This window comes from Takifugu flavidus, chromosome 8 (genome assembly GCF_003711565.1).
Source record: "Takifugu flavidus isolate HTHZ2018 chromosome 8, ASM371156v2, whole genome shotgun sequence".
NCBI lineage: Eukaryota > Metazoa > Chordata > Actinopteri > Tetraodontiformes > Tetraodontidae > Takifugu > Takifugu flavidus.
This window is the reverse complement of record NC_079527.1, coordinates 1,513,034-1,583,099: the sequence shown is the minus strand read 5'-3', so window position 1 is coordinate 1,583,099 and position 70,066 is coordinate 1,513,034. Positions and strand designations below refer to the sequence as shown.

Below are 70,066 nucleotides of genomic sequence, written 5' to 3'. Positions count from 1 at the left end.
CTGACAGCATCATATTTGGTGGCTAACCATATTGCTAAGGCCGAGAAGCCATTCACTATTGGTGATTATCCTACCCGCCGCCAAAGACATCTGCTGGGAATTTCTAGGAGAGGCTGCTGTTAAAGATTGCACAGGTGCCTCTTTCAGCGAGCACAGCCACTCGGCGCATTGAGGAAATAGCAGAGGACATTGAGACACAGCTGCTGGAGAGAATTAATAATTCACCATGGTATGCGCTCCAGGTTGACGAGTCAACAGATATTGACAACAAGGCACTACTTCTTGTTTATGTGCGATATCTTTATCAGGAGGATACGCACGAAGATATGTTGTGTGTACTATCGTTGCCAACTAAAACTACAGCTGCAGAACTATTCAAGTCGCTGGATGATTATGTCAGGAAAACTGAAATGGTCCCTTTGTGTCGGCATATGCACGGACGGAGCTGCTGCTATGACTGGACGGCCGTCTGGTTTACCTGCTCGGATCAAGGAGGTTGCACCTGAATGCGAGTCTACGCATTGTGTCATTCCCAGGGAAATGCTGGCTAGCCGAAAAATGCCACAGGAACTTAGCGGCGTACTGAATGATGTGGTTAAAGTTATCAACCACATTAAAGCACACGCCCTTAACTCGCGCCTGCTGGAACAGCTTTGTGAAGAGATGGATACGGACCACAAACGCCTTCTCTTATACATGGAGATAAGATGGTTATCCCGATGGGAGATCGCTGGACAGAGGATTTGAATTAAGAGAGCCGCTGCAGAGATTTATCTCTGAAAAAAGGTCACCGCTAGCGCCACACTTCAGTGATGAGGAATGGATCGCAATACTGGCTTACTTGTGCGACATATTCAACCTGCTCATTGAACTGAACTTCACTTCAAAGGAAAAAGTTAGCAGATAAAGTAGCTGCATTCAAAGCCCAACTGGATTTGTGGGGACGGCGTGTGAGCAGAGGCGCACTTGGCATGTTTCATACACTGGCTAGGATTTTGAAAGAGACTGAGAGCCTTCGTTCTCCCAGCTGGTGCACGAACACCTGTCCCTGCTGTCAGAGGAGTTCGAGCGCTACTTCCCAACCACAAGATCCACGAACTGCCAAGGAATGGAAATCGCAAATGACGGGGGCCTTAAACGTCGGTTCGAGACATCAACTCTGCCGTTGTTCTGGATTAAAGTCATGGCAGAATACCCCGAGATCACCACAACAGCACTGAAAACCCTGTTGCCATTTCCAACATCGTATCTGTGTGAAGCGGGGTTTCCTGCAGTGACGGCAACCAAAACCAAATTATGGAGCAGACTGGACCTAGGTAGCACACTTCGGGTTTCATTGTCTCCCAAACCCCAAGATGGTACCGTCTCAGGGCTCCCACTGATTCAGTGCTGCTGTGAATAGCGAGGATTTTCATGCACTTTTTGCGTTGTGTCTTATTTTGAAGGTATGTTTAAACGTTACCATAGCGACCAGAGTGCGTTGCATTGTGTCGGGGCAGAAAGGATGTTGCTCTGTTGTTGGTGCGACGTTACGAGGACGCGGCTAATAAAGCTGCACTTGATTACACGGTGGATTTACGTTCATTATTATTATTATTATTATAGAGAAAATACCAGTTTTTAATGCCAGTCTTGTCATTTTATTTTGTTTTTATCTGCTACACCTCAAGATTGGGCCGTGACAATATTGTCAGACATTAAACTGGTCCGTGGTACAGAAAAGGTTGGGGACCACTGCCTTAGATCACATCAACCAATCTTTTTAGAAACATCCTACATTCTGAAAAACAGGGTTTCGGAACGGTGAAGATGTGAATCAGATTTTGTTTCCAATAATTTAGATTCGGTGTGATTAATACTCATTCACTGTGTTTCATTTTCTGCACTAATGGGATTAAAGCTCTAAACTGAAGGATGTATCATTCCCAAACTGGGATATTACAATCTTAAAATAATATAATAGTTATTCAAATATTCATATTAAAACCAAAAAATATTCCTCTTTTTTTAATGATTGGCATGATCCTTTAGTATGTTTTATTGTTACTTTTAAAAGGTTCTCTAAGTCACACCACATTACTAACAGAGGAGCTGAACCCGAGGCTCAGCTTCCTAAAAGGAATACTATTAAAATTTCGGTACGGAAGACTGAAACTGGTACTCCTGTGTTGCCTGAAGCTTGATTGGGTCTCTCCTCCGTATCTATTAGCAAAGAGTTTAAATTCTTGGCATTGAAACTTGAATTTGAACGGAGATAATCCCAGACAGTCATAGGCCTCCCACAGCCTGCAGTGAGTCTTTAAGTCCTTTTAATAATTGTGACTCATTATTAAACTCTGGGGAATAGGTCACCCTTCTGACAGAGGTCTTGATCTCAATGTCAATGGCACAACCTGATCTGATTCAGTAGCTAAAAATACTGAAATGAACCTCAGGCTATTGTTGGCTATGTTTCTAAAATTGTATGTATGTTGGATTTTTGAGTGGTGAGTCCCACAGCCATTGTGTTCCATCCCTGCGACCCTGAAAGGGATAAAGCCTTTTAGAAGACAAACTTGAGGAATGCGTCCCATATTTGGCTTGCAGCCGTGTCAAGGAGGCAACATTTTTTCCCAAAAATCAAATCATTTATATTCTAAACGCCTTTCTGTGTCCAAGCAGAAAGCATGATTCACCAGTATTGAAGAATCAAGATTTATTCTTGGGGCCTCAATATGGTGATAACTGCTCCCATGTGCACATTGTGCCATTGATTAGATTCATTAGGTCTCATTCATGAAACATGAGCGGAGCGAATTTGTATGTAATCTGAATGTGCACGTACGTTTACGTGAATTTTTCGCATTTATCAGCATTTTAGTCGCTTTGATCTGTTTGTAGCTTCTAACAAAATCTACACATGCTTTCGACCATGTGTAGTGCCTGTGTAAATGTACAAATACATATAAGTACTGTTGTAAATTACAATTTTAATTCATATTCTGCTCTGTTATATAAATATAAGAATATGCCTTTGAAAAATGTGATATAGGCATATCTTATAACGACATGACATACGATTAGAAATATTTTGTTAGTTAAATTAGACTTAGATTAGGCTATATCAATTCTGCACAATATAACATTGCTGGTTTCACACTTCTACTTAAATCTGGAGAGAAAAATTCCCAAATTGTTTGGGACTGTACAACGTAGATTAAATTGATCACTAAGGTATCTGTGATTTTTTTTTTTCAGAATGTAGACGATTTGTCTGTGTAGATTCTCAATCATCCAGGTCATTGTTATCCAAGGTAGTTCTTCAGTTCTGAACTCGCTGGGGACCAAGCTTGAAAATCTAGCCCTTGTGGACCATTAGCATGCTAATGATCTGGTTGGTCACCTGAGGGTCGTTAGCAGGGTCGTTCACCTAGTTTCAGTTGAGGTGTCTCCCCTTTGTCTGCTGGATCACATGGTGGTGAGTCACTGGGTCTCCTGGAATGGTGTGAACGTTTGGTTTGTTGGTGGAAGGAGAGGAGGACTGCATTGTATGTGGGTGATAGGAAGTGCCTCAGGCCACCACCTCTGTTTAAGGATGGTTTTTCCAATTTGACATGGATAGCTTCCTTGACACCCCTCTCAAACCAGCGGTCTTCTCTGGCCAGTATCCGTACTTGGCTGTCCTCAAGGAGTGCCCACTCTCCTTTAGCTGTAAGTGGACTGCTGAGTCCTGACCTGAAGAGGTGGCATGAAGACTATTATGACTATTGTGACACAACCTTACCACGCTGTCTCTGTCAGGGATGATTCCTCAATTGTAGTCGTAAGCCAAACAAGTGTGATACCAGGCGTCTCAACAGGCGGAATGTCCTTGAGCCAAATTCGCACAGTCAGAATTCCAAAACATAAGTCCAAAGGTCAGACAAGCACACAGGACACATCACCTATGTGGACAACGAGTTTGGAAGGGAGGCCTTTGTCCTATGGTTGCGCGCTGTCTCTTCAGAAACAGTCATGAGAGCACGAACATCCTAGCAGCAACAACAGAAATAGAACACCACCACCCAAAAGGCGAGCTGCTCAGCTGGCCTAGGAGGAACTAAGGGTGAAGTTGCCATCCTGAATGTCGAGATATTACGTGAAGCTTTTAAAAGTTTGGACCACCAAGCAACAAGATCAGAAAACATCACTGAAGATACACTTTCAATTTAATTATTGGGGCCTCTTCTGAAACTCGAGGTCATCAATTGTATTCACACACATTTTGTGAACCTTTCTGAAATAAAAAGAAAAGTTACATTTTCAGTAAAAAATTATATGAATCTGTTTTTTCTTCCGTCTACAGAAGTTTCTGATCAGAAGCTGTTTGCTGGGCTACTAATTAAGTGTGTGGTACAGCTCGAATTAATTCAGACCATAGACAATATAGTCTTCTACCCAGCAACCAGCAAGAAAGAAGATGCTGAGCACATGGCTGCTGCCCAGGTAAATAAATAAATAAATATAATGAATACCAATTTCTTTCTTCATTGTGCTTTTCCTTGTGAATCACAGTATGTAAACCCCAAAACAACAGCTCTGTCAATCATAAATTATCAGGCAGTTTTCTAAAATATCTTCTCGCCAGCGCAACGCTCTGGGTGAACTGGATGCTGAAGCCGACCCAGGTCCAGATCAGGGTATGTACATGTACATGACCTCTGCACACCTGTTCAAGTTGCTTGATTGTCTTGTGGAGTCGCACACCTTTGCTAAGAACTTCAACTCTAACAGTGAACAAAGGACTGCACTCTGGAGAGCAGGTAAACAGATTTTGCATTATAAAATGATTTTTTTTTCTTCATAATTGTATTTTGTTGCCTTATAAACGCTAGTAATGCTAGTGCAGCTCAATAAAATCATCTAAAATTAATTTATTTCAGTAGTTCATTTCAAAAAGGGAAACTTTCTGAAAGATGTGGGGAGTGATGAGGGGTCCCAGTAACAAGTAGTTATACTCTAAATTCCATATTGTAAGCTGCTGCTTTCCCCCATACTTTGACCCCTGCAGCTTATATAGTGATGCAGATTTTTAATGGCATCAATCACCCCACCAGGATCAATAAATTTGATATTTATGGCCATCAGAGGGCGCTCAAGCAGCCTAAGAGCAAGACAGGTTGAACAAATGCTAATTCACCAAGGAAGACGCTAGTTTCGTTGTGTTTAACAATCTTTTTGTGCTTCATGTTCACACCTTTGTCATGGGTAACGCGTAGAAATGCTGATGATGCAGCTTAAAAGTTAAAGCTAACGATTAACCGCTGGTCGGCTCATGATTTTTTAACCGCCGTGTTACTGTAATGTCATTTTACTGCTTTGTTACCGCCGTGTTTAGTCATGAAGCATTTTATTTGAAGAACATACAGCTCTGGTGTTTGGCCACCTGCGGCTTATCGTCAATAATGCTCTATAATGCGGAATTTACAGTAGTTGTTCAGACAACAAGAGCAAGGCAACTTCTGCTGTTTTAATCTTTTTGTATCTCTTGTTCAGGCTTTAAAGGAAAATCAAAACCAAACTTGTTAAAGCAGGAGACATGCAGCCTTGCATGCAGTTTAAGGATCTTGTTTAAGATGTATTCTGACCCTAAGCTTAAGGACTCGTGGCCTGATATCCAGACACGTCTGCTGCTGTAAGTATAACCACACATGGTCATACCACCTCACATGTGTGAATTCACATAAAATATGAGTAGTATTTTTTATTTTTTATAACAAAGACACTTTTCTCACTTTTGAATGCAAATACAGGAAGCACATTTCAAGCAATTAAGTAACCTTAAGTTTTTGTTAAGTATTAACCTTAACAAATAAAGGAACCAAGGAAGTTATTTACAACTAGTTGCATTGTCTGTCCTCCTCAGCTCAAAGAATCTCTGGAAAACCTGCTGCACATTTCCTAGTAGTTTAATAAATGACCAGTTCTTCCTGTATTAAAATGCATTACTTTCATTACACAGGCCTATTTATAGGTTCCTCCTGAACTAAAGATCTACCAAATGTGCCAGCAATATTTGAGAAAAGCATATGATGCGTTATATAAATGAAGTACAGTCTTTTTGACTCGGGATATAAAGTCTGTTTGAAGTCTGCTATTTCCGCACCAATTGAAATGGATGACTGCCAAGTCTTCGATGCTCAATAATGTTCTATAGGTTTGCCCGAATCATTGGCCCACGGCCTTTTCTTTAGTGGCGATGACGACCAAAATGTTACTAAGGTGTCTATCTTTGCCGACTCCCAGGATGTGCACTCAAGCGCTAGACTACTTCATCAGTCTGACTTCAGAGAGCCACAGAGAAGCTTGGAACAGTCTGTTGATGCTCCTTCTCACCAAAACACTACAGCTACCCAACGACAAGGTAGGGCTCACACACAGCAATCTAGTATAAGGCTTGAAGCAGAGGCATATGTTTTACTGAATAAAATATTGTTTTATTCAAAGGCAGTTAAAGAACCGTCCACACATATTCTGCCATATGCAGATGTTTGCATTGTATCTGCAGGTACGCACAGAATGTGATGGCAAATTCTGTTTTCCTCCTCTCTTCCAGTTCAAGCCCCATGCTTCGTGTTATTACCCCCATCTATGTGAAATGATTCAGTTTGATCTGATCCCAGAGTTACGAGCTGCACTCGGATGTTTCTTTTTGCGCATCGGCCACATCTTCCATATTTCTGTTCCTGAAGAAGCAACTGCCTCTATGCTAACCACCTAGCATGGAGATAACAATGGTATAATGTGGGGAGTGTGTTTTTCTATATGTGTCTCTACACACGCACACACACTTCTATGTGTGTGTGTGCGTGTATTTATTAAAATAAAAAAAGTCGCCACCATAAAAGGTTCCACTCTAATATTTTGTGCCTCCAGCAAACATTCCCTGAGGTGTTGCTATAAGCTTCTGCAATGTCACAAGCTATACTTCCATCCAGTGTTGCGTTAGTTTTTCCACACAGATCTTGTATTGATGGGCCGGGAGAGCCAAACTACTGCTGCCAAAGCCTTCTCCAACACATCCCAAAGATTCTCAGTGGGGTTAAGGTCTGGATTCTGTGGTGGCCAGCCATCTTGGAATACGTTCAAGCCATAAGGGAAGGAAAATCCTGGTCATTCTGCATATTCAGGCTGTCAGCTGACCTCATTCTTTGAGTCCGTAATGTTGCTGAACCTGCTTGGCATGAGGGGGCATCACTTCATCTGCCTCTCTTCCTACCCCGAGGCACCCATCGGACCAAATTACCTTCTTCCATTGCTCCAGAATCCAATCTTATTGCTCCCTAACAAATTGAAGCTATTTTTCCAATCAAATTCACTTATTTTTAGTTTTCTGCTCTGTGTAAATACTCTTAATGTCACTATTAAACATCAACGTAAGTTCTGCTGTTGTTTCATTGATTGGCAATCATAATCATTCAGGCTTTTTCCTTCCTCGTTTCTTCCTGTGAGACGACGGTTCCCCACTGTCCCTCCAGTTTTTAGCGGTGTCTTGGGTAGGTCTTAACTCAATTTTAGCAGGTTCAGAGATTCCTTCTCTGCTTGATGCGTTCCAATGATTTGACCCTTCTTGAAGAAAACATCTCTTCCACAACCAGGTCTTTCAACATGCTTCAACAAGCTCTTTGCATCAGTGAGGTTAAATAAATACCGTGTTGCCAGCTAAAAGATAATTGTTCACGGAGCAATTATCCAATAAGAGGCTCCTACCCGTGTGCTTGGTTAAAACTGGGTGGCGACTTTTTTTGGCCCGGCAGAGTGATGGAGAGAGAAAAACACACGCATACGTGTGTGTGTGTGTGTGTGTGTGTATACACACACACACACATAATTTGCATCCGTTGTACATGGTTTTAATTGTGATGTTTCTTTTCTTTATTGTTTTATTCAGTCTCAAGCAAAAGAATGTTAAAATTAAATTTGTTCAATCTTACATTTGACTCTAATATTCTTCTTTGCATGTATAATGTATAAAAAAACACCTATTTACATTACACTGTCACCTTGAAATTTAATTTTTAAAGTTTTTCCAGGTAATCGTGTCTTAACAAGAACAATCATTACCTACTTGGAAATATTGCTTTGTCCCCTTCGGGGTCACGGGGGGCTGCCCGAGCCGTTCCCAGCTGCATATGGGCGAAGGCAGGATGAGTCAGCAGTTCATTGCGGGGCCCTTTGTGAGCAATTTTGGGTTCGGTGCCTTGCTCAAAGGTATCTGGACATCACTCTGAGGGTGTTCTGGCACCTTCCATGTTCTTGTCCGTATGTTCTTGAACCCAGAACCCTCCGTTTCTCAGCCCATTCCTCAACATACAGCTACCAGCGCTCTGGAAAAATCAATATTTCTTTCTTTACAAGGAATGAATGGTATGAATGGAACAGTATCCAAACACATTGACTCAGCATGCCTTTGAAGACAGGTTTTATTGAGCTGGGTTTAATTTACACATTAACAGACCATTTCACATTGATGTTAAACAAACCAAGAGGCCTGTCAAACATTTGGTTTTTCTTGTAAATCAATCCGAAAACCAAACTTGCAGTCATCGACAATTTAAATGTGGTATTTCAGAAAAGTTGAACGTACAACTTTTTACACTATTACAAAACATACCAACCTGGTTAAATACCCAGTGCATAATCATACGTAAAATGTCGCCTAAAAAGTTAGAATTAACAGGTTTCAGAATTTTCCCATTAAATAGTGTTTCTTCCTACAACATTATTGATCAATCTGATCAAAAGTGTACAAATCAGAGAGACAGCGATTGAGTTGAGGTGATCAATGGTGGTATTTTCAAAACAAGAAAAAGACAAGCCAAAGGAAATAAGTGAGGAGTTCTGGAACAGGGATGAGAAGGCACCAGCGCTGTGGACAACCAATTGATGCATGTGCTTGGCTGGACCAGGTGGGCAGACCCAATGGATGAGTTATTCTAGTTTAAATTTTAAAAAGTCACTGTTGGATATGACAGAAACATGTGAAAATACACATTGAATCTCGGCTTGCTGTATAAGGCCCCACGGCCAGAGATGAGTCAGGGCGCCCACACTGACCGGTCCCTAGGTAAAAAGCCCTTACCATGGGCATCAAAACTGGATCAAAGTCACCAAGGTGGCCTGGATTGATTAATCTTGTTTGTTTTACATCAAAAAAATGATTGAGGGTTTGCACTTAGCTAGGGAACACACCGGGCACCGAGATACAATTTGGGAAGAAGGCAAGCTGGCAAAAGCCTGCTGGTTGGGTCATATGGAACTGTCCATGAATGTTTGCAGCCCGGTTTTGTTTTTAGCAGGATATAACAATCCAGATTGACCTCGCCTCTAAATTCAATAGATATTGATCCAGTTGAGCATATGTGGTTCAAAAGTATGAATTTAGTTATTTAACTCCTATCAAGGCTTATATATATCAAGACTTGTACACAATTGTGGCTGAAAGTAATAAATACTGGAGAAGAAAAATGTTTTCCCAGCACCAAAGTCATTGGAAATAGCATTACTCAGGATTATTGTGAACCTAATTTACAAAACAATAAAAACCAAAGAGAGGTTTTTGTTTCGAGAGTTTTTTAGCATTACATTTTTCTTTTTCAGAATTGCCATGAAGTCTTGAGTTTAAGTTGAATTTCCTTCCATATGTTGTTGGACATATTATACAAAGATTATACAAGCACGTATTTAAATCAAATCCCTCTATCCCAAAATCAAGCTTCCAGGTCATAATGTTTAAACAGTGAGGAAACCGTCGTCCCATTTGTTGCTATGTTATGCCATGGATATACTGCTACCAAAATTTCCTCAACTCTTAATACTCATTAAAATAAAAAGTTCCAAGGCTCTCTCACCTGATCAGTCAGGATAACCCTCCCACCCAAAAAAAATAGAGGCAGAAATGACTGATGCACATGGGAGAAGAGGCTTTAAAATAGTTCCTCATTAACAGACACATGCACGCATAAAGTGAATAAGTTAATTTTCACATTATAGTATTTTAAGCCCTGCAGGTTTTATTTTTAAACTGTTCACTATTTCAAACAAACGGTGACAAAAACATTTCAAACACAATAATTGTTGTTGAACCAGGAATGATGGTGATACACTTCATCTGTAGTTAGGAATGTTTAACAGGAAATGGAAACTGTAGATAATAAGCTACATCCTGTGCTTTCACTCTCCATATGGCAAATTCAAAGCTATCGTAGACACGACGTGTTGGGCAGTTGAACATACCATCATAAAGTTCGGCTTTTCTACAGGTGACAAATCAGGAACTGGAAAGAAATATAAAATATCAGCCAGAGAAAAAGGCACACAAGAACAACTTGGCTCATTGAATTGAACCAATTTACTTGAAAAAATTGTGTTTGTCCATTTCTGACCGTACATTACATTAAGGTATAGGGGAACAAACATGAGCATGTCTTCCTGCTCTCTATTTTCTGAGAAAAGAAACCCAAAAGAAGTAAACATCAGCAGTTTCCACCACACAGACAGGACTTTAGACAGGGAGGAGAGGGAGATGGGCCGTTAATCACAGGAGTTTCCTCACTATGAACGACCCGATTGCGATCCCTGCTGCCAGGCTCATCCCCACCAGGAGTCCGTTTCTGAATCTCTCCTGAGATCTCCTGCTTTCTGCTGCTGCATCCTGCCCAAAGAGTTCAGCAAAACGGACCTGGTAGACATAAAATGTGAAAGCACTGGTTAATGGCCACTAGCCTGTGACAATGACGTTTGTCACAACCATTTCTCCGATTTCTTTGTTCAAAAGCTTCTTACATCCCCTGCATGATCTCAATCAATCAATCAATCTTTATTTATATAGCGTCTTATACAATCAAAATTGTTTCAAGGCGCTTTCCAGAATCCCAGGGCCTAACCCCAGACAAGCAACAGTGGCAAGGAAAACCTCGCCTTTAACAGGAAGAAACCTTGAGCAGGACCAGGCTCATGATCAGGTGGTGAACCCACAAGATCTCAGTGGTTGGGAAAAAAAAGATACACAACCAATTACATGGAAAAAGAACTCAGGCTCAGGCTACTGCCACTAAACTTGTTTTAAGAGAATGAGCTGTGCAGCAAGTTTTTTCATGCTTTGCCAAAAGGGCAACCTTTGAAATAAAATTTAAAAATAAACACAGTAGCTGACTCTGGTCGATGTGCATTTTTTGAGAAATAAATGAATCACTGACTCCTTCAGGTGTCCCCCCTCTCTTTATTTATCTACAGGTATTGCCGCCTTCATAGTTGTATGCTGGCCTCCGACCCCACTGACCCACTCAACTCTACCGGCAGTTTATTATAAATAATATAATTAATGTATTTCTATGATCTTTGCCTATTCTATCCTCTCCCTGTCCTCCCCCTTCTCCTCTCTCTCTACCCAGCCAGCTATCAGCAGGAGGGTCCCCCTACATGAGCCTGGTCCTGCTCAAGGTTTCTTCCTGTTAAAGGGGAGTTTTTCCTTGCCACTGTTGCTTGTTGGGGGGTCAGGCCCTGGGATTCTGGAAAGCGCCTCGAAACAATTTTAATTGTAACAGACGCTATATAAATAAAGCTTGATTGACTGATATAACACTGAATAAGCTTCTCTGAAGTCCCTTGCCTAAATTCTAGTCAAGTTCCACATTAGCTACAAACTGGTCGTCCTCCCTATAAAGTTTGCCATGACCTAGCCCCACAATTAAAAGGTGCTATAAGTCAAGAGGTTATTGTTGTTATCATCATCAGCATTATTATTATTATTACAGTTGTTATTATTGCTATTATTATTCATACAGAATAACCAAATATCACATCTATCATTGAAATGTTGTATTGCTGAAAGACTCACCCATCCTCCTTGACTCTGGATCCATGGTTGAATGTGGTTGTCAAGATAGACTGTCATCCACTCTATAATCCGGCCCACCAGGGGACTCATCTCCTTCTCAACACACTCCACACAGAGAGCACCACCAAATGCAAAAAGCCCCACTATCCGCCCCCAGTTGACTCCATCCCTAAATACCTCATCCATAACATTCTCAAAACTTTGGTAAGCAGTAGCTGGGGTGATGTGTAGCTGGTTGTGCAGGTCACTGAAAGCACAAGTGTATCGCAGCTCAAATTCATTGCCTGTGTCCCGGAGGGCTTCCTTTACTGTATCCAGACTTGTTGCCAGACTTGTTGCTGGGGGTGTTCCAGGGCTTGCACCATTAAAAGTTCCATTGAACTGAGTAGTTACAAACTGCCCATCAGTCCTACTTGGAGGCTCTAATATGAGTCCATTGTGATTGAAAGGGTAATTTCTTTGGGAGAGTTTGTACTTAATATAGAAAATGACCAGTTCTCTGTTTTGAGACATTCTGTATATAATTACGCTTTTTGACTTTGCTCTGGGGTGATTCTGCTCTTGTCTTGGTCAAGCCTTGCTGTTTCAAGGTGGACACGGTCCACATACCATAGTCAGCTGATATCCACAAAGCACTTCCACAGGTAATATCGTGAGGTGCATGCAGTCCAAACCCACTAAATGCTACCAAGATCGGGCCCTGCAGAAAAACAAAATTAAATTAATAAAGTAAAATTAATACATTGTGATTCAATAAGAACTACACACACACACACACACATCTACATTTATAAACCTATACATATATAGATATACGTCTATACACACACATGTATATGTGTATGTATGTATGCGTGTGTAATGTGTGTATGTGTGTGTAATGTGTGTATGTGTGTAATGTGTGTATATATATATATATATATATATATATATATATATATATAGGAAGGTTATCGGTTTGAATCCAGGCAAGACTCCTTACGCATATGCGCCTACACCTCGGTATGAGTGGAATGATAACTGATAAAGTCATATCAGCTCGGACGTCGCCCGGTTCAACAAGAACTTGGCATTCATGGAGCAGGGCAGAAAACATGGTACTGATGGAGTGTTACCAATGAAGTAACCCGTAGTAACAGCAAGGGTACAGCATTGTGGGAGAAATGGGTACTTCGAAACCCCACATCCTCATTGACTAAGAAGCAGCTCTTAGCTGAAGAAGCTGCTATCGCAGCACGGCGGTGTGCCTCACCCACAGGGAGCCAGGACAATATCGAGATTGGGTACAAAGCCCCAAGGACAGACGGAATCAGGACAAGGGCAGCTGACCTGATAGAGAGAATCATTAGTTCCTGGGGGAACTCAACTACCTCCCTGCCAAGGCTAACACACAAAGTACCAGACGACAGGACATGACACACTGTCAACCATCTGCCAGCAATGGTAAGATGCTTGGCTATAAGAAGCCATAAGGATCTCCATGGAGGAGAAGGCTAGAGGCAAAAATCATGGCAACACAGAGAGAAGCCTCTACTCGGCTCTGTTAGGAGCCTCTACTCAGATCTGTTAGGAGCCTTCCTTGTCTTGATGTCAGTGGCTTGTATCTCTTCCAGTGGCCAGGGTATTATGCCAGCAGGGTATCTCATTACTGGCGTAGGTGTTTATGGCCTGGATCTTATGCTTACCATTCAGCTGACTTTTCAGGACCTGTCTTAACCTCTATAGATATTAGAGGCATGAATCCAAGGACAGAGCGGCCCAAGAAGTACATCAAACTGTCCATACCTGAGGCCCTGGCTACCTGACTAAAGAGGTACAAAAGAGAAGTAGAGGAAAGGAGGCAAAGGTCTATTCTCAATGACAGGGCAACAAGATGACCCCCCCAGGGCTGAGACGGAACAATACTGGAAGAGTATCTGGGAAAAAGAGGCAATGCACAACACTAGACCTACAAGCTGAGCACAGCCAACTCCCAGAACAAGACCCAGTAGTCATCACCTTAGCAGACATCCAAACAAGAGTGTCCAAAATGAAGAGCTGGACAGCACCAGGGCCCGATAAGATCCACGCCTACTGGCTTAAGAAGGTGACTGCACTCCATGAATGCCTGGCAGCACAGATGAACCAGCTGCTAACATCAGGGAACCACCCAGAGTGGCTAACCCAAGGCTGGACAGTCCTCATAATGAAGGACCCCCTGAAGGGCACAATACCGTCCAACTACCGGCCCATAACCTGCCTCAGCACCACATGGAAGCTCCTATCAGGCATCATAGCGTCTAAAATCAGCAGGCGCATGGATCAATACATGAGCAGAGCACAGAAAGGCATAGGGAACAACAACAGAGGTGCCAAACACCACCTACTGGTCGACAGGGCAATCGCCCAGGACTGTAGGACGCGGCACACCAACCTGTGCACTGCCTGGATTGATTACAAGAAAGCCTATGACTCAATGCCACATACATGGATACTGAGCGGGTGGTAGCTAGAAGAGGAAAGGTGATCGCAACTGATGGGGTTGACCTACCTGAAGGGGACATTACAGATGTGCAGGACAGTTACAAATACCTGGGGATCCCGCAGGCAAATGGTAACCATGAGGAGGCAGCTAGGAGGTCAGCCATAGCCAAATACCTAGAGAGGTTAAGACAGGTCCTGAAAAGTCAGCTGAATGGTAAGCAGAATACCTACGCCGTGCTAGTAATCCGATACCCTGCTGGCATAATAACCTGGCTACTGGAAGAGATACAAGCCACTGACATCAAGAGAGGAAGTGGCTGATATCGAGAAAACATGCCAGTGGCTGACAAAGGCCGGGCTGAAAGACAGCACAGAGGCACTAATCATGGCTGCACAAGAACAGGCCCTGAGCACCAGGCCCTGGCCCTGAGGCCAGGTTCTACCATACCAGACAAGACCCCAGGTGCAGATTGTGTGGAAATGCCCCTGAGACAGTCCAGCACATCACAGCAGGGTGCAAGATGCTGGCAGGCAAGGCATACATGGAACGGCATAACCAGGTGGCTGGCATAGTGTACAAGAACATCTGCACTGAGTATGGGCTGGAGGTCCCAGGGACCAGGTGGGAGACACCCCCGAAAGTGGTGGAGAACGAGCAGGCCAAGATCCTGTGGGACTTCCAGATCCAGACTGACAAGATGGTGGTGGCCAACCAGCCTGACATAGCAGTGGTGGATAAACACCAGAAGACAGTGGTGGTGATAGATGTAGCAATCCCAAGTGATAGCAACATCAGGAAGAAGGAACACGAGAAGCTGGAGAAGTACCAAGGGCTGAAGGAGGAGATAGAGAGAATGTGGGGCATGAAGGCAACAGTGGTCCCAATAGTGATGGGTACACTAGGGGCAGTAACACCCAACCTGAGTAGAAGGCTCCAACAGATACCAGGAACCACACCAGAGATCTCTGTCCAGAAGAGCGCAGTCCTAGGAACAGCTAAGATCCTGTGCAGAACCCTCAGACTCCCAGGCCTCTGGTAGAGGACCCGAGTCTGAAGGAAGGAGGCACCGCCCAGGAGGGCGAGGAAGAGATTTTTTTTTTGATATATATGTGTGTGTGTATGTATATATACACATATGTATATATACATACACACACACACATATACATATATATACACATACATACATACATACAATGGGACCTCTACTTACGAACGTCTCTACATGCGGAATTTTCGGGTTATGACACATCTCAATGGGAAAATATTTCCTCGTTACGAAAGAAATTTCAGGATACGAAGGGCAAAAATACGCTATCGCTGCTACTCGCAGCTTGCGGAGTTTAGTGAACGTAAACTGCTTGTAGCTGCTCTGCCATTGGCTATCGCCTAGCATCTTCCTGTCATCCCATTGGCTAGGAGGGACGTCAATATGTACAGGTATGTGTGTATCCCAGCGTCGTCTTCATTTAACTTTTATTTGCTATGGACCCCAGGAAAGTGTTGGAGAAAAGTGAAAGAAAAGAAGAAGAAGAGCGCGGTAACGGTAACCGGCATTTATTGTGGGTGTTCGAATGTTTGTCCATTAGATGGCGGTGTTACCACAAGTGTTAACGTTCGTTGCTAGTAATGACGGCTAATGTAAGATTAGCCTGTAATAAAGTTCATTTTGTTCCTGGAGAAGCCTTGCACTGAATTCCTACATTTATTGTGCGGTAATCTAATTGTAACATGTATTTGTTATATGTTTTGATGCATTTTTATGATTTATAAAAAAACAAACTGTCCGAATTTTTGGGGGCTTGGAACGGATTAGGGCATTTACATGGAAAACGCGTCTCTAATTACGTAATTTTCAGGTTACGAAACAACTTCCTGAATCAATTAATTTCGTAATTAGAGGTCCCACTGTGTACACACCCATAGTCTTCCAAGCTTCCAACAAAAGGCCACCACAATATTGTTAGCAACTTACAATAGAAATACCATAGTCATAAAGAGAAATTTTACTCCAGAAAATATATGTGTAGCCTATTTTGCAGGTTTACTATTTTCCAAGTGAAGACACCAAACGCTACCTCCCTGGGGTCGCCATGTTCAACAAGACCGGATGTTTTGAAAATAACAGGAAACCTGGCCCCACGTACTTTCAGTAAATACAAACAGAAAGACAATAATGAGGCAGTCACATTGTGTATAGACCGTGTATTTACGCAGGTCACTTTCTCTCTGTATGCGTATATACGTTTGATTCACTGTCCTTATTTTAGCACATTTGTTCTTTCCACTACTTTGTACGTTAGTCTTTTATTTTATATATACAGTAACACTTTTGCCCATCTGACAGATTACATTTACTAAAGATAATACAATGACACGGAGCACCTTAGGACAACACACGCAGTTTATGTTAAAAATAACGATCGATATACCGCAGGAAATGTAAGTTTGTAATATTATTCCCTATTAGAGCGCTAAACAAAATTCAACACAAAGCAACCAGCATTATTATTTATTGATATACACGTGTAGACAGTTCCGCCTACGTTACTGTGGGAGCCACTGAACATGGCTGTCAATGTCACACATATTCGCATTATTGTAAGACGGAGAACAAACCTCATAGTTTAATAGCAGCATGATCTGCCAAAAAAGAACAATTTGACGAAAATTAAAGCTCCAGGGAAACAAAGTGATGACTACGTATTCTTCATCTGCAGAGTTCCTTCCGTAGGCTAACCGAATTCAGACGAACATCCTCCCTCTTTGTTTCTGTCGTAATTTGGTTAGCAGGGCATACGCGTTGGTCTGGTATAAATCACCTGTTTGAGGAGAAATTCTTACTTGTTGGATTGCCTCCATAAAACAATGTTTACAGGCTCAGAATCCAGATATCAGCAGCATAATTTCCGTCATTGCTAGCCACTGTGTAGGTAACGTCGACGTTGTTGTCCTAGCCCGCTACTGGCTACCAATGATCCGCCCATAGAGACGTCGCTACGTTCCTATTCTTCTTCTGGTTGAACGGTAGCTGGCATCCGTCTTGTTGCATTGCTGCCACCTTCTGGTCTTCGTTCTCATTTATTCATCTTTACATCATTTTTGACAGTCTAATATACGTAGATCAAATATTGTGTTGTGTTGCTGTGCCTGAGTCGGCCTTGTTATTGTTACAAAACACAACACAAAGCCCCTTCCCTATGAATTTCCCGCACTCATTAATAGAACCCTCTTTGTCGGGTGATCATCCCTCTGACCTCTTAACTTGATCCAGTAGTTTGTGGCCAACTGTTTCCTCCTCAGCAACAGTGTTATTTACCCTGCCTCTACCTGGAGTGCACACACAGGTGAAGTTTTGACTGCACTTAGGCACAGTCGTGCTTGTGCCTGTGTCATATCTAATGCAGTTAGTGTAATAAACTACGCTCCCATATTTCACTCAAGATCTTTTCAAAGCCACATAGCTAGAGTTCATCAGCTCTCATTTGTTGTCCCACAAGGCACTATGTTCACCACTTTTTTTTTACATTTACCTGACTAATATGTTTCCCCCTGCTCAGCCTCTTATCAAAGTAAATAACAAGGAAGTGGAAACTCTCAACCCTTTCTAAACATTGTCACGAACCACATTGTACTGTGGTATATAATTTTCAACAGTGTATTGCCTCAATATTTCTGCTCTTATCCTGGATTCTTTCTCTTAAGAAGTCCACTACCCAATTCCAGATACCACTATTAAATGAATTTTTATGAGCAACCCCTCTCTCCACAACATGTCATATGCTTTTTCCACATCAAAGAAAACTGCACCTACAATCTCTTTGTTTACTTGAACTTTTCCTACCTCATCTTCTAAAGAGACTACTGAATCTTGAAGGGTAAAGAAAATGTCATTGCTAAAGTTAAAACTCTGAGACTGATAACTGTTAATGCCCTGTCTGTGTGTTAATGACGTTTTAGCTATGACTCCTCATATATTAGCTATGATCCATTGAACCATACTAGCGTGTTCTTGCTTGGTTTAAACACGGAATGTTCTCTTTATTCAGTAATCATCTGACAGTTCATGCTGAATTTTGAACGATACATGCATTTTGCGAAGCTAAGTTGTCTGCCTCATGTCCTTGGAAGATGCTGGAACACTGATCATCAATATGATCATCCTAAAATATTACAACATAAATTTGTAAAAAAAAATAAAAAATCAATCAACCTTCACTGCCAACCTTCACTTCACCTCCCCACTCCCTCACTTAAAATTGTTCTTCGGAATCGTCTGTTTCTCACCAGGCGACAGGATCTCAGTAAAAGAATATTTACAAAGATGAAAAGTAGCTCTGGAGCCATTTCTTGATGAAAAAATGCTTTATTAAATGTTTCCCTGCAGCGGAATATGACTTGAGAATGTTCCAAGTCCACAATCATCTCCACTGTTTTCTGAGCGTTCAGCTGCAGGTTGTTGTGTCCGCACCAGGACACCAGTCGAGCCACCTCCCTCCTGTAGGCAGTCTCGTCTCCATTGGAGATGAGACCGATGAGGGTGGTGTCATCCGCAAACTTGATCAGCTTGACAGACTGGTGGCTTGAGGTGCAGCAGTTTGTGTACAGGGAGAAGAGGAGGGGGGAAAGTACACAGCTCTGGGGTGATCCAGTGCTGATGGTGACAGAGTCCGAGACAGTCTTCCCCAGCCGCACATACTGCCTCCGATGCGTCAGGAAGTGAGTGATCCACCTGTAGAGGGAGGCAGGCACACTAAGCTGGGACAGCTTGTCCTGTAGCAGAGCGGGGCGGATGGTGTTGAATGCAGAGCTGAAGTCCACAGGTAATAAGTAATTATTATTTTACTATTATTTACATTAATATTTTATCTTGTTATATAAAGTTAATTATAGGGTAAAATATTGCATTTTCATAAAATGACCCCTGAATGTATTTCTGATGGGTTAAAATAATTAAATGGACCCGGCCACTTTTACCGTCGACCGGGGTCGTAATTATTTTGCGACATCATGACATCATGATTGAGAATCTACACAGGCATCTTTCTCATTCACTTTCTTTTTCTCCCACACGAACGCTAGTTCCGAATCGAAAAAGCCGTCTGAAGGAAGGCCACCGAAGAAAAATAAAGTAATCATTGGTAAATCATTCTGCAAATCCCTTTCTTTACCCAGCCAGCTATCAGCAGGAGGGTCCCCCTACATGAGCCTGGTCCTGCTCAAGGTTTTTTCCTGTTAAAGGGGAGTTTTTCCTTGCCACTGTTGTTTGTCTGGGGTTAGGCCCTGGGATTCTGTAAAGCACCTAGAAACAATTTTGATTGTATAAGATGCTATATAAATAAAGATTGATTTGATTTGATCTTAAAGCTATCTAACCATAATCGCTCTGTGTCAGATGAATGTCCTCAAACTCTTCTGAAGTGACTGAAAGTCATTCCATTTCTTATTAATATTTCGGTTTTTTTAATTCAAAAAGGAAAATCAAAACAAAACAAACAACTTATCCACAAGGATGGAGGACTGGGGACGGGACGAGAATGGATTTCAGCCACAGTTATCACCTCTAGTAAAATAGGTCCATAACCCCCCCCACTTCTCTCGAAGCCCTGGCCGTTGGCAGCTGAACCAATGGTCTGCCAGTCCTCTTGCCTGGCGGAAGGACGGCCTAAAGTACCTTGGTGTTTTTATTGGGAATGAGGAAACCAAAAAAAAGAACTGGTTGGACACACTTGAAAGAGTTGTGGGCAAAATTCAAAAATGGAAGTGGCTTCTCCCCCGCATGTCGTACAGAGGCAGAACTCTTGTCCTTAATAACCTGGTGGCCTCTGTGCTTTGGCACCCGCACAATTGCCTGGAGCCCCCCTCAGGGTTGTTGGCGCAAGCCCAGACAAGAGTTCTGAACTTCTTCTGGAACGGCATGCATTGGGTCCAGCAGGGGGTGCTGTACCTGCACAGAGAGGAGGGAGGGCAGGGTCTCATCCACCTGGCCAGCAGGACCACCACCTATAGAATCCAGTTTGTCCAGAGGTTTTTATCAGGGCCCGGATCTAACCTGGAGAGATGTGGCCAGGTGTGTCTTCAGATGGATGAGTAACTTGGGGCTGGATAACGCCCTGTTTTTAACTGACTTTAAATTCACTAGATTAAATGGGCTACCTCTATTTTATCAAAGTGTTGTTAAGGCATGGACCCTTTTTAAATGTTAACCAAGAAAAAGCTCTGACTCTCTGTTCTGGCTCCTAACAGAACCCTTAGTGCACAGAGCCAGGCTGGACGTCTCCAACGAAGCCATGCCGAGACTGATGGCAGCACTGTACCGGATCCGGATGGCAGGGCTGGACCTAACAGGCGCAGAGGCTGTGCGCTCTCTGTTGGGCATTTGCTCAGACCAGGCGGCCGCGGGGGTGCTGCAACTGTGGAGGAACAGGCTCAGCGCAAGAGAGGCGTCTTCTCGTGGACTATGGCCGGGGGACCGAACCAGACGGCGACCATCCCTTCCCAGAGATTATGCTGGCCGCCCATCTTGGGGATCTAGATGTCCTCTCCTCAGGCCATCAAAGGCATTCTTCCTGCATGCAGTGGACAGGAAGACTCTGTACATCAACTGCATGAGGGTACTCAACAAGAGAGGACTGTCCAACAGGAGCACCAGCGTGTGGGCTGATCAGATGGGAGGGGATAGAACCCGCCTCTGCTGGAGGTTGCACTGCGGAAGAGGACCGGGGACCTCTAGTGGAGGGTCTTAAACGGGGCCGTTGCGCTGAACGCTTTCCTCTCTTGAATGAATCCTGCTGTGTCGGGCCAGTGCCCATTCTGCTCCAAGCGAGAGACAGTGTTTCACGTGTACAGTGAGTGTGAGAGATTTACTGTGCTTTTTAATGTTGTAAAAGGTGTTTTTAATGGTTTTAACAAAACTTTTTTCTATTAAAACCTTTATTTACAGTGCAGGGTACAAAAAAGCTGCTCAGAATAAGTGGCAGCTCCTTAATTTTATTTGTAAGGAAGCCAAGATGGCAATTTACATTTCCAGGAAAAACAAAATTGGAAAAAACTGGAGATTGTGAGGCCGTCTCATTGTGGCGCTGTAGAATCTGGTGTAGGCTGAGGTTACAAGTTGTTGTGAAACAAGTTGTCACAAGAATGTACTCTGCACTGTTATGGAAAATCAACTGCACTTTGCACAACTCCTTGTGAGGTAATTGTATTGCTGCTTTTATTTATTTATTTATTGTCGGTACCTTGTTTCTCAACAGGGCGTTTGTGTCCCTGTGTAAATTGTAAAAAAAAAAAAAATCCAAAATAAAAATGTCTGGGAAAAAAATTAACGTACCGTGGCGCCCATCACATGACTTCATCATCATCATTGTAGTTGGGTTTTTTTTATCCTCTTCTTTCAAACAGAACAAATTCTTCTTATCCCCAAACTGATCGACCCACCGTGAAATATATGGACCAGAGGAGCAAAGTGTTCTCAATTCTCTACTCTCCCGCTTTTATTGACAACACAGGGTATAAGGTTTCTGTGGGGCTTTTTTCCCACTTCTTCACACAAAACATTCCTTGCCTACCCTCAGTTGTTTTGTATAAATCACAGAGGCCTCAACTTCAGGCCACCAGAATGAAACTTCCATTACCTTTACTCATTGTTCATGTTTCAATCACCATCATACACAAATCATTCTCCATGAGCACACACACACACACACACACACACCAACACGTGGGTTCTACCCGATCAAACACCTGCCCCATCCTCATCAAATGCCAATCCCACACTGCCCATAGAACCCCCCTCCTCCTCCGAACACTCAACCCTCCCATACTTGAGAAAAACAAAAAAAAACTCACATTTTTTGTCACTAAGTACCTCCTAATCTGTCCTGAGCGCCGAACTGATCACAGCTCTCTACAAAACAAATACAACATCTAATTGAAGTCCTTTACTTTGCTAAACTAGACAAGGCCCAATTGGTGTTGCCAGTCCTGGAGTAAGATTATCAAGCCGGTGTGTTGCTCTGTCCGCTGGTGATCCTGGTGGGGGAAGCCAAGCTGGGAAGTTTCAGTTTCAGTTGAAAGAAGTCTTTGCTGTGTGGTCTTGGTGGTAAAGTTTAGAGAAACACTGATGGTTCTTTTGAGGTGGCTTTTTAGCAGCTCCAACTAGCTGGATGGCTAAGATTAGCGTGCAATATTTATTTTCAGGCATCTTATGATAATTACAAATTTCAAATATTTTTGCATCAGCAAATTCAGTGATTTGAATTTTCTGGGAAATTAAAGTCAGTCGAATGACCAAAATTCATACCAAAGTCTGCTAGAGAAAGAGGACAGTAAGGCTAGTGCTGTTTTGGCTGAAGGAGTGGCAAACAAAACACCCACAGTAGCCTGTGGTCGAAAATGTCGATCCATGTTATTGTGTGAATGAAGCTTAATGATATCAGCTAGTTTTTGCCTTCAATGTGTACCAACTGGGAGTTTGCATGTTCTCCCTGTGCCTGCGTGGGTTCTCTCCGGGTACTCCGGCTTCCTCCCACAGTCCAAAGACATGCATGATTGGGGATTAGGCTTATTGGAAACTCTAAATTGCCCGTAGGTGTGAGTGTGAGAGTGAATGGTTGTCTGTCTATATGTGTTAGCCCTGCGATTGACTGGCGTCCAGTCCAGGGTGTACCCTGCCTCCGCCCATTGTGCTGGGATAGGCTCCAGCCCCCCCGCGACCCTCAGTGGAGGAAAAGCGGTAGAAAATGAGTGAGTGAGTGAGTGAGTGTACCAACTGCTAACTTCTGTGACTGCTACAATGTGACACAGGTGTAGTGGGATCCACTTGCAACACAGCAGTTCTGTACAGTTTTAATAAATGGCTTTATTAAAAGCTTGCGGGTAACAGCACTGAAGGAATCACAAAAAACACAACAAGACCACATTGGCGTGCAAAAAACACCACAAGACCACAAGAGGGCAAAGTCTAGTGATGGGCAAATGATACCGAGGCTTTGGAGCTAGTGTCACTCTTCCTGAAGCGGACTGATTCGAGCTTCAGGAGTGTCGGAGCTTGTATCGAAACACCAGTGTCAAATGACCGTTGATGTTTGAATCTTCGAACGTCATCGCTGTTTTGTTTCGCGCTTCATTGCTTCAAAATGTTTCGAAGCCTTTCATTGGCTCAGTCTTTCAGTGTGTATCATTGGCTCATGGTGTTTCAAAGCATTCTGAGCCAATGACAGCTTGAGAGGTTTGACAGATTTGAGTGGTTTGATGTCATACCAGCTATATAAGATGCATTATTATGCTTCAAAATTGTTGGGTTGTGAGGAGATAGAGATTTGGAGAGTGAGAGTTAAGAGTATTTTGGCAAGTTTCACCACCAATAAGCGACGTTCTAAAGTTTGGGATCATTTTGATCTCATAGCACCAAATAAGGTATCATGCAGTTCATAGCATACATTTTATGTTTCCATAATTGAATTGTATTTTTAATTTGTAAATGGGTCTCAAAATTACAATCGCTTGTAGGTGTGGTGTTTTCAATGCACACAAGAGTTGTCTTACAGCAACAACACATCATCTGTGCTGAGAGACTTGCGTGCTTGGCATGACGACAATCATACCCAGCAAACTTGTGACCCTGTCAACACTAGAATTCCTTACAGTAAGCTAAATATATATGTATATATACTGTATATATATGTGTGTGTGTGTGTGTGTGTGTCTATTTATTGTAGATGTTGTGTATCGTATTCACATAGCAACCATTCTCCCACACAGTGTCCAGAAAACAGAGGCTGAATGAGGCCTTGATGGACATGATTGTTAAAGATGGTCAGCCTTTTTCTAACATTGAGGGTGAAGGGTTCCAAAGTTTCAATAAAATCCTGGACCCATCATACTCCATTGCAAGCCGCAAAACTGTAAAGGCAGTGGTGGAAGCAGGTACACTGTAGCCAAAGAGAAGGCCTTGGCAGAAATTAAGCAGACTTCAGCTGTTAGTTTGACTGCTGACATGTGGACATCAGTCAACCTTGGTGTCACTTGCCATTATGTGTCAGACAGCCTAGATATGGCTACTGTGCGTTTAGATGTGCAGTATAACACAGCAGCTAATATTTCAGATGCAATTGCAAATTTGATGACAGAGTAGGGAATCACTGAAAAGGTCTGTGGGATGGTTACTGATGGAGCTCACAATATTGTGGCAAGTGTAACTCAGTTAAACGTTAGACATATTTACTGCTTTGCCCACATGCTGAATGTCATTGTCAAAAAAATCACTCTGTCAGACGTCTGAGCTGGAGAACATGCGCAGTAGGGCCCGCAAAATGGTGGCACACTTCAAGTCCAGTTCAAAAGCAAAGGAAAAGTTATGCGCCATTCAAGCTAATATGGGCATGCCCCAAAAAAGCTTGGTTAAGAAGTCGAAACCAGATGGAACAGCACTTATGCCATGCTCCATAGGCTTTATGAGCAGAGAGAACCTTGAGGGACAGCCCTGGCATCACTTAGCACTGACTTAGTGCCTTTCACTGCTGATGACTATGCAGCAATCAACCATTGCCTGACAGTCTTAAGGCCATTCTATCAGGCAACTGTTGAGCTTTCTGAGGAAAGGAGAGTGTCAGGGTCAAAGGCAATTCCTATAGCCAAAATGCTGAGTATGTCATTTCTGCCGAATGTGCCAAAATGGCTCCTTGTATTGATGCCACGCTTGCCAACCATTTGAGAAATAATTTGAATGAAAAAGTCAGTGGCTTGGAAAAGGTGAACTCCCTGTCTGTGGCAACCATCTTGGATCCATGATTTAAAGAGGCTGGCTTTACGTATCAAAGCAATGCTCAGGCTGACGTAGAAAGGCTGACACGAGAGTGTGCCAGTCTAATTGGTGGGTCGTGGTGTGCCACTGGAGACTGCAACGACATCTGCCAGTGCAAGTGAACAAAATTATTTTATTAACTTGTTATTATTATTAATTAACTTGTGGGCTTCTCCGGGTCAAAGAGGAGATCCTGCCCCCTCCCTGGTGAGGTGTTCAGGGCATGTCCCTCCGGTAGGAGACCCCCGGGAAGACCCAGGACACGTTGGAGAGACTATGTCTCTCGACTGGTCTGGGAACGCCTGGGGATCCCTCCGGATGAGCTAGAGGAAGTAGCTGGGGTGAGGGAAGTCTGGGCTTCTCTCCTTAGGCTGCTGCCCCCGCGACCCGACCCCGGATAAGCGGTAGAGAATGGATGGATGGATGGATAGATGGATGGATGGAGTTTTTTAATGCTTCAAAAAAACCTTGGCAAGTGTTCTTGTGCAAGATTTCATGTCCTCACACTTGGTTCAACGTACCTTTGCAGTAGCAGCAGTACGAATGGAGAGCTAAAGCTAAAGGAGGAAAGTCTGGCAGTCACAGAAAGGTGAGTATGCAGTTAATCACAGAGGGATGGGACTCTACGGTGGAGCAATCGTCACTCTCCCGGATCATGTTGGAGATTCATCTACGCTATACAGTAATCATAAAACTTCTTCATGTTAGTCCATGTGCTGCAGGATCTGAGCCAGGGCTTCTCCTGTCCACTGACGCCTTTTCTGTCTCCATCACATTGCTGAGGGTCATTTCCAGCCACAGAAGTTTCCAGACTTCAGTCTGTAGTGTAGTTCTTGACACTTATGGATTCAGAATAAACACACTAAATATGGAAAAATGTGCAATTTTGTAAGTTTATTAGACACACAAATGATGACATGTGAAATAAAAGTCTAGAGGGACGTGGAGGGAGTTACTCTGGGTTGAAGTTTAGCCTCCACTTTCAAAATGTCTTCTTATTCTTCTTGTTCTGCTGCTCAATGATGGTGGAAACAAAAAGAGTTTAGATATCACATCTGATCATGTGAAAGAACTCTTCACCGCAGAAGAAGCTAACCTAGCTGGATGTTCTCTTCCTTGAGACATTGCAGCTCCTGCTGTTCCTGGGTCTCCTGTTGCTTCCAGAAATGTTCTTTCTCCTGGAGCATTGCCTCCAGCTCTCTCTGCTTGTCAACACACTGTTGCTGTCTTTCCTCCAGGTGGTCAGAGAGCTCAGACAGCTCAATGTTTTACAAGCCCCCAATCTCCAGATTAGTCTCTGGTCTGCTTCAGCTCAATGCCGTCGGTTCTCCCACGCCCAGGTTTTCTCCTTCATCTTTCTTTCTGCTGCCGTTCCTTCCTGACTTCTCCACACTCATCACAATCTGGGTGTTATTCATGCCAGCTATTCCTTTAAAGGCATGATGCAACTCAGAGGCTGATCATGTCGGTGCACGAATGCTACGTCCACAAATGCTACATCAAAGACACTGCTGATCAAAGGCTGACAAAGCCTTCATGTCTGCAAATGCTACAAACAAAACTCAAGTTTTTGTACTCAAACTTATCCAGCAGAAAGAGGAAAAAGCAAGTCCAAAACAGCAGCAAAAATATGGGAGTGTTCACAAACAAAGTTGATGTCCACCAGTCCAGAAAAGACGGCTGTAATTTACTAGGAAAGCAACGCCGTGTGGTCGAGTTTCTAGGGGAAGGAAGTTTTGGTCAAGTTTTAAAATGTAGCAACTTTGAAACAGGAACCATGGAGGCTGTGAAGGTAATGAAGAGCTGCACTGATGTCATTGAAATTGCAAAGCATGAAATCCAAATCCTGAAGCAGCTGCGGCGCCTGGATCCCAACACCAGTCACGTGGTCAGATTTAACAGCTTTTTCTTCAACATGGAAGACATCTGTCTAAGCTTTGAGTTCCTGGACGTGGACCTAGACACCTACATTTCTGAGATGAGTCCATGTAAAACGGGTCTCCCTCTACCAGAGGTCAGACACATTACAGAACAACTCGTTACGGCTCTTCACCATTTAAAAACCATCGGGCTTATACATATGGACATTAAACCAGAAAATGTCATGATTGTGGACCGCCATGAAAAACCACTGCAAGTAAAGTTAGTGGACTTTGGTGGGGCCCAGATGTCCGGTAATATTGACTTTGAGACCTTAATGTTCACCAAGATGTACAGCTCTCCAGAGGTACTCCTGGAGTCTGAAATGAATGAGGCTTTGGACATGTGGTCTTTGGGGGTTACTGCTTTCAAACTGGCTGTCGGAACTGATCTGTTTCCATACAGTAGGCGGTACAGTATAATAAATTCTGTGGTCAAAATTTTGGGACAGCCACCAGACCATGTACTGGACAAGGGCCAGCAAACTGAAGAATTCTTCAATAGAAGAACAAATGATCATTCAAGGTGGACAATTAAGACAGCAGAAGACTACGGGATCAGTGAAAAAGAGGAGGACTTCAACTGTTTTGATGATGTTGTGGGGATGCTATCAGTTCAGCAAGAACATGCAACTGGTCTGGATCTATTTATGGATCTCATCAAAAACATGCTGCAAGTCGACCCCAACCAGCGAATTACGCCCGTGGAGGCTCTACAGCATCCGTTCTTCAATGTAAAAGAGGAAGCTGCTTCAAAGAAACCATGTCTGGAGAACATTAAGCTGACAAACTATGCAGTGGACCAGCTGGAAAAACCTGAACTTGTCCCACCAGAGACAGTTGTCTCTCAGGAGAACCCTGCAGAGGTCCAGCCAGACAACTCTGGAGAAGACCTGCTGAATAATGGGTTCCAGACAGGGGACAACACCTTGAATTATACCTGCTTTGTCAATACCCTAAGGACGGTTGGAGATGCATTGGCCCTTCCTAAAAGGACAGAAAAGTTTGACTGGTTTGGCTGGTTTTAAAATCTGCCCTGAAAATTTCAATTGAGTTGGCACCACAAACCAGGATGGCCGCAAAAATAAAAGCCCTGACGCCTGTGGGTAGATCAACTTGATGCCTTTTTTTACTAATATAAAAACATTCAATACTTTTATTTTTTCTCATCTGGTTATTTATTAATATCTGGTTAATTGATGACTACATTTCTTTTGTTTAAAAAAAGAGCTGGTTAGTGCAACAAAGGTTCTGCAAATTAACAGTAAAACATTAACAGTAAAGCACATTTTTTTGAAAGTGTTTTCCAAAAAATGAAATTGGACATAGCATTTATTTGTTTTAAAGTTTATAACAACTTCTGGATAACATAACATGAATTTAAAAAAAAAAAAGGTCAAGAGAAAAAAAAAGTACCGTATTTTCACGACTATTAGGCGCAACTAAAACACTGAGATTTTCTCAAAAATCGACGGTGCGCCTTATAATATGGAGCGCCTTGTGTGTGGACTGACTTCCAAAATCTGCTGTGCGTCTTTGGTGGGTGCACTATGGTAAACGCTCCGCCAAATCGATTAGCGGCACACCTACACGTAAGGATCCCCTAAAATGGCGCTTGTCAAGCGAGACGCGTATGAATGAGGCTTACTTTAAACTGCAGGCCATCTAATGTGCGGCTGAAAATGGCAATCGAGCAATCTTAGTGTTTTCGCTTTATGAGGAGGCAGCATCTCTCCATACACGCAAGGACAACTGTTGCGCAGCGGCTGCCCGCGGATTACCAGGAGAGGGTGGCCATCTTCCGCACCTACTGCCACGACAAGATAACCGCGCCTAGCCACATCACCAACATGGATGAGATCCCTCTGACTTTTGACATCCCTTCGACCCACAAAGTGGAGAAAAAGGGACCAGCACGATGGCGATACGCACAACGGGGCACGAGAAGTCGTCGTTCACCGAGGTTCTCAGCTGCCACGGAAACGGACAGAGCGCTGGATGACGGAAGGCGAACACTCCTTCACAAAGACTATGAGGCAGCGGCGGGCAAGTTATGCCACCATATGCGGGTGGATTGTAGACGTATGGGCTATGATACCGTCTTCATGTATTGTAAAAGCTTTCACCAAATCAACAGTGAACCTGAACCGGTCGGTGAGTCTGATTCAGATGATGAAGAAGAGGAATTCAGGATGTTGGAAATTGAAATAGTGCAGCTGTTTAATTCAGATACTGAGGATGAAAACTTTGATGGTTTTGTGGCGGAAGAATGAATATTTTGTTCAATAAATGTGTCGAAACTCACGGTTTTACTTCCGTTGTCATTTTTTACTGTATGTTTCAGCATGCGCCTAATAATACGGTGCGCCTTGTGTATGTTTTTAAATACAGAAATAGCACCCGTAACTGAGACTGCGCCTTTTAATACAGTGCGCCTTATGGTCGTGAAAATACGGTAATGGCACCCCAGATTAACAAAATTTCAATCCAAAAAGCAGTCTTGGAAAAATAAAGATAAGTAAATCACAGGACAATGTTTCATCCTGGTTTTGAAACAGCTCTTGCAGACATATAGTACATCAGGAGTCCGTCCACCTGACATGGAGAGGAAACCGGATAGACATCAACAATGTTCCACCTGTGTGAAGAATGAATCAGTTTTATAACATGGTTTACTAAGTAGCCAGGATTCCATTAAAAAAAAACAACTTTTGTAACATTCCCTATCACTTGACTACCTATATGAGTTCCGATGTATTTCCCAGAGATTTGATAAATCTACATATCAATGGGCGGCACGGTGGTGTGGTGGTTTGATCCCCGGTTGGGACTGAGGCTGGGGACTTTCTGTGTGGAGTTTGCATGTTCTCCCTGTGCCTGCGTGGGTTCTCTACGGGTACTCCGGCTTCCTCCCACAGTCCAAAGATATGCATGATTGGGGATTAGGCTAATTGGAAACTCTAAATAGCCCGTAGGTGTGAGTGTGAGAGAGAATGGTTGTTTGTCTATATGTGTTAGCCCTGCGATTGACTGGCGTCCAGTCCAGGGTGTACCCTGCCTCCGCCCATTGTGCTGGGATAGGCTCCAGTCCCCCCGCGACTCTCAGTGGAGGAACAAGCGGTAGAAAGTGAATGAGTGAGTGAGTACATATCAATGGAATGTCCTTTGCTTTTCCGTTGGGCAACGTATTGCATCACTTCCTGTCCTCTCAACAGAGTTCGTTTGTGCACTGTGCAAGGGGAGTGTTAGATTCACTTCATTTAAAATTTAATTAAAAAAAATGGAAAACTCTGGAAATTCTAGTTACTCGATAACAACAAGGAGAAATAATTCATATTAAAATAAATAGAGGACTCTGCCGATTTGACCGATCACTAGCACTAGCATGGCCTCACCATCTGTTTCACCCTGTGTCTGTTCAGTGTGTGAAATGTTTAGTTACTCTTCTGCCTCCTTTAGTAAAGGGAATAGGTGCAGAAAGTGTAGTTTATTAATGGCTCTGGAGGTGAGACAGCGAGCTTGAGACATTTTTCCGCAGCTTGGAGTTGTCTGGAGTTGCATCAGGTAGCCAGGAGAAGGTAGCTGCCTAGGGTAACTACAGCTAGCTGTATCCCAGCAGCAGCCGGCTAGCCAGGGTGGCTGGATGACGGTTCGCAGGAAGCATAGCCCAAACCAGAGGCCCACAGTGCACCATCAACTGCTTCCCGTGGTTAACCATTTTTCCCCACTCAGCAAGACACCTGCTGAGAATCCAACTCTGGTAATTGATGACTCTGTTTTGCACTATGTGAAGGCGGTTCTTGTGACCATAGTTAAGTGCATTCCTGTGGCCAGAGCAGGCGACATAGAAGCCAATCTAAAGCTTCTAGCTAGAAGAAAACATAAATTCGGTAAAGTTATTATTCACGTCGGAGCAAACAACACCCGGCTTCGTCAGTCCGAGGTCACCAAAATTAACAGAGTCGTGCAATTATGCAAAAACGATGTCGGACTCCGTAGCATTCTCTGGTCCCCTCCCCAATCTGTTTAGTCGCATGTCGTCGCTTCGTCGCTGGCTGTCACGGGGGTGCCCTGAAAACCCGGTGTCCTTTGTAAACAATTGGAACAGTTTTTGGGTAAAAGTTGGTCTGATTAGGAGAGACGGTGTCCATCCCACACGGGATGGTGCCTCTCTCATTTCTAGTAACTTGGCAAGGTACTGGAGAGGAGGGTCCTGTTGGCGTCATCAGCCCGTGACCTCCAACTAACACTGGATCGGTTCGCCGCCGCATGTGAAGCGGCTGGGATGAAAATCAGCACCTCCAAATCCGAGGCCATGGTTCTCAACCGGAAAAAGGTGGAATGCCTTCTCCGGGTCAAAGAGGAGATCCTGCCCCAAGTGGAGGAGTTCAATTACCTCGGGGTCTTGTTCACGAGTGAGGGAAAAATGGAGCGGAAGATCGACAGGCGGATCAGTGCGGCGTCCGTAGTAATGCGGACTCTGCACGGGTCCGTAGTGGTGAAGAGAGAGCTGAGCCGAAAGGCGAAGCTCTTGATTTACCGGTCGATCTTCGTTCCTACCCTCACCTATGGTCATGAGCTTTTGATAATGACCGAAAGAACAAGATCACGGGTACAAGCGGCTGAAATGAGCTTTCTCCAAAGGGTGGCTGGGCTCTCCCTTAGAGATAGGGTGAGAAGCTCTGCCATCCGGGAGGAGCTCGGAGTAGAGTCGCTGCTCCTCCGCGTTGAGAGGAGCCAGATGAGGTGGCTTGGGCATCTAGTTAGGATGCCCCCTGGACGCCTCCCTGGTGAGGTGTTCAGGGCATGTCCCTCCAGTAGGAGACCCCCGGGAAGACCCAGGACACGTTGGAGAGACTATGTCTCTCGATTGGTCTGGGAACGCCTGGGGATCCCTCCGGACGGGCTAGAGGAAGTAGCTGGGGTGAGGGAAGTCTGGGCTTCTCTCCTTAGGCTGCTGCCCCCGCGACCCGACCCCGGATAAGCGGTAGAGAATGGATGGATGGATGGATGGATGGATGGAGTTTTTTAATGCTTCAGAAGGACCTTGGCAAGTGTTCTTGTGCAAGATTTCATGTCCTCACACTTGGTTCAACGTACCTTTGCAGTAGCAGCAGTACGAATGGAGAGCTAAAGCTAAAGGAGGAAAGTCTGGCAGTCACAGAAAGGTGAGTATGCAGTTAATCACAGAGGGATGGGACTCTACGGTGGAGCAATCGTCACTCTCCCGGATCATGTTGGAGATTCATCTACGCTATACAGTAATCATAAAACTGCATATGGTTGTGGAGCCGCTTTAGAAATGAAAGGACTACATGATCAACTTCAAAACTATTCAATATTCATTTTATAAATCTTCACAAGGATATCTGAGAGTAGCTTCTTCATGTTAGTCCATGTGCTGCAGGATCTGAGCCAGGGCTTCTCCTGTCCACCGACGCCTTTTCTGTCTCCATCACATTGCTGAGGGTCATTTCCAGCCACAGAAGTTTCCAGACTTCAGTCTGTAGTGTAGTTCTTGACACTTATGGATTCAGAATAAACACACTAAATATGGAAAAATGTGCAATTTTGTAAGTTTATTAGACACACAAATGATGACATGTGAAATAAAAGTCTAGAGGGACGTGGAGGGAGTTACTCTGGGTTGAAGTTTAGCCTCCACTTTCAAAATGTCTTCTTATTCTTCTTGTTCTGCTGCTCAATGATGGTGGAAACAAAAAGAGTTTAGATATCACATCTGATCATGTGAAAGAACTCTTCACCGCAGAAGAAGCTAACCTAGCTGGATGTTCTCTTCCTTGAGACATTGCAGCTCCTGCTGTTCCTGGGTCTCCTGTTGCTTCCAGAAATGTTCTTTCTCCTGGAGCATCTCCTCCAGCTCTCTCTGCTTGTCAACACACTGTTGCTGTCTTTCCTCCAGGTGGTCAGAGAGCTCAGACAGCTCAATGTTTTACAAGCCCCCAATCTCCAGATTAGTCTCTGGTCTGCTTCAGCTCAATGCCGTCGGTTCTCCCACGCCCAGGTTTTCTCCTTCATCTTTCTTTCTGCTGCCGTTCCTTCCTGACTTCTCCACACTCATCACAATCTGGGTGTTATTCATGCCAGCTATTCCTTTAAAGGCATGATGCAACTCAGAGGCTGATCATGTCGGTGCACGAATGCTACGTCCACAAATGCTACATCAAAGACACTGCTGATCAAAGGCTGACAAAGCCTTCATGTCTGCAAATGCTACAAACAAAACTCAAGTTTGTGTATTCAAACTTATCCAGCAGAAAGAGGAAAAAGCAAATCCAAAACAGCAGCAAAAATATGGGAGTGTTCACAAACAAAGTTGATGTCCACCAGTCCAGAAAAGACGACTGTAATTTACTAGGAAAGCAACGCCGTGTGGTCGAGTTTCTAGGGGAAGGAAGTTTTGGTCAAGTTTTAAAATGTAGCAACTTTGAAACAGGAACCATGGAGGCTGTGAAGGTAATGAAGAGCTGCACTGATGTCATTGAAATTGCAAAGCATGAAATCCAAATCCTGAAGCAGCTGCGGCGCCTGGATCCCAACACCAGTCACGTGGTCAGATTTAACAGCTTTTTCTTCAACATGGAAGACATCTGTCTAAGCTTTGAGTTCCTGGACGTGGACCTAGACACCTACATTTCTGAGATGAGTCCATGTAAAACGGGTCTCCCTCTACCAGAGGTCAGACACATTACAGAACAACTCGTTACGGCTCTTCACCATTTAAAAACCATCGGGCTTATACATATGGACATTAAACCAGAAAATGTCATGATTGTGGACCGCCATGAAAAACCACTGCAAGTAAAGTTAGTGGACTTTGGTGGGGCCCAGATGTCCGGTAATATTGACTTTGAGACCTTAATGTTCACCAAGATGTACAGCTCTCCAGAGGTACTCCTGGAGTCTGAAATGAATGAGGCTTTGGACATGTGGTCTTTGGGGGTTACTGCTTTCAAACTGGCTGTCGGAACTGATCTGTTTCCATACAGTAGGCGGTACAGTATAATAAATTCTGTGGTCAAAATTTTGGGACAGCCACCAGACCATGTACTGGACAAGGGCCAGCAAACTGAAGAATTCTTCAATAGAAGAACAAATGATCATTCAAGGTGGACAATTAAGACAGCAGAAGACTACGGGATCAGTGAAAAAGAGGAGGACTTCAACTGTTTTGATGATGTAGTGGGGATGCTATCAGTTCAGCAAGAACATGCAACTGGTCTGGATCTATTTATGGATCTCATCAAAAACATGCTGCAAGTCGACCCCAACCAGCGAATTACGCCCGTGGAGGCTCTACAGCATCCGTTCTTCAATGTGAAAGAGGAAGCTGCTTCAAAGAAACCATGTCTGGAGAACATTAAGCTGACAAACTATGCAGTGGACCAGCTGGAAAAACCTGAACTTGTCCCACCAGAGACAGTTGTCTCTCAGGAGAACCCTGCAGAGGTCCAGCCAGACAACTCTGGAGAAGACCTGCTGAATAATGGGTTCCAGACAGGGGACAACACCTTGAATTATACCTGCTTTGTCAATACCCTAAGGACGGTTGGAGATGCATTGGCCCTTCCTAAAAGGACAGAAAAGTTTGACTGGTTTGGCTGGTTTTAAAATCTGCCCTGAAAATTTCAATTGAGTTGGCACCACAAACCAGGATGGCCGCAAAAATAAAAGCCTTGACGCCTGTGGGTAGATCAACTTGATGCCTTTTTTTACTAATATAAAAACATTCAATACTTTTATTTTTTCTCATCTGGTTATTTATTAATATCTGGTTAATTGATGACTACATTTCTTTTGTTTAAAAAAAGAGCTGGTTAGTGCAACAAACGTTCTGTAAATTAACAGTAAAACATTAACAGTAAAACAAACACTTTATTATAAAGTGTGAAGAAAGTGTTTTCCAAAGAATGAAATTTGGACATAGCATTTATTTGTTTTAAAGTTTATAACAACTTCTGAATAACATAACATGAATTTTAAAAAAAAAAAAAGGTCAAGAGAAAAAAAAGTACCGTATTTTCACGACTATAAGGCGCAATTAAAACACTGAGATTTTCTCAAAAATCGACGGTGCGCCTTATAATATGGAGCGGCATCTTCCTCCTCAACCGGAGCTACTGGACATGGTGGCCGAGCCCCCGTCCCCCAAATTTGTCAAGCTCCATCCATTTTTCATTTGGAAGCCAGAGAGCCACATCATGGTTAGGTTGAGGAACAATTACATCCTGCCGTGCCTCCATAGCTGTCCTGACACAGTCACTCCATCCCCTCTTCTGGCGTGAAGTGTGAAGGATTTCTTGGAGGGCATAACTCACAATGACTGTAGGCTGTCCTTACTGTGGATTTCAGCCATACAGAGACCTGCTGCTTCCTCGTTCTGCACATTCTTGATAAGATACACGGTGTATCCTACGTCATTCTGCAAAAGCCATCTGAATTACTGTACTTCCCTTTATATTTACCAAACTGCAGGACATTCCGTCTCGCAGCACCTCCATCTTATCTGAGGGACCCCCCCCCTCTTTGTCGGATGACGGCCAAAGCGTTCTGCCGTACGAGGTCCTCCCTCATGGCCGCAGACTTGTCCTGAGGAGTAGAACTCACCCATTTGGCTTCATCAGATGGCTCCTGCAGGAGAAACCCAAGAGGCCCCTTGCGGAACACGACCTGAAGTTTTCCAGGGAAAAAGGTGACTTGCTTCTGCATGTTGAGCTGACATAAAGGAAAAATGTCTATTAATTTTCTCATTTTTATTAGACACTCATGAAACAGTTACACTCATTTTTCAAATCACACCTGATAAATGTGATCAAAGGAATCTTATGCCAGTAAAAGATGAAGTGTGGTTCAATGTTGTTAGATCCATTATATTAAAGTTATCTCTTATTGCTTTATTTTCTACCTTGTTATATTCTTTATTCTTGTTATATTGTTTCTCATTACTTAATGTTTCTTATTATTTGCTAATTTAATGTTCATGATGCTTGATGTGTGAACTCGTACTTCTTTGGTCAAGGGCGACAGAAATGCAGCTGCTGTGGGGAAGTGACATTGACTGGAGATAGAGCTGCAGGGCATGGCACAGAAGGTGTTCTTTTAATCTGTCTGATATGGAAGAATGTGCTGTTTGCGAGCTAAGATAATCAAATCAGTGAAGACCTACACATAATCTCACCATTATGAGTTACAGTCTTTTGCTTTTTTGGGACCTGCTATCTTGTGTTTTCCCCCTCCCTTTAGACACATTTGAATTCTGTGTAACTCGGGACCTCCTAATTTCAATAAAAGAAGGATGGCGAAGTTGTGCGTCAGAACGTATTGGAGATCTGTAACTGAGCACATCTCTCCATTCTCCTTGCAAGTAAAATTCAAAACTCTTCTCTTTGCCTCATTTGTTTTTCTCATGTTTCAGGTCGTTTGAACCTAACAAATGTGTAAAGCTCTGTGTGTGTACGTGTGTCTCTGTGTTTGAGTGTGCGCACACATGCATTTATCATGTATGTGTGAAAGTGTAAGATCAAGGTTGTTGGGGTGTTGATTCAGGAGTTCAGAAGGTCAGTACCTGGTTTGTCTAGGTAGGAAAAGACTAGAAAGAGATGTGGAAAAATACTGTGGGTATGGGGGGGGGGTTGTGTGGGTGTGAAAGAATGTTGGGGGGGGGGCAGGAGGACAGTATCCCCTCTCAAAGACATTGGAAACAAAAACACACATTTGATGTATTAAAATGTAATACTACTACTACTAAATAATAATACACCACCACACACAAACCCACAGAGACCGACAGACCAACAAGTTTAAATTCTGATGTGTAGAATGACAATATTCATTCATAATTCAAGACTTTATAACAATTCTTTACTTACGATGCAGAAGCACATCGTTTAAAACCCAACTACCGAGATTTCAGTGCCACGACAAGTAAATCGGTTACTTGAATATAAAATGTTAAGTTCATTCATCACTATTGTGTAATTTAAGACAAGCAACAGATAATATTGAATTATAATCTCAACGCAACCTTGGCGTTCCATTGGAGCGATCTAGCGATACATAGTTTGATCTGCACGTTCATATTTCACTGTAATTGGTCTTTAGCAGTCACCGAGGGTGTAATAAAATGTTGACAAAGTTAGCGACGAGTGGTTTTCAACTGTCAAGTTATTGGCCTAATTTCAACACTTTCCCAACTTGAAATGGCCTGGTTCCATAAACCCCAAAGGACGCTAGAACAACTCTTCAGTTCCAACCCAATCTTTATTTTATTTTCTTGATTGTTTGGTTGGCATTAGGTTTCTGTTAGAAGTACTTTAAAAGTTAGGAACGGTAGAATCTTTAGTAAGTGTAATAAAGGTCAGTTGACCCTTCCTTGACATGATTGTTTAGATAGTTGTATTCAGCAGGAGACACTCAGACGGGAAGTGTTAAACCCCCATCGTAAAACTTGACAGCACAGTTTACTGGTGTTGATAAGTTCTTCTGCAAGAAGGTGAACTTTGAACTGGCCATTTGGGGAGCAACAGAGAACCAGGACTATGTCAGCATCCTGTTGGGATTTCTGGTTTGTGTCTGTCTTTGGCCTGCAGGGGGTAGTGTTGAGCACAATTGGGTGCAGCTGGCACTGCAGGTGGGCACACCTGTAGGCAATTTACATCTTGCTGCCTATTTAAGCAGTAGTGTGGGTGTTTGTTTGGGTTCCTTGGTGTTGGTAGGGTGTCTGTTTGTGGTGAAGCTGTTTGGTCTTTTCCCCTGTCATGTGTTGGTGCTCTGCGTCTCCTGGAGGGTCGCTCCTGTTCCCAAGCTTCTGGTTTGCCTGGAGGACCACTCCTGTTCCTGTTGCCCTGGAGGGCCGTTCCTGTCCCTAAGCTTCCGGTTTTCCTGGAGGGCCGCTCCTGCTCCCCTTACAGCCTAGGAGGACTGCCTCTGCCTTCTGTGTCTCGTGGCAAGTTCGTGTGGTGAGCGTGTCGCGCTGGACTCCCGAGTCCTCGCCGATCCTGGAGGACTGCTGCGGCTTGAGGACTCACCAGTGTTCTGAGTTCCCCGCAGTCCAGGGGGACTGTGTCTGGTTGGGGGCTCGCCGATGGGCCTGTGAGGAGCAGGCACTGCCTCCTAATCGCTGGCAGTCCAGAAGGACTGTCTTATCGCCAGTGTCTCAGGGCGTGTTTGTGTTGTGAGCGTGTCGCGCCAGACGCCCGAGTCCTCACCAGTCCTGGGGGACTGCTGCGGGTTGAGGACTCACCGGTGTTCCGAGTTCCCTGCAGTCCAGGGGGACTGCGTCTGGTGGGGGACTCGCCGATAAACCTATGATGGGCGAACGCTGCCTCCCGATCACCCTGCGGTCCAGGAGGACTGTTTCCTGTCGTGAGTGTGTGCTCCTCCCCCTGTAAATAAAGCTGTTGACTACTCCACCACTGTGTCCTGGCCTGCATTCGGGTCCTCTACCACCACGTATCGTAACACATCCAATGGGACTGGAAGAATAAGATGAGGTCATCCAAGAAGGACTGGATTGGACTGAATTAGCATCAATAATTTACATATGTGTTTCTATAAAAGACTGGGTCAAGGGATAGGTAGGTTGTCAGACTTCATGCCCTGGCAATTGACTGTTATTGTAGGCCGCATAGGTGTCAAACTCAGTCCTCGATCCTGCTGGGTTTTCTATCCCACTGAATGCATTTTCAGCATGGTAGGAGAGAAAACCCAGCAGGACCGTGGTCCTCAAGGACTGAGTTTGACACATTTGTTGTAGGGTTATGAACTGGCCCGGAGCTCTGTAATAGTTGTATCTTGAATTGGTTCTATTGCTAAATACATTTTGAAATTGGCATTTTTCTTAAGGTCTTCATTCAAAGAACATGTGGATTAGCAGTGACACACGAGAGGTATTGCGATCCAACACTACCATACCAGTGATGTCTTTGGGAGGAACCCAACTGTGTTGAAATGGCCTTCTACTCTTGTGTTTCTTTGTCCATCTCCAATGCAGAGTGAGTGCTGCTTTTAGTGCAGGAACACCTCTCAGGTGTCCCCACTTCAGTGATTAGCAGCCAGCTCTGCTCTGCTCAGCGATGCATTCTGGGATTTGTAGTGGTGATATGATGAACTGCAGGATCAGGGGATTTTTTTTTTTCCCCCCTGACATTTACCTCAATTTAGTAAAATGTAATTCCTGTACATAGTTTAGGATTTAATGTTGAACTGAGTGTACTGCCTGCCTGCAGGCACTTTTCATAAATAAGTTCTAAATATGTCAATTCATATGTGTTAAAAATGTTAAGAAATACATTCGAAGTTGTTTACAATTTGAAATTCATTGTTTTGTAACTTAGCTAAAAATACTTCCGAATAGAGCGACTTCCGGTTTTCAGTTTGTCTCTTCCGGTTCCGCTTCGCGGCAGTAAACAGAGGCCATGAGCTGATTTAGCATGGAATATCGGATCCAAATCCATTGTAAACTTTGCCATCCATGTTGAGCTGTTAATGTAGTGAAAAAGGGTAAAAGGCATAAGGCGTCGGAGGCAAAATGTGTGGTTTTAATATTTACCTTTTGATCTAGTAAGTAGACCTTGTGATTAAGGCAGATGAGTGTTTAAAATTACATATAGAATCATGAGAAGTTAGAGAGCCAACATAACCTATGTGTGAACCATACTTGATGTACGAGCTGTCACTATTGCTGTTTGACTACCGGCTGTATGTATGGAAGCCGCTATTTGAACACCGGCGGTAAATTGCTATGTATATGTGTCCCTGTTTGAACACGTGCTGAAGCTAACAAAGGGTTAATAGAAAAGTAGGGGGTTAGCCGAGGTATGGTCTGTTTGAATAAGGAGGTGTCTGTTTAAAAAAAAAAAAACCCTGTAAGGTACACCTGACTTCTGATAAGTATGTTAAATGGTACTTAAGGGTGGAAAATGAGGTAGAAATAGCTAACCAAAAGGAGGAGTCCGGGGCCGAGTAGCCCCAGACTCCGAATAGTATAAAAGAGGGGTGATTCTTGTTAGACTTCAGACTTAGCCCGGGCTACTTCTCATGCATGGTGAATTGTGGATCAACAATAAACCATCGTTTGGATCGTGAACCAGCTGACCCTGACTCATCATTCGACTTTGTTGTGGTATCCCCGCACTTCAGTTCATTGGCACTGGCATAGGTATATTGACCTAATGAAAACATAAGTTTGAGTGTTTTAGCGTAGGGGAAAATCCACTACAGTTTAACAAGGCAACGCCTTAAGTTTGTTATATACTTACCTGTATGATTTATGCAATATTTCGTGATTATATGCGAAAAATGTTTATGAGTGCAATGTACTGTACGAACATCTGACTTGTTCTGAAAGCATATGTAATGTGCTTTACAGTTTTCGCCGCTTCCAGTAAAGGAATTTTCTGCAAAATACATCTCCCTGGTTCTTTACTGGCAGTTTAGCTGGGTGTTTCCTACAACACTACACTGAGATTTAATGTTGCACTATTGTACAGAGTATGAGATTTAATGTTGCACTCCTGTACATACTGTATTTGTCATGTATTTTGGGTTATAATTGGACCTGTAGTTGGCATGCATCACGTGCATGGTGGGTGGTTCTGGGTGTGGTTGTCCACGGAAGTACGTACAAGTATAACACGTGTTCAAGTCCTGTTGAAATAATAAAAAAACTGCTCGAGCCAAGTCGTGGTCCCCGGATTATTATCGTGCACAAGAGTGACGACATAACAAAAGTGGCGATGAGGACGTCTGAATTAGCGCATGTTGTCCGCTGCGGGGACATTTTTATTTGTCTCCTTTGTCGGGTTTTTTTGTTTTGTTTTCTCTCCGACGGAGTTGTTCACACACCGGCGCAGCCAGCTTTCGACGGCAGGAGAGGACCGGTGGACGTCTGAGACTACACGTGAGTGGACAAGGGGAGTCAGTTAAAAGTGAAAGGGAGCGGTGCCGTAACCAGGAGCTTAGAAAAGATGGTTGGAGTTATCGGCTCGATTGGCCCCTTTGATGATGGCTTTGAGCACTGGGACTCGTACACGGAGCGTTTTGCTTATTTTGTGGCAGCGAACGAAATTGATGATGTCAAGCTAGTGCCCACTTTTTTAAGTGTGATGGGACCAAAGACTTTTAATTTGCTTCGAACTCTTCTACAACCTGATAAGCCAGGAAGTCAAACTTACGAGCAAATTGTGGACACGCTCACGGCACATTTTTCGCCCAAACCTCTGGTCATCGCGGAACGGTTCAGGTTTCACAGATGCAGTCAGGAAGAGGGGGAGTCTGTCGTCATGATTGTGGCAGCTTTACATAAATTAGCTGTACATTGTGAATTTAGAAATGTCCTAAATGATTCATTAAGAGACAGACTTGTGTGTGGATTAAGAAATGAGGCAATTCAGAAGAAGCTTCTCACTGAACGTGATTTGACCCTTGAGAAAGCCATTATTATTAGTGTCACTATGGAAATGGCATCTAAAGAGGTCCAGCAGCTGCACGCCACAGGAAGGGTGCACAAACTTGGCACTACCAACTCAAACCCTCAAGGCCCATGTTTTCGATGTGGCAAGTCTGGCCACTTAGCTTCTACATGCTGGTGTAAGCATATGACCTGCCAAAGCTGTGGGAAGAAGGGTCACGTGGAACGGCATGCAGAAACAAAAATGATGCAGGAAGAGGCCCAAAGGCTGAAAACAAAAAGGACAATGCAAAGTTCAACAAGAAAAGACATGTTCACACAGTTAAAAGTCAAATGGAGGACAGTGATCCCTCAGAAGAGGGATTGTCTGCTAAGATTAACACAGTGAAAGTGTTGAGTGTGGATGAAAGGTCAGATGGGTTTTGGATTAATGCTGAGCTGGAAGGACATTCTGTAAAAATGCAAATTGACACAGGGTCAAAGGCATCCATTTTGTCTTTCAAAACCTACAAGAAATCCCTGAAGCACCTTCAGTTACGACCTTCAGACACGGTTTTCAGAACCTATACTGGACACCCAGTGCAAATGAAAGGGATGACGGATGTACTGGTGCACTGTAATGGTCGGTCAGAGACACTTCCCATCTATGTCACCAGGGATAACCTCACCGCCTTGGTGGGGCGCATCTGGTTAAGGAAAATCCGTCTTGACTGGCAGGAGGTAAGGAAGCTATCAACTCATTCGACACAGTTGCAGTCGATACTGGAAAAACATGACCAGATCTTCCGTGATGAGTTAGGTAGCATGAAGGACATTACTGTTAAGTTGCATGCCAAACCTGGGAGCGAACCTGTATTCCGCAAGGCAAGACCAGTACCTTACGCAATTAGGCCAAAGGTGGAAGCTGACTTGGATGCTTTGGTTGAGAGTGGGGTTTTAGAGCCTGTGACCACCAGCGAGTGGGCCACGCCTATTGTTCCGGTACCGAAGAATAATGGTGGAATCCGGACCTGTGGGGACTTTAAGGTAACCCTTAACCCAGTGCTGGTAGCAGAGCAGTATCCACTCCCATTGATTGATGATTTACTTGCTGGTCTTGTTGGAGGAAAAAAAAATTAGCAAAATAGATCTCAACCAAGCTTACCTGCAAATGCACGTGGAGGAACAGTCACGCAAACTGTTAACAATAAACACACATAAAGGACTTTTCAGGTATCGCAGGTTACCTTTTGGAATAACCTCAGCTCCAGCTTTATTCCAGCGCGCCATGGATCAAATCCTTACTGGCTTACCAGGTGTACAATGTTACCTTGATGACATTCTGTGTACGGGAGCAAACGATGAAGAGCATCTGCGTAACTTAGATGCGATGCTTCAAAGGCTGGAGGAATACGGACTTAATAGTTCGAAAAGACAAATGTGAGTTCTTTAAGCCGTCCGTGGAGTATCTGGGGCATGTGATTGATGCGGAAGGACTTCACACCGCACCGTCTAAAATCACTGCCATCGTCAATGCACCACCGCCACAGAACATCAGCCAGCTACGATCCTTTTTACGATTATTGAATTATTACGGACGATTCATTCCAAACTTGGCTTCGTTGCTGCAGCCATTGCACAAATTGTTGTGCAAAGACAAAATGTGGAAATGGACCGAAAACTGCCAGGCAGCATTCCAGAAAGCTAAGGATATGCTGACAACAACGCAGGTTCTGACTCACTTCAACCCGTCACTGGCACTACAGCTTGCTTGTGACGCGTCTCCGTATGGAGTAGGAGTGGTTCTTTCACATGTCATGCCAAACGGAGAAGAAAAACCAATCGCTTTTGCCCCCAAACGCTGAACAAGGCAGAATTGAACTATGCACAACTGGAGCGAGAGGCATTAAGTATCGTTTTCGTTGTCTGTAAATTTCATCAGTACTTGTATGGGAGAAACTTCATTCTCTTAACTGACCATCGACCTCTTACAACCATTCTGGGTCCACACACTGGTGTACCATCTCTTGCTGCATCAAGACTGCAGAGATGGGCCCTGTTGTTATCTGCTCATTCCTATGACATCAAATACAGGAAATCAGATTCGCATTGCAATGCTGATGGTCTGTCCCGATTGCCGCTTCCTATTACGAAACCCGAGTCAAACGCCATGGACATCTTCTACTTCACGGAGGTGTCAAAAGCCCCTGTTTCTGCACTACAAGTGAAAAAGGAGATTCGCATTGACACGGAAATGTCAGCAGTCCTGGACATGGTGGTGAAAGGTCGGACTGCTGGTGACGATCCGCGTCTGAAGCCATACCTGGGACGGAGGTTGGAGCTTTCTGTTCGGTCAGGGTGTTTGCTATGGGGGAGGCGGGTGATTATTCCACAATCATTGCGTGCACAAGTGTTGCAACAACTTCATGTAGGACATAGTGGAATTGTCAGAATGAAGGAAATGGCAAGGAGTTACTTTTGGTGGCCAGGAATGGACAAACAAATCGAAGAGATGGCTTCAAGTTGTTCATCGTGCCACAAAGTAAGGAACAACCCTCCACCAGCGCCTTTTCACCCCTGGGAGTTTCCACAGGAGCCGTGGCATTGGGTACACATTGATTTTGCAGGACCAGTTGAGGACAAAATGTTCCTGGTTGCGGTTGACGCCCACAGTAAATGGCCGGAAGTGGCTATAATGAGATCAACAACGGCAGGGAAGACAATTGAGAAACTGGGAGAAATGTTCAGTCGTTTTGGATCTCCTGCACAACTCATCTCGGACAATGGTCCCCAGCTTGTGTCTTAAGAAATGTCCTCATTTCTACGGAATAATGGAGTGCAACACATCACATCAGCTCCTTTTCATCCTGCAACAAACGGCCTCGCTGAGCGGTTTGTACAGACTCACAGGGACAGGGGACATTACATCAACGAGTGCACAGCTTCCTGTTGAATTACAGTAACACTCCACACGCCACCACCAAAACATCCCCTGCTAGCCTGATGTTTAAAAGAGAGCTGCGCACCACACTTGACCTTCTGAAGCCCACGACGCTGAGGGAGACAGTTCAAGGTCAGCAGGAGAAACAGGTACAACGCAGAGAACGGCGGGCTAAGGACAGAGTTTTCACATCCGGCGAAACGGTGTTGGCAAGGAACTACAGTGGAGGACCGAAATGGATTCCAGCTACTGTCATCGCCCAGACCGGACCAGTTTCCTACACTGTCCAGACAAATGACAATGTTTGGCAGCGACACCTTGATCAACTGCTGACGACTTCACCTGTTTCATCAGAGTTGTCTCCAGAACGTTCATTGGATGTACTTGATCCACCACCAGTTTTCACACACACACATAGATGCAGCAGTCCACCGTTCCAGAGACAGTTACGCCTGCTGCAGATGTTGCTATAAATGAAGCAGAGGCACCTGTGGTGGTTTTAGCTTCTAGAGACACTGTACAACACATGGACAAGAAAACGGATGTTCCTGCAGGGCGCCGATATCCAGCAAGAGAGCGGCGACCTCCTGTACGACTGGATTTGTAGTATAGTTTAGACACTGACCCAAACCACCAGGGGCAGAATAATCCCCTTGGGTACAGTCTGGGGTTTGAGGTAGTCTACCCTCATCCCTAAATAATAGTTCAGGAGTAATATATATGGGGAAAAAAATACTTTTGTGTGCTCCTGTTAATAGCGTAATGCTGAGTGAACTATGTTATGGGGTTATATTGTACTCATAGCTAAGGGGAATGCATTATTTCTTTTAATGTGTTTCATATAGGACGTTTGCTTTAAGAGGGGAGGAAATGTTATGTATTTTGGGTTATAATTGGACCCGTAGTTGGCATGCATCACGTGCATGGTGGGTGGTTCTGGGTGTGGTTGTCCACGGAAGTTCGTATGAGTATAACACGTGTTCAAGTCCTGTTGAAATAATAAAAAAACTGTTTTAGCTGTTTTAATTAGAGGAGTTGAATCTTGTTTGATTTTCTTGAAGACGTTTCACCTCTCATCCAAGAGCCGTTATAGGTTGATTTGATGATATGACGCTCATAGGCTATACAGCCTTTTCTTTTTGGGGGGAATGGATTGGAGGCGGCTCCCTCATCGCTAAATCTACAAACGCCACCAGTATTTCAAGAAAATAAGTTTGAGTATATTATCATTATCTTTTCAAGACTGCATTTTGGATTGTAATTTTGTTAATCTGGGGTGGCATTACTTTTTTTTTTTTTACTCTTGACCTTTTTTTAAAAAAAAAAAATCATGTTATGTCATACAGAAGTTGTTATAAACTTTAAAAACAAATAAATGCTATGTCCAAATTCCATTCTTTGGAAAACACTTTCTTCACACTTTATTACACTTTGTAATAAAGTATTTGTTTTACTGTTAATGTTTTACTGTTAATTTGCAGAACCATTGTTGCACTAACCTTTTTTAAACAAAAGAAATGTAGTCATCAATTAACCAGATATTAATAAATAACCAGATGAGAAAAAATAAAAGTATTGAATGTTTTTATATTAGTAAAAAAAAGGCATCAAGTTGATCTATCCACAGGCGTCAGGGCTTTTATTTTTGCGGCCATCCTGGTTTGTGGTGCCAACTCAATTGAAATTTTCAGGGCCGATAGTTAAAACCAGCCAAACCAGTCAAACTTTTCTGTCCTTTTAGGAAGGGCCAATGCATGTCCAACCGTCCTTAGGGTATTGACAAAGCAGGTATAATTCAAGGTGTTGTCCCCTGTCTGGAACCCATCATTCAGCTGGTCTTCTCCAGAGTTGTCTGGCTGGACCTCTGCAGGGTTCTCCTGAGAGACAACTGTCTCTGGTGGGACAAGTTCAGGTTTTTCCAGCTGGTCCACTGCATAGTTTGTCAGCTTAATGTTCTCCAGACATGGTTTCTTTGAAGCAGCTTCCTCTTTCACATTGAAGAACGGATGCTGTAGAGCCTCCACGGGCGTAATTCGCTGGTTGGGGTCGACCTGCAGCATGTTTTTGATGAGATCCATAAACAGGTCCAGACCAGTTGCATGTTCTTGCTGAACTGATAGCATCCCCACAACATCATCAAAACAGCTGAAGTCCTCCTCTTTTTCACTGATCCCGTACTCTTCTGCTGTCTTAATTGTCCACCTTGGATGATCATTTGTTCTTCTATTGAAGAATTCTTCAGTTTGCTGGCCCTTGTCCAGTACATGGTCTGGTGGCTGTCCCAAAATTTTGACCACAGAATTTATTATACTGTACCGCCTACTGTATGGAAATAGATCAGTTCCGACAGCCAGTTTGAAAGCAGTAACCCCCAAAGACCACATGTCCAAAGCCTCATTCATTTCAGACTCCAGGAGTACCTCTGGAGAGCTGTACATCTTGGTGAACATTAAGGTCTCAAAGTCAATATTACCGGACATCTGGGCCCCACCAAAGTCCACTAACTTTACTTGCAGTGGTTTTTCATGGTGGTCCACAATCATGACATTTTCTGGTTTAATGTCCATATGTATAATCCTGAAGGTTTTTAAATGATGAAGAGCCATAACGAGTTGTTCTGCATCTCCCTTTCCATCTCTACATCCTCCTAAATGGCTGTGTTAAAGAAAAAAATACCAGCTACAGGTTATTAGTAGAAAAGAAAAAAATCTTTTCCCAAAGTTGAACTTGTCACATGAAGGAATTAGCATACCCAGGGGCTCAGCTGGGGCCTTCATGGGATGCTCAGCAGGTGTGGAAGATGTGGTGGGCTGCTGCCTCTTCAGCAGGTACTGCTGCAACCTGAACATTCATGTAGCTAGAACGCAGCGCTTGCCTATGACAAAATCGGCATAGCCATCACCTCTGCTGTCCCAGATCTCCTTCCACGTGCTCTAACTCACATAACTCACAAATGACTGTAGGCTGTCCTTATTGTGGCTTTCAGCCATACAGAGACCTGCTGCTTCCTCATTCTGCACGTTCTTGATAAGATACAAGGTGTATCCTACGTCATTCTGCAAAATAAATCTAATTACTTCCCTTTATATTTACCAAACTGCAGGACATACCGTCTCCCAGAACCTCCATCTTATCTGAGGGACCCCCCCGCCCCCCCTTTGTGGGATGACGGCCAAAGCGTTCTGCCGTACGAGGTCCTCCCTCGTGGCCACAGACTTGTCCTGAGGAGTAGAACTCACCCGTTTGGCTTCATCAGATGGCTCCTGGAGGAGAAACCCAAGAGGCCCCTTGCGGAACACGACCTGAAGTTTTCCAGGGAAAAAGGCGACTTGCTTCTGCATGTTGAGCTGACATAAAGGAAAAATGTCTATTAATTTTCTCATTTTTACTTGACACTCATAAAACAGTTACACTCATTTTTCAAATCACACCTGATAAATGTGATCAAAGGAATCTTAGGCCAGTAAAAGATGAAGTGTGGTACCATGTGTAAAGCTCTGTGTGTGTGTGTGTGCATGCGTGTGTCTCTGTGTTTTTGAGTGTGCGCCCACATGCATTTATCATGTAGGTGTGAAAGTGTAAGATCAAGGTTGTTGGGGTGTCGATTCAGGAGTTCAGAAGGTCAGTACCTGGTGTGTCTAGGTAGGAAAAGACTGGGAAGAGATGTGGAAAAATACTGTGGGCATGGGGGGGTTGTGTGGGTGTGTGTGTGTGAGAAAATGTTGGGGGGGGGGGCAGGAGGACAGTATCCCCTCTCAAAGACATTGGAAACAAAAACACACATTTGATGTATTAAAATGTAATACTACTACTACTAATAATAATAATAATAATAATAATAATAATAATAATAATATAATAATACACCACACACAAACCCACAGAGACAGACAGACCAATAAGTTTAAATTCTGATGTGTAGAATGACAATATTAATTCATAATTCAAGACTTTATAACAATTCTTTACTTACGGTGCTGAAACACATCGTTTACAACCCAACTACCGAGATTTCAGTGCCACGACAAGTAAATCGGTTACTTGAATATAAAATGTTAAGTTCATTCATCACTATCGTGTAATTTAAGACAAGCAACAGATAATATTGAATTATAATCTCAACGAAAACTTTGCGTTTCGTTCATATTTCACTGTAATTTGTCTTTAGCAGTCACTGAGGGTGTAATAAAATGTTGACAAAGTTGGCGACGAGTTATGACCGTAATACAATGTGAAAAACTAGCTTGACAAGATATGATTATATTGTAGCATGACAAATACATTATAATTTAGGGCCAATTATAACATGTTCCTTGCTAATTTAGGACAAAATTGACCACAGCCTATGCACAATTACGAAAAGTTTCCTCATTAATTTAGTAGGAAATCAAGCCCAAACTTACCTTCAGCGAAGTTTACCAAAGAATGAACTTTCCGGAGAGGAGCTGCTCTTCATAGAAACGGCAGAACAGCGCCACGGGATGATAGCGGCCGAAAATATATTGCGTCCGTAGTGGTTTAGGCACTACCATTGAAAATGAATGGGAAACGGTTTAGGGCCGTTTAGCTAAAAAACTCTCGAGGCCCGGGTTCGGGCCATTTGAGAACAGCTGTAACAGAGAACCAGCCAATCAGATTGAAACCTCCTGAAGACCTCAGAGAGAGAGTTCAAATCCTGCTTTGGGCATTACCAAATGGAAGATATTTGATTGAAAAATCCACGATAATAAAAAATATTTAAAGAGCATAGCACTTTCTGTGAGTTTTATGAGCCACAAATGCTGCTCTTTTTAGGAGCACAGAAGTCTGCAAGTCGCAGATATGAACAGGGAAATGCTACGTTATCGGCTTATTCTGTTGCAAATAATCTGATGATACTTGAGTTCTTTAGATATTGTTTTCAATTCAGGACTCGGCCGCCTTTATTTGGCTTTTGCGAAGACAGAAATGTTGACAACAGTATGGACCAAGGTGGGAAATTCAATCTTATTTAAACACAAACACACACACACACACACACACTCAAAAAACATTAAATCTCAAACTATGTTCAATAGTGCAACATTAAATCTCAAACTGTGTACAATATTGCAACATTACATTTCATAACTACATACAGTCGTGCATCATGGCATGTAGTTCATTTTGTCCTTTCCTCCATCCATCTTCGTCTCTCTGCCTCAAAGAAAGGAGTCGCCACAAACTCTTTCCAAGTCATCTCTCGGGCCATCCCCTTGTCCCGATATAGAGAATAGACTTTAGATGGGCAGTAAATGTATTTACCTGCCGCTCCAGGGAACCCTGTATGTATATGCGAGCTGTTTGGTCCCTGTTTAAGAGTTAAATGGCAGAACCTGCAGAGGCGATCAGGTGGCTGGGAGTCGGGTCTCTGTCTCCAAGCTTTTCCCTCCAAATGCTTTTTGGTGGCCTCCAGCTCCCTCTGGAAAAACTCTGATGCGGCAAATTGTTCAAAGGGCATTCTGGGGTCAGAGAGTCCCTCAGCAGCATGTCTGATGCACCTTCCTTGAGCAGTAGAAGTAGCGAACAGGACCCTGCTGATAGAAAAAGTGGATGGAAGATCCATCAGTCCCATACCGAGACTTGGGCTGTCCACAGGCGAGAGAGGTTTTTGTCTGTCTCCTCTTCTGCTCTGGTCGGTGCTGCTGCTGCTGCTTCTCTAGAATGCCCTGCACAATTTTTTCAATGGAGTCCTGCATCAGAGGCTTGGGCAGGGCGGCTGTGGGAGGAGTGACAACAGCTGTCTCCATGATGACTACAGGAACGCTGGTTGTTTTGCTCCTCTACGTCAAGGAGTACCACAGCTGTTGGGTCTCCAGGAGCTTCTCTGGGCTGGTGTTCAGAGAAGAACTGGTGTTCAACAGGTTTACCAGATGCTTCACATAGCAGGATATGTGAAACCTGGTTGTGGGGTGGAGCAAGTTGTTAGGATCGGCCGCAGACTGATGGACAATGTCACATTAAATCTCAAAAATACAGTATGTACAGTAGTGCAACATTAAATCTCAGTGCAATATTAAATCTCAAAAGTATGTATAATAGTGCAACATTAAATCTCAAACTGTGTACAGGAGTGAAACATTAAATCTCATACTATGTACAATAGTGCAACATTAAATCTCATACTATGTACAATAGTGCAACATTAAATATCAGTACAACATTAAATCCTAAACTATGTACAGGAATTAAATATTACGACTAAATAATTGTTGAGATAAATGTCAGAGAGGGAAAAAAAATCCCTTGATCCTGCAGTTCATCGCATCACTACTACAAATCCCAGAATGCATCACTGAGCAAAGCAGAGCAGGCTGCTAATCACTGAAGTGGGGACACCTGGGAGGTGTTCCTGCACTGAAAGCAGCACTCACTCTGCACTGGAGATGGACATAGAAACACTGACAAGAGTAGAAGGCAATTTCAACACATTTGGGTTCCTCCCAAAGACATCACTGGTATGGTAGAAACTTTGATTTGATGATATTTGATGGTGGAGATATTTGTGTTTGAATAGTTTGTTTGCTGAATTGTTTCTTTTTGTATCGTGAAGGTTTTCAACCTAATGCCAACCAAACAATCAAGAAAATAAAATAAAGATTGAGTTGGAACTGAAGAGTTGTTCTAGCGTCCTTTGGGGTTTATGGAACCAGGCCATTTCAAGTTGGGAAGGTGTTGAAATAAATCCAATAACTTGACAGTTGAAAACCACTCATCGCCAACTTTGTCAACATTTTATTCCACCCTCGGTGACTGCTAAAGACCAATTACAGTGAAATATGAACGTGCAGACCAAACTATGTATCGCGAGATCGCTCCAATGGAACGCCAAGGTTGCGTTGAGATTATAATTCAATATTATCTGTTGCTTGTCTTAAATTAACATTTTATATTCAAGTAACCAATTTACTTGTCGTGGCACTGAAATCTCGGTAGTTGGGTTTTAAACGATGTGCTTCTGCATCGTAAGTAAAGAATTGTTATAAAGTCTTGAATTATGAATGAATATTGTCATTCTACACATCAGAATTTAAACTTATTGGTCTGTCGGTCTCTGTGCCCCCCCCAACATTTTCTCACACATACACCCACACAACCCCCCCAATACCCACAGTATTTTTCCACATCTCTTTCTAGTCTTTTCCTACCTAGACACACCAGGTACTGACCTTCTGAACTCCTGAATCGACACCCCAACAACCTTGATCTTACACTTTCACACCTACATGATAAATGCATGTGTACACACACACACACACACACACACACAGCTTTACATATGGTACCACACTTCATCTTTTACTGGCCTAAGATTCCTTTGATCACATTTATCAGGTGTGATTTGAAAAGTGTGTGGAACTGTTTTATGAGTGGAACTGTCTTACTAGTAAAAATGAGAAAATTAATAGACATTTTTCCTTTGTCAGCTCAACATGCAGAAGCAAGTCGCCTTTTTCCCTGGAAAACTTCAGGTCGTGTTCCGCAAGGGGCCTCTTGGGTTTCTCCTGCAGGAGCCATCTGATGAAGCCAAACGGGTGAGTTCTACTCCTCAGGACAAGTCTGCGGCCATGAGGGAGGACCTCGTACGGCAGAATGCTTTGGCCATCATCCCACAAAGAGGAGGGGAACCCTCAGATAAGATGGAGGTGCTGCGAGACGGAATGTCCTGCAGTTTGGTAAATATAAAGGGAAGTAATTCAGATGGCTTTTGCAGAATGACGTAGGATACACTGTGTATCTGATCAAGAATATGAAGAACGAGAAAGCAGCAGGTCTCTGTATGGCTGAAAGCCACAATAAGGACAGCCTACAGTCATTTGTGCGTTATGCCCTCAGTTTCCAAGAAATCCTTCACAATTCACGCCAGAAGAGAGGATGGAGTGACTGTCTCATCTGAAGACGACCAGCTGGTTGGATTTGGTGCCCGAGCCAAGAGCACGTGGAAGGAGATCTGGGACAGCAGAGGTGATAGCTATGCTGATTTTGTCATAGGCAAGCGCTGCGTTCTAGCTACATGAATGTTCAGGTTGCAGCAGAACCTGCTGAAGAGGCAGCAGCCCACCACATCTTCCACACCTGCTGAGCATCCCATGAAGGCCCCAGCTGAGCCCCTGGGTATGCTAATTCCTTCATGTGACAAGTTCAACTTTGGGAAAAGGTTTTTTCTTTTCTACTAATAACCTGTAGCTGGTATTTTTGTCTTTAACACAGCCATGGAGGAGGATGTAGAGATGGAAAGGGAGATGCAGAGCAGCGATACCTCTGATCTGCAAGTCCAGAGCTGTAAATAAACTGTTACCACATTTGTTTCATGTCAGACAAACAAAGTCCATGCTGTATCTGATTTCTATTGTTTTTCTTTTCATCTCTGTGCAGATGTTATGCCAGTAGCAGCAGCCGAGAGTGCTACCAGGAGCAGAAACAGGTTTCTGAAAAATAGGTTTCAGAGCTGGAGTTTCGTTCCTTTCCATGATGAATTCCTCTCCAAACCTGAAACTTATCTTATTTTTGTGTTCTTCCGAGTTTCTTTAATGTTCTCTTCGTATGTTGGTGTGATAATAACCGTCGTAAGGACTATGAATTGATCCGTACAATGATGAACTTATATTGACTATGAGGAGGGTAAGTGTTTGTTTTTGTTCTCGTTGCATGCTTCGTAGAAAAACAGTTTAGATCAGGCATGGGCAAACTAAGGCCCGGGGGCCACACGCGGCCCGTTAAACGTTTTAATCCGGCCCGCCAAACTTGAAAAATTAAATGAATAAACCTTGTTAATGTTAAATTTTCACTGCAATTCTGGTGTTTTCCCACTAGAAAAAAGACAGTCAGGAGGAGAGTGACGGTGATATCCTGAAGGATAACAGAACTTTCAGTGCTTTAAAACAGAAATGGTTTTTTTTTTTTTTAAAAAGGCACATTTTATTCATTTGATTTTAAGTGTTTTAAGACTCATTCCAAAGTCATATTTTGTCTCTTCATTTTCATTTGAAATTAAAGCACGTTTTCTCCATATCCCAAGATGTGTATTTTTTCTCAATGAGGTGAGGTTACCAAAGCACTCCATCCATCCATCTGCTCCTGGTCCGGCCCCTTTGTCAAATGTTAGAACCCATTGTGGCCCACGAATCAAAATGTTTGCCCACCCCTGGTTTAGATGCACGGGGTACTAACACGCGAATGCATGTTTGTTGACCAAGTCACAATGCTCCTCCTGCTCGGCCTTGAGAGCGGTGATTAATATTGTCATTTCAATTGGTGTGAATGAGACGATTATAATTTTAATTATGTAAAATCCTAAAAAGCAGGAGGAGTAACGATAAGGCTGCTTGAATGTCTACTAATAACGGCGTCTTCACAACTCATTGAATCTGAACCGACTAAACTAATGTTGTCTTTTTAGTTCCATCTGCCACATGCTCCAAACCCCCACCTGGAGATACCACTGAACTACAGGCATCACTAGTTGATGGTAAAAACATTGTAATTCTGTTCAATCAAGTGTTCTGCCAACTGCAGCTGCATTAAATAAAGTAATTTCATTTTTGAAAATTACAAGCTGGCCTTCCTGGTCACAGAGACAGGGAGTCTCACAAAGGTAGAGGAGCCCCACTCAACCTCAGGTATGTTTCCTTTTTTTAAAATTTAGCGCTGATGAACAATGCAATTTCTCTTTGGCGTCTTCCTCCTCAACCGGAGCTACTGGACACGGTGGCCGAGCCCCCATCCCCCAAATTTGTCAAGCTCCATCCATTTTTCATTTGGAAGCCAGAGAGCCACATCATGGTTAGGTTGAGGAACAATTACATCCTGCCATGCCTCCATAGCTGTCCTCGTCCTCATGTGGTCTCTGCAGGCGTGGGAAGACCTCGAGTGATCGTCGGCATCCGTGGCCAGTATTTTATCTTTTCCTCACAACTCCGCTGCAAGGTCTGTCAAGTTATTGGCCTAATTTCAACACTTCCCCAACTTGAAATGGCCTGGTTCCATAAACCCTAAAGGATGCTAGAACAACTCTTCAGTTCCAACTCAATCTTTATTTTATTTTCTTGATTGTTTGGTTGGCATTAGGTTGAAAACCTTCACGACACAAAAAGAAACAATTCAAACACAAATCTCCACCATCAAATATCATCAAATCAAAGTTTCTACCATACCAGTGATGTCTTTGGGAGGAACCCAAATGGGTTGAAATTGCCTTCTACTCTTGTCAGTGTTTCTTTGTCCATCTCCAGTGCAGAGTGAGTGCTGCTTTCAGTGCAGGAACACCTCCCAGGTGTCCCCACTTCAGTGATTAGCAGCCTGCTCTGCTTTGCTCAGTGATGCATTCTGGGATTTGTAGTGGTGATGAACTGCAGGATCAAGGGAATTTCTTTCCCTCTGACATTTATCTCAACAATTATTTAGTCGTAATATTTAACTCCTGTACATAGTTTGAGATTTAATGTTGCACTATTGTACATATTTTTGAGATTTAATGTGACATGGTCCGTCGGTCTGCGGCCGATCCTCACAACTTGCTCCACCCCACAACAAGGAGTAACTTTTGACCAAAATCTCTCCTTCAACTCCCACATTAAATTAGTCCCTAGAAGTGCCTTTTTTCACCTGAGAAACATTGCAAAGATCAGGAAGCTACTGACGCGGCATGATGCTGAAAAGTTAGTCCATGCATTTGTTACTTCCATGCTGGACTGTTGTAATTCTTTATTATTAGGGTGTCCAAGCAACTTTTTAAAGAAGCCTCCAGCTGATCCAAAATGCTGCAGCCAGAGTTCTGACAGGTATTGATAAAAGAGATCACATAACTCCTGTAATGGCGTCTCTTCATTGGCTGCCCATTTAATTTAGAATAATTTTTAAAACCCTTCTTTTGACCTACAAGGTCCTCAGAGGCCTAGCTCCATCCTACCTGGAGGAGCTAGTGACACGTTACCAGCCCAATAGACCGCTACGCTATCAGAATGCTGGTCTACCTTCGTTTCCCAGAGTCTAGGTGTGATGGGTGCAATTTGGACCCAAAAGCAGCACTCTGGAAAGCTGGAACCGTTGGTAGTGACCCTTTATTAGTACACAGGCAAACAGGAACTCTGGCAGACAAGTAAACACAGGAAACCGTCCGTTCTTCAGGCTCAGGGCCCACGCAGAGTCTATGGGTGTCGAGCTTGGGGATTGGGTTTGAGCAGAGCCGGAATGCGGAGCCGAGGGGGAGGACGTGAACCCGTACAGTTCCGTTTACAGCGGGCAGGAGTGACAGAGAGGGGCTTACAGGCGATGAGGCCGATGAAGTAGCAGAGCCTACTGGGGATGAGCAGCAGCGAAGTCCGGGCCAGTCGGGGCGGTCAGGACCAGGAGAGCAGACAGGAACCAGAAACGCTGGGGCAGAAGTCGTGGTCAGGGACGGAAGGCTGGTGAGTAGTGATGTTCCCTCTGACACGGGGCTTCGAACCACGCCCCAAAACTCGGTAGTTTTTTTCTGAAGCACTGCCCGGAGCTCGCTTCAAATCACGTGACTGATGACGTTTGAACCACTTCACTGCTTCATTCAGACTGAATCAGCTGATTGGTTCGGTTCAATGGGCGGGGCTTTGAACAATTGGCGGGTCTCAGTTGTGTTTAAAAATGGATGAAACAGCGCAATACGTTGCCTATCTGGTCAATACCTTTTTGGATTGATTTGATTAGTGTTCGTATTGCTTTCGGTTCGTTTTCTTATTGCTTTGCAATAGAACCAACCAGGAAGAGATCTCAAGTCTGGGACCACTTTGAAATGGTGCTGCCGAACAAGGCAAGTGTTACAAACATATTTTTCAACTCTTATTCACACAGTAACAAATAATAAACCACACACACACACATCTCATTTTCAATTTGCAGGTGAAGTGTTTGCTTTGTTCCCGACATCAATGATGAGGCATTACCGAGCCAAACATGAGAATGAAGCTGGTGGTGCTGCTGTGATGACGTTTCCACCAGGTGAGTGGGTGCTGTTCCAGGCAATATATTAAGAGTAACTTTGAAATTTTACTGTGCAGGTTTGGGTGTATAAAATTAATTAACTAAATTAATCTTGTTCTGCTAACTTCCATATTTTAGGTAGCAGGAAGCAGGAGCTTGATGAAGCTCTAGTGGATTTCATAGTGAAAGATTCCCAGCCTTTCACTGTGGTGTCTGATCCTAGCTTCTGTGCTCTGGTGGCTAAACTGGATCCCACATACACCCTTCCATCAAGGCAGACAGTTAAAGCCATGGTGGAGAGGAGGTATGTGGAAGAAAAGGAGAAGGCCAAGGCAGCCCTGCAGAATGTTGAGTGTCAGCTTGACCGCAGATATGTGGACTTCCATCAACATGGATGCGTATCTCGCTGTCACCTGTCATGCTATTCATGCAGGTGAACTCTCCACTACCCTGGTGGGAGTTCGGCCTTTTCCTATCAGTCACACAGCAGAGAACATCGCTGGAACTGCTTGAGAGCTTTTAAGGGAATGGTGAAGAGAAGGTGAAGTGCTTGGTGACTGATGCAGCAGCAAATATGATTGCTGCAGCAAATATTCTGCAGGTGCGGCATGCCGTCTGCCTGGCTCACGCACTAAACTTAATTGTCAAAAAGGCCATGGATGCTACTCCTGGGCTAGATAATATAAGATCAAAAACGAGGCGGATGATCACCCATTTTAAATCAAGCAACACCGCTAAAGAGAAGCTGCAGCAGATCCAGGTGCAAATGGGCCGTCCTGTCACAAAACTAATAATTGAAGTAGACACAAGATGGAATAGCACCTATGAGATGCTGCAGCGTTTTTATGAGCAGAGGGATGCAGTTGTAGCTGCTCTGACCACTCTGCCCATAGATTTTGACCTACTGACTGCAAATGACTTTGAGTGTGCATCTGAGTGTATGAAGATACTGTCACCTTTTCATGCTGCCACCGTAGAGCTCTCACATGAAAAGAGGGTGTCGGGATCAAAAATAATACCCCTGATAAAAATGCTGAACCATGCTTTGAGTGAGCTGATGGCACAGAACTCAAACAAAATGGCAAAAGACCTTGGCATAAACCTCAATAGAATTATGAATGATAAACTCGGTGGGATAAAAACCACAAGCATCTTCTCTTTATCATCATTACTTGACCCAAGATTTAAAACACTCGGATTCCAAAGCCCTTCAAATGCCGAGTCAGCTGTGCACTGGTTAAAATCGGAGTGTGCGGCATTGTTGCCGAATACACCCACCGAAGAGGACCCGCCATCCACTTCAACAGCACAGCCAGAACCAGCTGCTTCTTCTCAAGGTACAAAAATTATAGAATTTGGATCAATAGATTTATTTGCATTGATTCATGTACGGAGTAAACTTTATGTAATGTTTTAAGTCATTGATCTGTGGAAGCTGTTGGACAGGGATGCTGAAGAAGCAAGAGCGTCCAGGAATGCCACCGCTGATGCCATAGTGGAGGTGCAGCGTTATCCGTCAGCCCCTCCACTTGAATGATCACAGGACCCTCTGGTGTACTGGACGACAAACAAAGCCCTATACCCAAACCTGTACCACCTGGCAAACCAGTACCTCGCAACACCAGCATCCTCTGTGCCCTGCGAGAGGGTGTTTTCTAAAGCTGGGGAAATAGTTTCAAAAAAGAGAAACCGCCTCAAACCCTCGACTGTGGAGAAACTGTTGTTTTTAAATAAAAATGCATAAGCACACCAGTTCACCCAAGCACCTTAGGCCCATACCCCCCATCTGTTCCTAAAATATATAGAAAAATAATACATCAAAAGTGCACGCTTGCTGGGTTAACCATTTACATGGCTGCAGTACAACCAATGCGCCAGCAGATGACCCCCGCGTTCGAAATGATTGAAGCTTCGAGTAATGAACTAATTTTCAACACAACGGTCCAAAAGGGTTCAAAGCCTCATGAAGCCTCATTTGGACATCACTACTGGTGAGTTTACCGGGAGAGAGGCAGTGCAGGCAGGTCAGGGGCAAACAGGTTCGGCAACAGGAGGTCAGGCAAAGTGCTGGAGAGTCTTGCATGGAAACGCTGAAGAACAATCTGGCAAAGACTGCGAGTGCAGGGGAGGCTTATAAACCGGGCTATTGGAAATCAGCTGCAGCTTTGCTTGCACGTGAGTGGAGTTGAACTGACGGGGTGGGAGTGGCTGGCAGGTAGAGTGGAGCAGAGGCAGGGAGAGTGGAAAATTACTGGGGCAGAGGGACAGGAAGGACCTGGGGGTATGGGGCTGTGACACTAGGAGTAGAATGGGGGGCTGAGCATTTAGCTACCAGGCCCCCCTGCTATGGAACCAGCTCCCTGTGCAGGTACGGGAGGCTGACTCCATTGCTACTTTTAAGATCAGACTTAAAAAATACCTCTTTGAATAAGCTAACCCTAACCCTCCCCTCCCCTCCCCTCCTCTCCTTCTCCTTCTCCTTCTCCCTCTCCCTCGACCCAGCCGGCCATCAGCAGGAGGGTCCCCCTACATGAGCCTGGTCCTGCTCAAGGTTTCTTCCTGTTAAAGGGGAGTTTTTCCTTGCCACTGTTGCTTGTCTGGGGTTAGGCCCTGGGATTCTGGAAAGCGCCTTGAAACATTTTTGTTTGTATAAGATGCTATATAAATAAAGATTGATTTGATTTAATTCATGTACATAGTTTGGGATTCAATGCTATGCTCTTTAAACATTTTTATTATTGTGAATTTTTCAATCAAATATCTTCCATTTGATAATGCCCAAAGCCGGATTCGAACTCTCCCTCAGAGGTCTTCAGGAGGGTTCGATCTGATTGGTTTGTTCTCTGTTACAGCTATTCTCGACTGGCCCACACCGGCTTGGGTTCGATTCCTGGCCAATGCACATTGCTTTTAATTTGATTTTATTTATGGGAGTTAAATCTTGTTTGATTTTCTTGAAGATGTTTCACCTCTCATCCAAGAGGCGTTATAGGTTGATTTGATGATATGACGCTCATAGGCTATACAGCCTTTTCTTTTTGGGGGAAATGGATTGGAGGATGCTCCCTCATCGGCACCTGGACTGTCACAAAGCTAAATCTACAAATGCCACCAGAATAAGTGTTTCAAGAAAATAAGTTTGAGTATATTATCATGATCTTTTCAAGACTGCTTTTTAGATTGTAAGTTTGTTAATCTGGGGTGGCAATACTTTTCTTTTACTCTTGACCTTTTTTAAAAAAAAAAGAAATTCATGTTATGTTATACAGAAGTTGTTATAAACTTTAAAAACAAATAAATGCTATGTCCAAATTCCGTTCTTTGGAAAACACTTTCTTTACACTTTGTAATAAAGTCTTTGTTTTCCTGTTAATGTTTTCCTGTTAATTTGCAGAAACTTTGTTGCACTAACCAGCTCTTTTTTAAACAAAAGAAATATAGTCATCAATTAACCAGATATCAATAAATAACCAGATGACAAAAAAAAAGTATTGAATGTTTTTATATTAGTAAAAAAAAGGCATCAAGTTGATCTACCCACAGGCGTCAGGGCTTTTATTTTTGCGGCCATCCTGGTTTGTGGTGCCAACTCAAGATACGCAGATAGTTAAAACCAGCCAAACCAGTCAAACTTTTCTGTCCTTTTAGGAAGGGCCAATGCATGTCCAACCGTCCTTAGGGTATTGACAAAGCAGGTATAATTCAAGGTGTTGTCCCCTGTCTGGAACCCATCATTCAGCTGGTCTTCTCCAGAGTTGTCTGGCTGGACCTCTGCAGGGTTCTCCTGAGAGACAACTGTCTCTGGTGGGACAAGTTCAGGTTTTTCCAGCTGGTCCACTGCATAGTTTGTCAGCTGAATGTTCTCCAGACATGGTTCCTTTGAAGTAGCTTCCTCTTTTACAGTGAAGAACGGATGCTGTAGAGCCTCCACGGGCGTAATTCGCTGGTTGGGGTCGACCTGCAGCATGTTTTTGATGAGATCCATAAATAGATCCAGACCAGTTGCATGTTCTTGCTGAACTGATAGCATCCCCACAACTTCATCAAAACAGTTGAAGTCCTCCTCTTTTTCACTGATCCCGTACTCTTCTGCTGTCTTAATTGTCCACCTTGGATGATCATTTGTTCTTCTATTGAAGAATTCTTCAGTTTGCTGGCCCTTGTCCAGTACATGGTCTGGTGGCTGTCCCAAAATTTTGACCACAGAATTTATTATACTGTACCGCCTACTGTATGGAAACAGATCAGTTCCGACAGCCAGTTTGAAAGCAGTAACCCCCAAAGACCACATGTCCAAAGCCTCATTCATTTCAGACTCCAGGAGTACCTCTGGAGAGCTGTACATCTTGGTGAACATTAAGGTATCAAAGTCAATATTACCGGACATCTGGGCCCCACCAAAGTCCACTAACTTTACTTGCAGTGGTTTTTCATGGTGGTCCACAATCATGACATTTTCTGGTTTAATGTCCATATGTATAAGCCCGATGGTTTTTAAATGGTGAAGAGCCGTAACGAGTTGTTCTGTAATGTGTCTGACCTCTGGTAGAGGGAGACCCGTTTTACATGGACTCATCTCAGAAATGTAGGTGTCTAGGTCCATGTCCAGGAACTCAAAGCTTAGACAGATGTCTTCCATGTTGAAGAAAAAGCTGTTAAATCTGACCACGTGACTGGTGTTGGGATCCAGGTGCCACAGTTGCTTCAGGATTTGGATTTCATGCTTTGCAATTTCAATGACATCAGTGCAGCTCTTCATTACCTTCACGGCCTCCATGGTTCCTGTTTCAAGGTTGCAACATTTTAAAACTTGACCAAAACTTCCTTCCCCTAGAAACTCGACCACACGGCGTTGCTTTCCTAGTAAATTACAGCCGTCTTTTCTGGACTGGTGGACATCAACTTTGTTTGTAAAAGCTCCCATATTTTTGCTGCTGTTTTGGATTTGCTTTTTCCTCTTTCTGCTGGATAAGTTTGAATACACAAACTTGATTTTTGTTGTAGCATTTGCAGACATAAAGGCTTTATCAGCCTTTGATCAGCAGTGTCTTTGATGTAGCATTTGTGGATGTAGCATTCGTGCACCGACATGATCAGCCTCTGAGTTGCATCATGCCTTTAAAGGAATAGCTGGCATGAATAACACCCAGATTGTGATGAGTGTGAAAAAGTCAGTCTGTGTCAAAGTTTGACTTCACTGTCTCTCCTTCTCCCTTTGGTTTCTGGATCTCTTTGGGGAAAGGATGACCAAGACGAGCAGAGATAAAATCAGACCAATTCAGTTTATTTAACACAAGGAGAATAAAGACAGAATCACACCTGGGACTTGTGTCTAAAAACCTTAGGGATAGAGAGAAGCCAAGAAACCATAAAGTTCTGGTGACGCTTGGTGATTTGGGCAGGCCAAAGGTGAAAAGGAACTAATGAAAGCATTAATGACAGCTTGGCTTTCACATTGCGTAGCATAATGGCTTCTGGATAGCAAGTGGTAGCACACATCAAGGTAAACAAATACTGATGTTTCCCCCACATTTTAGGAGGTGGACCATGCCAACAAGGACTTTGTGTTCAAAAGGTTCTCTAATCCCTGGAATAGGCTGTGATGGAGCAGGAGGAATGGCCTGATTGGGTTTTCTTGGTACGCACAAGAGTGGCAGAAATAAATGAAACCAGTCTTCAGAGCTGGACCTAAAACATGCAAAATGTGCTGATGTTTTCTAATCCCAGGTGGCCACGTACCTCATCACAGCAAGATGAATAAGCTGTTATCAGAAGTCCTGTGGCACTACAACCTGCTTAATAGAGTTCTCCAGTTTTCTCAGTTTCGGCTCCACTTTTGTTCTCACAAACTCGTCATTGGAACACCTAGACGACTCAGGCAGGTTTAACTCATCACCAAACATACATGGCTGTGCACGTATTACAACACAAGTGGGGAACACTTAAGCAATACATCAGGAAAAGCCGAAGCATTGTTGAGGAAACTTCCTTTACCTACACGGTCCTCGTGCCCTTCATTTACTCAGGAAGGAGTAGACAAACAATCAATTCTGAATCAATGAACTACGTGATTTTTAATTATAAGAGAGAAATGAAATCACTTATAGAAGCTTCTGGGGTCTGTCACAGGTCCCTGAGCACTGCATCTCAGTTGATGAAGAAGAGCACCAATCAACCTACACCGCGTGTATTTGTACCACAGCATGGGGGTCGACGACTTCTGCCAGCAGAACTCCGTCTTGATGTATTCCTTTCCCTTATCTGGTCTTGATCCTCTCAAACAAGCCCCAAGAACTCACAATCTCACATACCTCTCAACACTTTCAGTTTCTTCCGTTTAAAGCATTGTGATAAAACCAGTATACACAATGATTATGATCATAATAATCAATTCTCCCAAAACTCACCCATAACTATGATATTTAAAATGACTGAGTTGAGTTCTGATAGGAACTAGCCAGAGCCCACATGACTCCTGTGCTGATTGCTGATTGGAGGTGTCAGCAGGAGGCTGCAGGAGGTAAATGGAGCCCACAGCTTTCATGATTGATGCCTAAAACAGTGGAAGAGCAGCTGCACCTGCAGACATCAGGGAGCCACTTCACCTGTTCAACACAGAAGGTTCTCACTGCCTCCAGCCAACACCTGCTGAGCACCGCATGCTCAGACTGCTGACATCTAGATTTTCTCAATTGCTTTTCTGACTCATTTTACTTATTAATTTTGAATTGCGACAAAGACTGTGTTGCAGGTTTGTTCCATAGTAACAAAGTTTATTATCAGGACAAAATGGTGAACAGGTAATACAGAACATCTAGCATAAATCTAAAATTAAAGCTTTTATTGAGACTCTTCTCACTGAGATGAAGAAGCTGCATCAATATCTGAACTCTCTTGTTTACAAATCTGGATGTTTTCGGTCCTGTGGGTGCTCATGTGCTGCACTAATTCACAATTCTGGGTAAAGGTTTCCCCACATGTTTCACATACATGTGGTCTGCCACCTATGTGAACTCTCGTGTGATAATTTAATGCAGATTTTTGTTTGAAACCTTTCCCACATGTTTTGCACACATATGGTCTCTCACCTGTGTGAATTCTCATGTGGACATTTAATCCGGATTTTTTTTGAAGGCTTTTCCACATGTTTTACACATAAATGGTATCTCATCTTTGTGAATTCTCATGTGGACAATAAATGTAGTATTTTCTTTAAAGGTCATCCCACATGTCTGACACAGAAATAGTCTCTCACCTTTGTGAATTCTCATGTGGACATTTAATGCAGAATTTTGTTTAAAGGCTTTCCCACATGTTTTACACAAATATGGTCTCTCGCCTGTGTGAACTCTGAAGTGCACCTTTAATTCATCGTGTCGTTTAAAGGCTTTCCCACAGGTTTTACACACAAATGCTCTCTCACCTGTGTGAAGTTTCTTGTGGACATTTAATGCAGAATTTCGTTTGAAGGTTTTCCCACATGTTTTACACACATATGGTCTCTCACCTGTGTGAACTCTTAAGTGGCCCTTTAATTGATCATGTCGTTTAAAGGCTTTCCCACAGGTTTTACACACAAATGGTCTCTCACCTGTGTGACCTATTAAGTGGAACTTTAATTCATAATTTCGTTTAAAGGTTTTCCCACAGGTTTTACACACATATGGTTTCTCACCTGTGTGATCTCTTAAGTGGACCGTTAATTCATAATTTCGTTTAAAGGTCTTCCCACATGTTTTACACACAAATGGTTTCTCACTTGTGTGAACTCTCAGATGCATATTTAATCTATCGTTTCGAATAAAGGTCTTCCCACATGTTTTACAGACATATGGTCTCTCACCTGTGTGAATTTTCTTGTGGAGATAAAATGAAGAATGTCGCTTGAAAGTTTTCCCACATGTTTTACAGACATATGGTCTCTCGTCTGTGTGAACTCTAAGGTGTTGCTTCAGGAATTTTAACAGTTTGAAATCTTTCCCACATGTTTGACAGATAAACAGTTTGGTTGCCGTTTCCTTAATTTTGTTGGCTGATGAGAAACAACCCTCTCTGGAATCTTTCCCACATACTGAGTCAAGGTGTTGGTATTGAATAGTGGAATGTCCTTTTAAGTCTGTCCTGACCTTTCCCTGTTCTTCACCTGTGTTACATGCAGACGTTTTAGCACCCGTGTCTGTATCACAGTCCACTGCTGACTCTGCTGGGCTGTTTACGTTCCCAGTCTGACATTTAGGATGGTTCTTCTTCATGGTTTGTTTTGGCTCTTCAGCTGTGGTCCACCTGGAGTCTTCGCTGGTCCTGTTTTCCTCATCTTTGCTCTCAGATATATGAGGACTGTAGGAGAGCAGCTGCAGGTCACAGGCTGGATCTGGTAACACAGGGCTTTGAACTGTTGTGTTCACCTCAGGCTTTTCCTGGCTATGATCAGGATTCAAGCCCAGTTCACTGTCGCCACCTTGCTCATGTATGGTCACCATTAAGGTGTCCATCTCCTGCTTCACAGTCAGTGGCTCTTCATCCTGATAACAGCAGGATTCCTCCTGGTCCTCTTTAATTTGTGGAGATTTCGAGTCCTCCTGGTCCAGACTGCAGCTTCTATCCTGATGCTGGTAATCATCCTCTTCCTCCTTCCACAAAGGTTGCTGCTGTAAAAGCTCTGGAAATACAGGAGAAATAATCAAGAATGGAAAGAAGCATGTGAGTATAAGCAATAGGTTTAGGGGCAACTGAACAAATGGCAGTTTTTACCATCCAACGAGCCACAACAACAGGCACCTCACAATCTCAATGGTCAAACCTGCAACCTGTGAAGTTTTGCATCTCTTCTCTAAACATCTGAAACAAATCTGAGGCTGCCATTTTCTTAAACACGCTACAAGAGAAAAACATCAGTCCACATTAGCACATGGCTAATGTGACATCAGTGAAGATGTTTACTTGGACAAAACAGAGCTAGAACAGCAGTGTTTAAAGAAAAGGCTTGTTTACTTCACATTGAAAAACAGAAAACAAATACTCCAGCGGAACACAGCAGGTGTAAATTAGGAGTTGGTCATTAAGGCTTCCAGTGCTGAGGGGGAAGACCCTGCTCTGAGCTAGGAACTAAAAGAGTCATAGTTACTAAAGTCAGACCATGAAAAAAATCCCCAACACTGCATGCAATAGAAAAAAGGTCATAAGAACCTTTGGTAATAGAAACTGAAAAAATCCCTTCAGTGCAAAGGGGTGATCAAATCAAGTCTTGATTTGATAAAGGTTTCTGTTTCGGAATGTGAAAACATGGGTACCGTAATTTTCAGACTATTGAGCGCACGTGAATATAAGCCGCACCTGAGGGCGTGTGCATGATGCACAAAATGACAGTTCGAAATCAAAACTAGTGTCTTCTTTGGTGCATAATCTTTCCCCACAGTCTGTCTCACTTTTGTGTTTACTGCTAGAGACTGCCCCCGGTGGCCATTAGCCAGTAAAACTCTAAATTAACCTTGCTGTTGTGTAGGCTGCAGGGTTCAAAGTATGGGAAAAAAGTACTTAATTTTCATATCATGTGTATATTATAACTTTGCTAACAGGCTAAATCAAATGCTGGTTAGTTAAGACAATAGGCATACCGTATTTTCACGACTATAAGGCGCACCTAAAAGCCTAGAATTTTCTAAAAAATCTACGGTGCGCCTTTTAACCCGGAGCGCCTTTTGTATGGATTACGGTAATATTGGTTAATCGCGGCTACCGTAGTCAGTAGGCGTGGCCGAGGTAACAGCAGTAAATTCAGTCCCAAACCATTTCTGTCTGTAAAGACCCCAAAATGGCTCCTTGCAAGAGATGCACTTACGACGCAGAGTTCAAACTGAAGGCTATCAGTCACGCAGTTGAACACGGAAATAGAGCAGCGGCAAGAGAATTTAACGTGAACGAATCAATGGTGCGGAAGTGGAGGAAGCAACAAGATGACCTGCGCCAGGTAAAGAAGACTCAACGGAGCTTCCAAGGAAACAAAGCAAGAAGTGGATTAACAAAGGAACTGCAGCCGTTAGATATTGGTGTCAACAGGGCATTCAAAGCTAGACTGCGAACTGTGTGGGAGCGGTGGATGACGAACGGCGAACACACGTTCACCAGAGGGGACGGAGGAGACGGCCGCGTCGAGCGTCATACGTCACTATCTGCCAGTGGATCGTAAATGCCTGGGCATCGACCGTGGTCCGAGCTTTCAGGAAGGCAGGGATTGTCACTGAAATGCCAGACAACACCAGCGACACCGACCCTGATGACGAATTTGACGAGACGGAGCCGGCCATGTTGGACGCCGTATTCGCACAACTGTTCAATTTGGACACCGAAGAAGAAGAATTCGAGGAATTCCTGGATGAGGAATGAACTGATAAAGTGAGCTTTACGTGTTTGTTTTGTGTGTTTACAACTGAACAAGGCTGGTCATACTGTGAATATGGACATTACCGTTTGAACAACGTTGTTATATTGCTATTGTTATATTGCTATCGCTTTGCACTACTTCGAGAGTTCGAGTTACCGTATATTGTGTTTGCACTAACGTTTGATTTACCGCAACGGTACTACGTGATAAAAATGTTGCACTAAATTGAAGATTTATTAAACTCCACTATCCACTTGTGATAAAAATGTTGCACTGCCTGTTATAACTCGCTGTTATTAAACGAACTGTGTTACGCGAAAAGACTACGTCACTCGGGAAAAATAATAAAACAGCTGTTTATTCATTTTGGGAGTGAATGGAGTTGTGCCAACGCCGGTTTGTATTCTATTAATAAAGTTTGACTGACTTATCTGACTGTTTTATTGACATTCCTTTTAGCGCAGCTCGATCTAGTGAATGCGTCATGAAACCACAGGCACTACGCAGTTTCTATGCTATGCGCCTTATAACACGGTGCGCCCTGTGTATGAAAAGTTCTAAAATAGGCCGTTAATTGAAGGTGCGCCCTATAACACGGTGCGCCTTGTGGTTGTGAAAATACGGTATTTAACATACAGTATGTAAGATGTATTTGCAATGAAAAAATCATGGCGAGGCTCGCTCCACTACAGGATGGGTCACACATGAATCTGCAGACAGGCTCGGTCCCGTTGCTGCAATGCGCATTCATAATGTCACAATAATACATCATAAAAGCCTCTTTCACCATGTTAGCCAATTGAAAAACTCTTTTTGGTCTCAATGGAAGCGTGTGACTGACGCCATATTTGCAGGACCACCGTTTGGCCAGCAGGGGTTAGGCTTGTTAACTTGGTGGTGCTTCCTGTATCCAGCTGTATTAATATGATAGATGAACCCTTTAAGCTACGCAGACACAAAAGTGTAATGAGGTCGCTACGCTTTCAGATAATGGCAGTGTGCTCACCGAGAAACAACAGCAGCAGCAGCAACAACTATGGCCTGTTACCCAGCAACATGAGCTGCATGTGCTGCTAACTCTTGTAGCTTTGCTATTGCTCCCCCAAAACATGTGGAGTTGTTGTCTCAATAATTCACCATCACTAACATCGCCACCTACTTGCCTGCCATGTTCACTACATTTTCAGTCCTCAGAGGTTTACATTGAAATCGGTATAAATCAACATTTAGCAGCACATTTACGTTGCAGAAGCACTGTTTCAATGTCACAATGAACATTCTTCCATATTTTGTCTTAAAATCTTACATACCTGTCCTGTGTAACTTTATTTGGGGTCTCCAAACACTTTCCACCAGTCTGCGCTGATAATCGAGCTCTTCTTCACATCCGTCGAGCTTTTGTTGAAACACTCGGAATATTTCTTCAGCAGCAACAGTCAGTCGCTCCACGACGAACGTCCTCAAACACTCAACAGAAGACATTCTTGTTGCTTCCACACCACAATACGGTCAAACATACAAAAACTTTGTGCTCAAAGCCGCTGTTACCGAATGTGTCCCGCCGAATGTTACACATTAAAGTTCCGTAAAAACAACCGCGGGAGCATTTGGTTCCGGTGTGGCGAGTGTGACTCCAGTGTAACAGTCGATGCGTATGAGGGACGGCCTTTGAACGACGTATGTCGCTCTCTTATAACGTCATGTACATGCTTTTTCGAGCAGTGTACATGTCCTGCAGCAGAGATATGCAGAAACGTTAATGACTCCTTTTTTCCCTTTTATTCAAGTTAATTTGTAACAGTTTTCATGTTGTTCACTTCATTGTGAATGAGAGATTGTGTTCTCTATTTAATGTTCGAGTTACTCCCATTAATCGGCTTAAACTTATGAGGACCTCAGTGGGTATATTTTTGGATCTTTCTTTGACCCGCCCAAGAGCTGTTGCACAAGGACAGTGCTTCTCCATTATTTCCTGTCAATCAATCAATCAATCATCAATCAATCAATCAATCAATCAATCAATCAATCAATCAAATTTTATTTACGTAACAGGGCCTTTGTGTTATAATGCGTTTATAATTACACAAAATATGGTCTGTTACATGCTCAGCTGTCAGAAATACAACATTTCCGGTGCTTAGTGATGGGGAGCTCCGTCCTGCATTTCTTCTGTGGTGTCCCTATAAAAGTAATGGCGATCCCTCTACCTCTCCTCTTTTGCACAATACTCTTGTGGGAGAGGTGGGTGTCTCATTTTCCATCACATCAATTCATATTAGTTACGTTTGGTTCTGTGTTCATCCACTTAAGTATTCTGATTGATTTAATGTGTTTATTTATTCATGTTAGAAATACAACAATGGAAACATACCAGTACATAAACATGATGTTTAGACAGTGTTAACCGCTAGTTTACTCGCCATGACGAGTCGCGCTAATGTTCGTCTTCCCACCTTGTCTGTGTTTAGGAACTGGAGCAGGCTGCTAACTGTCTATCCATGTTATTATTTGTTGCTGCCAGGTATGTGGCTAGTTGTATTGCCCTTTTGCACAATATTCTCGTGGGAGAGGAATTGGAGTGGGCTGCTAACTGTCTATCCATGTTATAATTTGTTGCTGTCAGAATAAAAGAAAGTCCTGGATACAAGAGTCTCTCATTCAACACAACGCAGAGTTCCAACAGTTACATTTATATAGCGTCTTTTACAATTAAAATTGTTTTAAATTGCTTTACAGAATCCCAGGGCCTAACCCCAAACAAGCAACAGTGGCAAGGAAAAACTCCCCTTTAACAGGAAGAAACCTTGAGCAGGACAAGGCTCATGTAGGGGGACCCTCCTGCTGATGGCCAGCTGGGCAGAGAGTGAGGAGAGGGGGGAGGAGAGGGGAGGGGCAGGCAGAGGATAGTAGAGGAGAGGATAGTAGAGGAGAGGAGAGGAGAGGAGAGGAGAGGAGAGGAGAGGAGAGGAGGGCAGAATGCCCCCCAGAAAGAAGACAACAATTTCTCAATCCTTATGTTGTCCTCCCAGTTCAAAATGATAAAATTCTTCCTTCTTCTCATCCTCTTTCCCTTCCATCTGTTCATTCTCCTCCTGTCCCTTCTTTCCTCCCTTCCTTTCTTGTTCCAGATTCTTTCCTGGGGAGGTGGGTGCAGGGGTGTTGATGGAGAATTGTTTTGTTCAGTGGATTTACTGTTAGAGCTTTTTCCACTCCTTCAATTTTTCCAAAGGCTGTTTCTTCATGTTCTTCAATAGGTCAATTAAATGTTGGGTTCTTTCATATCCACATGCGATTTCCTGTCCTTCAGATCCTGGGAT

General features: G+C 43.5%; 7 protein-coding genes, 1 long non-coding RNA gene and 1 pseudogene across 15 annotated transcripts in view; 6 read left to right on the top strand and 3 right to left on the bottom strand.

The window, feature by feature from the left end:
- Positions 1-6,865, top strand: part of arfgef2 (ADP-ribosylation factor guanine nucleotide-exchange factor 2 (brefeldin A-inhibited)) — a 31,996-nt gene extending 25,131 nt beyond the window's left edge. For both annotated transcript variants that reach the window (XM_057042136.1, XM_057042137.1), the window contains 5 exons: positions 4,325-4,464; positions 4,607-4,781; positions 5,515-5,653; positions 6,265-6,382; positions 6,575-6,865. In XM_057042136.1, coding sequence (XP_056898116.1) covers positions 4,325-4,464; positions 4,607-4,781; positions 5,515-5,653; positions 6,265-6,382; positions 6,575-6,739 — 737 coding nt within the window. In that variant the 3' untranslated portion in view covers positions 6,740-6,865. The remainder of the gene's footprint in view (positions 1-4,324; positions 4,465-4,606; positions 4,782-5,514; positions 5,654-6,264; positions 6,383-6,574) is intronic.
- A 1,558-nt stretch (positions 6,866-8,423) lies between these two features.
- Positions 8,424-17,322, bottom strand: bcl2l1 (BCL2 like 1). 3 transcript variants are annotated; one of them, XM_057042145.1, is made up of 3 exons: positions 17,166-17,322; positions 11,858-12,557; positions 8,424-10,699 (listed from the first exon to the last, which is right to left on the bottom strand). In XM_057042145.1, exons 2-3 carry the CDS (start codon positions 12,368-12,370, stop codon positions 10,556-10,558), a joined length of 657 nt encoding a protein of 218 aa, XP_056898125.1. In that variant the 5' UTR covers positions 12,371-12,557; positions 17,166-17,322; the 3' UTR covers positions 8,424-10,555. The 3 variants fall into 3 exon arrangements, with proteins under 3 accessions (XP_056898125.1, XP_056898124.1, XP_056898126.1); XM_057042144.1 differs by having other exon boundaries at positions 16,941-17,305; XM_057042146.1 differs by having other exon boundaries at positions 17,144-17,301.
- Positions 17,323-26,902: 9,580 nt separating this feature from the next.
- On the top strand, positions 26,903-28,072 carry LOC130529645 (homeodomain-interacting protein kinase 2-like). The gene has a single exon (XM_057040090.1). The coding sequence runs from the start codon at positions 26,903-26,905 to the stop codon at positions 28,070-28,072; it is 1,170 nt and encodes a 389-aa protein (XP_056896070.1).
- Positions 28,073-32,736: 4,664 nt separating this feature from the next.
- On the top strand, positions 32,737-34,676 carry LOC130529644 (homeodomain-interacting protein kinase 2-like). The gene has a single exon (XM_057040089.1). The coding sequence runs from the start codon at positions 33,192-33,194 to the stop codon at positions 34,674-34,676; it is 1,485 nt and encodes a 494-aa protein (XP_056896069.1). The 5' UTR covers positions 32,737-33,191.
- A 6,942-nt stretch (positions 34,677-41,618) lies between these two features.
- On the top strand, positions 41,619-45,563 carry LOC130530701 (uncharacterized protein K02A2.6-like; annotated as a pseudogene).
- Positions 45,564-45,962: 399 nt separating this feature from the next.
- LOC130530705 (homeodomain-interacting protein kinase 2-like) lies at positions 45,963-48,043 on the bottom strand. 4 transcript variants are annotated; one of them, XM_057042142.1, is made up of 4 exons: positions 47,635-48,043; positions 47,347-47,451; positions 47,148-47,270; positions 45,963-47,050 (listed from the first exon to the last, which is right to left on the bottom strand). In XM_057042142.1, the coding sequence occupies exon 4, from the start codon at positions 46,999-47,001 to the stop codon at positions 46,096-46,098; it is 906 nt and encodes a 301-aa protein (XP_056898122.1). In that variant the 5' UTR covers positions 47,002-47,050; positions 47,148-47,270; positions 47,347-47,451; positions 47,635-48,043; the 3' UTR covers positions 45,963-46,095. The 4 variants fall into 4 exon arrangements, with proteins under 4 accessions (XP_056898122.1, XP_056898121.1, XP_056898120.1 ...); XM_057042141.1 differs by having other exon boundaries at positions 47,347-48,043; XM_057042140.1 differs by having other exon boundaries at positions 47,148-47,451.
- A 2,287-nt stretch (positions 48,044-50,330) lies between these two features.
- Positions 50,331-53,899, top strand: LOC130530707 (uncharacterized). Of its 2 annotated transcripts, XR_008951904.1 has the most exons (5): positions 50,331-50,871; positions 51,841-52,378; positions 52,440-52,528; positions 52,625-52,696; positions 52,790-53,899. It is a non-coding gene; the product is annotated as an uncharacterized LOC130530707 (long non-coding RNA). The 2 variants fall into 2 exon arrangements; XR_008951903.1 differs by having other exon boundaries at positions 51,841-52,528.
- A 2,839-nt stretch (positions 53,900-56,738) lies between these two features.
- Positions 56,739-58,183, top strand: LOC130529985 (uncharacterized). Its single transcript, XM_057040750.1, has 2 exons — positions 56,739-57,705; positions 57,787-58,183. Exons 1-2 carry the CDS (start codon positions 56,943-56,945, stop codon positions 57,903-57,905), a joined length of 882 nt encoding a protein of 293 aa, XP_056896730.1. The 5' UTR covers positions 56,739-56,942; the 3' UTR covers positions 57,906-58,183.
- A 4,930-nt stretch (positions 58,184-63,113) lies between these two features.
- Positions 63,114-68,367, bottom strand: LOC130530235 (zinc finger protein 3 homolog). Its single transcript, XM_057041246.1, has 2 exons — positions 68,060-68,367; positions 63,114-65,027 (listed from the first exon to the last, which is right to left on the bottom strand). Exons 1-2 carry the CDS (start codon positions 68,229-68,231, stop codon positions 63,481-63,483), a joined length of 1,719 nt encoding a protein of 572 aa, XP_056897226.1. The 5' UTR covers positions 68,232-68,367; the 3' UTR covers positions 63,114-63,480.
- Positions 68,368-70,066: the final 1,699 nt, after the last annotated feature.

Excerpts from the sequence above, each read along its gene's own strand:
- LOC130529645 (XM_057040090.1), top strand. The coding sequence starts at position 26,903 with ATGGAGGCTGTGAAGGTAATGAAGAGCTGCACTGATGTCATTGAAATT.
- bcl2l1 (XM_057042145.1), bottom strand. The coding sequence starts at position 12,370 with ATGTCTCAAAACAGAGAACTGGTCATTTTCTATATTAAGTACAAACTC. Across the intron at positions 10,700-11,857 it reads TCCAGAGTCAAGGAGGATGG|GTCCGTTTTGCTGAACTCTT; the intron begins GTGAGTCTTTCA and ends TATGTCTACCAG.
- LOC130530235 (XM_057041246.1), bottom strand. The coding sequence starts at position 68,231 with ATGTCTTCTGTTGAGTGTTTGAGGACGTTCGTCGTGGAGCGACTGACT. Across the intron at positions 65,028-68,059 it reads AATAAAGTTACACAGGACAG|AGCTTTTACAGCAGCAACCT; the intron begins GTATGTAAGATT and ends CTGTATTTCCAG.
- LOC130529985 (XM_057040750.1), top strand. The coding sequence starts at position 56,943 with ATGATTGCTGCAGCAAATATTCTGCAGGTGCGGCATGCCGTCTGCCTG. Across the intron at positions 57,706-57,786 it reads ACCAGCTGCTTCTTCTCAAG|TCATTGATCTGTGGAAGCTG; the intron begins GTACAAAAATTA and ends TAATGTTTTAAG.
- LOC130529644 (XM_057040089.1), top strand. The coding sequence starts at position 33,192 with ATGTCGGTGCACGAATGCTACGTCCACAAATGCTACATCAAAGACACT.
- LOC130530705 (XM_057042139.1), bottom strand. The coding sequence starts at position 47,001 with ATGGCTCTTCATCATTTAAAAACCTTCAGGATTATACATATGGACATT.